General features: G+C 47.7%; 1 protein-coding gene across 1 annotated transcript; it reads left to right on the forward strand.

The window, feature by feature from the left end:
- Positions 1 to 9,888: 9,888 nt before the first annotated feature.
- On the forward strand, positions 9,889 to 51,511 carry LOC149337210 (uncharacterized; the record flags this gene model as incomplete). The annotated part of the gene is made up of 8 exons (XM_089554349.1): positions 9,889 to 10,145; positions 22,861 to 23,017; positions 23,969 to 24,075; positions 25,307 to 25,433; positions 37,584 to 37,784; positions 43,992 to 44,111; positions 50,448 to 50,558; positions 51,485 to 51,511. Coding segments are annotated over 8 exons (1,107 nt in total), but the record flags the coding sequence as incomplete, so codon positions are not given.
- Between the last annotated feature and the right edge of the window lie 3,913 nt (positions 51,512 to 55,424).

Genomic DNA, 55,424 nt, shown 5'->3' on the forward strand with positions numbered 1-55,424 from the left:
TCGGACCGTGACAGCGTGCGGTTGCCGTAAGCAATCACGCGCTCAACACCATCTTACCACTGGACGAGGACTGCACTAAGGCCAATGTTGCTGGCATCGGTGTGAAGTTCCGTGTCCGCCTCCTCGTCAAAATGGGCAAGAATGTAGGCGTTTGCGGAGCTCTTCGAAGGCGTCCTGCTGTTTCTATGCCCAGACGAAAGGCTGATCGTCTTTTGTTAGCCAAGTGAGAGGCTCAGCCAGCCTTGGGAAGTCTTGCAGAAAGCGTCTGTAATATGCGCAGAGGGCCAGAACCCGTCGCACAGCTCGCTTATCAGCGGGGTTCGGGAACGCAGCTACAGCGGCCGTCATGTCGGGGTCAGGGTTGACGCCCTCAGGTGTCACAACATGGCCCAAAAACTTCAGCCGTTGGTACGCGAAGTGGCGTTTTTCGGGTTTTAGATACAGACCGGCAGATCGGATTGCCGCCAATACTGCTCGCAAGCGTTTGAGGTGTTCTAGGTAGGTCGCGGCCAAAATAACCACATCATCAAGGTAGACGAGGCACGACTGCCATTTGAGGCCAACGAGGACAGTGTCCATCATCCTTTGAAAGGTGGCAGGAGCGGTACACAGGCCAAAGAGGAGCACCTCGAACTCTTGCAAATCATTGGGGGTTATGAACGCGGTCTGTACACGGTCACGTACATCGACTTCGATCTGCCAGTACCCACTGCGTAGATCAAAAGAGGAAAAGTACCGGGCATGACGCAGGCGATCGAAAGAGTGAATTCGGGGCAACGAATAAACGCCCTTTTTAGTAACCTTGTTGAGGCGACGATAGTCGACGCAAAAATCGGAGACTGTCATCCTTCTTGGCAACCAGCACAACGGACGAAGCCCACGGGCTTGCTGACGGCTGGATAACCTCGTCGCGGAGCGTTTCTTCAACCTGCCTCCGAATCACCTCCAGTTGTTTCGCAGACACTCGATAGAGGTGGTATTGTATAGGCCTCTCGCCTTCATGAACTACAATGCAATGTTTAGCGACCGATGTTTGCCGGACTTTAGAAGTGGTCGCAAAACAGTCACGAAAAGAGTCGAGGATCACGTGGAGGCGGTGTTTCTGATCGGCGGTTAGGTCGGGGTACGCATAAGTCATAACGGGGGTGTCAGACGTCGATTCATGGGTATCGTTGAACAGGGACAAGGCCCAGTGGGAGACTGACTCATTAATTTCATGGAAATAGGCTACGGCTGTTCCTGGCGGCAAGTGGCAGTATTTGGCGCTAACAAAAAGGTCGTTCCCATTCCGCGGAGGGGAGTAACACCCCGCGCAACGCAGACTTGTTGGCTCAGCAGTAGCGACAGGTTACCTTCCGCAACCCCGTGAGGCGTGCGTCGGTTGGACCATTCCACCGTAATAAGCTCGCTCCTGTGGGCTATGGCACGCTGAGTTGAGAACGTCACGACAAGTCGGTGGAGGTTGATTATCGCACCGCGTTCCCGAAGAAAATCAAACCCGAGGATGAGGTCGTTAGAGCATTGAGTCAACACAGCGAAGCAAGCAGTGAAGGTTACACCGCGAATTTCTATTCTAGCGGTGCAGACGCCAAGAGACCGCGTCGCCAGATGGCCTCCAGCTGTCCGGATGTGCGTTCCAGGGCAAAGTGTCAGTATATTCCTCAGGACAGTCGCCTGACTACGACTTATGACGGAGAAATTGGCGCCGGTATCTACGAGAGCAGTCATGTGGCGGCCATCAACGATGATCGGGATTTGAGCCGAAGCTTGGTCACCTTCACGAAAACGCTGTGTGGGGGAGGTCGGACTAGGGAATCGTTCTCGCGGTCGAGTTGGGGCGTCGAGCGCAGGCGTCTCTGTTCGTCGAAAGGTCGTCGGACTTAAGGGTCGTTCAGATTGTCCAATTGAAGCGTCAATCGAAGGCGTCTCTTTGCGTCGAAAGGTCGTCGCGGCGTAGGGTCGGAGGTCGGGTCGCATGCTAACGTCGGTGAGCGGAGGATGTTCGTCATAATGTCTAGTGACGGCGGTCCTACCTCCGGGGGTCGCCGTCATCAGTTTTCCCGGCGTGGGCTGGAGGACTGCCGGACGTAGGACTGGCGGGTTGGTGAAGACAACGGTCGAGGCAACGGTGACCCGGACTGACGTTCTACAGTGGGTGCAGGTGGGACGTTGGCCGCTAGGTACTGGTCGATCTCGCGGGGTCGTTCACCATAGCCTGGTGGGGGTGCGTCTGGAGAAAAGCCACGGAGGCCAATCTGGCGGTACCGGCAGTGACGACAGATGTGGCCTGCTTCGCCGCAGTGAAAGCACAGGGGCCTGTTGTTCGGCGTGCGCCACAAGTTTACCTTCGTGATGGGTGGGCGGTGGTCTGGCGCTGTCGTATACAGGAATCGGTGGGTCGGCGCGGTAGGGGCAGGAGAGTAGAACGCCGGTGGTGGTGGCGCAGGGATCCGCAATGCCTCGCTTTGTCATCACATAGGGTGCTGGCGATTGGGGAGGTGGAATGGGCTGCACCGTGCGGCGTATCCCGTCGCGGAGAGCATCCGAAATGGCGGTGGCATTAGGAGGCTGCTCCACAAAGCGAAGCTTCTGCAGCTCTTCGCGGACGATGCTCCTGATGAGCTCTCGGAGGGTGGTGTTCTCATCCCCGGGCTTCGGCATGTGGCACTCCACAGCAGTGATGTTTGAGGGACGGCCATGGCGCGCAAACAGCTGTTGCAGGGCGCGCTCCATGCCTGCCGCTTCCTTTGCAAAATCAGCGACTGTCGCCGGAGGATCGCGCACGAGCCCGACGAACAAGTGCTCCTTCACTCCCCGCATCAAATGGCGCACCTTCTTGGCGCGGTTGAAGAGCCGGGTCATGTCCTCCATTAACATCGCCACGCTGTCGTTTGGTTGCTGCGCTCTGGATTGCAGGGCCAATTCAGCACGCTCCCTCCGTTCGTTGCTGCTGAACTTATCCAGCAACTGCCGCCGGAAGTCTTGCCAGGTGTGGATGGCGGGCTCGTGGTTTTCGAACCATATCTTAGCGGCGTCCTGGAGGGAAAAGTAGACGTTCCGAAGCTTGCGGTCCTCGTCCCACTGATTAAAATCAGCGACTCTGTCGTAGCCGTCCATCCAGTCCTCCACATCCTCAAACTTGTCATCATCAAACGAGCGGGCGTACGAGCCGTGCAGGGAAGCACCGTGGCAAACTCAGATTGCTGGATAGTCTGGCTGGCCGCCGTAGAGGTCATCGTGCGTGGTGGCGCGGTGAGGGGCTGTATTCGGGGGATAAGCCTCTCAAGCGAAGGCTTGACTTGTGGACAGGTGTCGTGTCCAGGCGGTGTGGCTGAGCGCTGCAGATTTTTGGGATCTCTTCGTACATGGATCGAGACCCAGCACCTCCACCAAAATGTCACCGGACGCCGGTAGAACGTTCTCCCTGGCAGAACAGCACTTGGAAAGCACACTGGGCAGAGCGCAACCGACGGACCCTAGAACCGAGCAGAAGAGGACGAAGTCCGGCGCGCGACAAAGGACGAAGACAGACCGCACGGGGGCGCCGGTAGAGCGTCTAAAATAAGTTTGGCCATGTTTAAAAAAAAGCTCTATGGGCTTGGTTGCCGTAGAGAGGTATTTAGGTGGCATTTGGACGGGGTCTAGTAGCGTAACCCTGTAATGTCAAGATAAAGGAGAAAAAATGAAAAGCAGTGCGCAAAGTTCACAAGTATTGGTGTTAGTGTGTTCGCTTCTTGAGAATACCCAGTGGATCACAAGAATTCAAGTCTGCTCCGCCATTGTAAAGTACGCTGCTAGTTCTACGTTCCGCAGATTTTCTTTTGGATTACATTCTTTAAAGCTGTGCGAGCAATAGGAAGAACGCAAAGTAGGTGATGCTCTCATAGCTATGCTGAATTCAATGTAAAATCAATATCAATCAAATGCTGTGGTAATTCCTTGTTCCTGTCATTTACGAAGTGAACTTTTTGATAAGCGGATATTACAAGGAATCGTCAGCAGCTTAGATTTCCAAATTTAGGAATATTATAATACCAGGCATTCTGCAGCGAGGCGGGACTGAGAAGGTTTGTAATAATCTATGGCTCTTCTAGCTCTACACTTCTCGCAGCTGTGAGAGTTGTTTTCATAAACAAAGAATCATTACTGGCCTATTACGCGACAATGGAAACATCACGCGTAAAAAAAAACGATCAGATCTCAAGATTAGGTGATATACTGAACCATTTCGCTTTCTCTTTCCACTGCAGTCGTGTGGCCGCAGACAACGACTCCACCAGGTGAGGTTTTGGATAATTTGATAAAAGCTTCATGACCTTGAGGGCATAATAGTTCGCGCGAATATTTCCTACGAGTTCGAGGAAAAGATAGATGTCTTTGTTTGCCGAACCACCATTTAACGCTGCTTTTAATGAGAATGTATGTCTCATGTTTTATTTAACAGTAATTTTGCGTGTCCTTCGAGAGGACCCTTTTAACGAATTGCAATAAGTCGTTTGGAAATAATAAAAATATTCATAATGGCAGGTCGCACACATGCCTTGTAAAACTAGTGCTTTTAAATAACACGTCATATGTTAACAAGCAGTTCGCCATTGGTAGCGAAGTGCTGGAAGTAGCAAGAGAATATGTCTACTTAGGGAAGGTAGTGACCGCAGATCCGGATCATGAGAGGGAAATAACTAGAAGAATAAGAATGGGGTGGAGCGCATATGGCAGGTTCTCTCAGATCATGAATGGTAGCTTACCAATATCCTTGAAGAGAAAAGTATACAACAGCTGTATCCTACCGGTACTCACCTATGGGGCAGAAACGTGGAGGCTAACAAAGAGGGTTCAGCTTAAGTTAAGAACAACGCAGCGAGCTATGGAAAGGAAAATGATAGGTGTAACGTTAAGAGATCGAAAGCGGGCGGAGTGGGTGAGGGAACAAACGCGGGTTAATGACATCTTGGTTGAAATCAAGAGGAAGAAATGGGCTTGGGCAGGGCATCTAATGCGAAGGCAAGATAACCGCTGGTTTTAAGGGTAACGGAGTGGATTCCAAGAGAAAGCAAACGTAGCAGGGGACGGCAGAAAGTTAGGTGGGCGGATGAGATTAAGAAGTTTGCGGGGATAGAGTGGCGGCAACTGACAAAAGACAGGGTTAATTGGAGAGATATGGGAGAGGCCTTTGCCCTGCAGTGGGTGTAGTCAGGCTGATGATGATGATGATGATGATGATGTTAACAATATATTGCGCTGTTTTGTTACGGTTATATTTTCGCTAGGCCGATTACTTTCTGTTTTTAGACGAACAAAAAAAGGTTAAACAACCTTCGCTGACAAAGATGTGAAACCTGTCAAGACAGAAAAGCATCAATTTCTGGGCATACTGACGCCAGTCGGAGACGCTTTTCTCCTGCAAACCTTTCACCCGCGGAGGAGGTTCTCATGACACCACCAACGATATTTTAAACGGGATTACATATTTACACTTTGATTTAGAAGCACTCTTCAAATATAGTTGAGAACGCCTGTCTCTTGAGCAGAAAGTAGCAGTACTGTTCTACAAAATGTCTTCAGAATTGCGAAATCTGCGCGCACAATAAGGAAATGAGTACAGTGCTCAGCCAGTGTCGCGAAGCTTAGTTTCCAATCTTGCTTCCCAACTTCTCAGAAACTGTAATCTCTTCCCAAATTGCTGATAATCTGCGTAATCTGATAATCGCCTGATAATCGGCCTGCATTTAATGAGATGATTACTGGAGTAGCGTTTCACTGTTTAAAAAACCTCTGCCTTTTTTGATCAAATATGTAGCGTGAGTTCCGTGTCTTAAATAAACTCCTTCGATTATGAAAGATTTTATTCAAACATAGAACTTCCGTTTGAAATCTTTTGACAAAAAAAAGTAATCAACCTCGTTTATTGCTCATTGAGTGAAATAGACATCTGCATCACGCAACCTAAAGAAAAATATATTTTGCGTTACATGTCGGGGCTATATAATTTTAGGCAGTGCATAGCTCAGCGCAATGTTTCACCCGGCCAAACAATTTTCAAGACATGCACCACCTAACGGTGTGATGTTTCACGGGGGGTACACACCAATCAATTTTATGAGCAGTCGTCGGTCATCGAACTGCTGCATTCATATTTATTCTGTAGACTTTGTGAAAAACACTGTTGGAAGCGCACAATCACAGTACTAATTGAGTGGGCACCTGTGAACGGATACCTTGCTCGTTATTGGTTGTTAAGTATCAGGTCGGCCGTAGCACTCCGATTTCCTGTACTTATTTTGGAAGCAATTGACATTATACACCAATGCAATTCGACCTCTAAGAAGATTTCTGCCTCTTACTCCTGGCACTTGCCATGAACGGATTTGAATGACCCTTCAGGCGACACTCTATACTACAAGTGTGGCAAACTGGGCATGTTAGTTAAAGTTCATACTTAAAACAGCGTGCAAGACGGGACAAAAGAAGAATACTTGCGTTGTCTCCTTCTTTTGTCCCGTCTTTCGCACTGTTTTAAGTATGCCTCTAAGCTACTTCTTTCAAGACCCAGCTACTGTCATATCAATGGTTTCAAATCCTCAGGAAAAGCTCGCACTCCGAACGCTTAATCGTCGAGTCTCGTTCGCACTTAAAAATGGCGAAAGTTGAGGATCCGATTTCGCCAAGAGAAAACAAATATTGCCGATATCTCAGGTATTACTAATTTTATAATGTAAGCTTACTCTTAGAAATCTAAAAACGATTAAACCTGGCGACGCTACACTGCAGCAGTTTGCAATTTTACATATACTATATAACGACCTCCGGCTTATGGACTCCGTTTTAGTAGTTTGTAGTTGCTCGGCATTTGAGCCCCTCCGACCCTGCAGCCTCAACTTCTGTATCATTTGGACGTTGGGGCGATTTGGAAATAGTGCTGAAAGAGTGGTGGGCCTTACGAACTCATTCTTTGCTGCGTTGTATCAAAGTATGTCTGGCATTCATATATGTGTGCAATAGTTTTTGCTTGTATGACTTCTATAATCTCCTACTTCAGTACCGTGAAACTTCTATTGTTAGAAAAATAAGCATTATTGTTCATTAAAACGAGCCCCTCCGTAAGACGCCGCTCCTCTGGACACTGTGAATAAGCATTTGAGAACTATCTTGCGTTCAGAGAAAGAGGGGAACGTCTTCCGCTGAAACATTTTTTACTTCTATCTCTTATTCCAGGTCCCTCGACCAAGACTACTCCGTCTCCAACAAGTAGAGTTGTACTTCTCATGCGGTCGAAGGGGGTTGAATTGGCACCAAGCTTTCGAATGGATTTTTGAAGAGAGCTTTTACTTTAGTTTGTCTGACCAGTATTTCCTTAAGTTGTTCTCCGAATAATACTTGTTGTTTAAATTTCAGGGCAGGCTTCCATTATCCCGTAAGCTAGCATTCAAGTTTAGAGCGAATAGTCCTGCCTCAGCAGCGAATCATGAAAGACATTCTAACTTTATCTTGCACAGGCCGGACATCGCAAAAGTTATAAAAGATTGGTATTTATACTGCACTTCATTGTTAATCAGAGTAGTACGATTGGCTGCCGAGATTTAACTCAGCAAGTTTGATAAAGTTTAATGTAAATGTCGCCTCCTTTTTATAAGGACACGGTTCCCTGATGTGCAGACAAAACTGTATTTTTCAGTCGCATTATTGACATAAAAAGAACATGCATGTGAACAACGCCACTATGGCTACCTGTATTAACCTAATTGCCGCTCACACAAAATGAACGCGAAGCTCAAATTTCTTTTATTTCATTAGTGCCTTCAGGATGCTGAAGTCTAGACTAGCTGTGAGAGTCCTATAATACAAACGTTCTTGACAGAGCTGCTGCAAATTGCCCTCTGAAAAGATCCCTTGCCGCCGACAGCTCGCGCGTATTTTCGTGACGTCACAGTGAGAAGTTCTTTTAGGAAGTTTGCGCTGCCACTCCAAAGTGGCATGGGCGCTCCCACTTAAAACTGGCAAGGTCAATACCCTTCATCTCTGGAGATTTAAAATCAGCGGTGATGCCTCACCAGTGTAAGTTTAGCTATCATTGCAGACTCTCTCGACGGAAACATTTATGCTGCTTCAGTCCACTCATGGCAGGCTCTTTTAGGCTTCTGGTTGAGTGCTGTAGTGAAAACAAGTGTTCGAAGCATAGTGGAGTTTCATCTTCTAGGATAATTAATGCTTCGAGGGGAGCAGTGAACACAGCGCTAAAAAATTGCTGTGGTTTCGCTCTGGTTAAACCTGGAGGATTGCGAAAGCAACGTCTGCGCGTAGTCATATATTGTTGCGTCACCTACATTGCTCGCAGTCTCGCCGTTTCGCGTGCTCTTGCACGATCATACTGCGCATGCGCGAGGAGCAAGCTATAAGCACGATTCAGGCGTCCACTCTAGCCAGGGAGCCATTATGCACAATTCCTTGCCTTAAAATGATCGGAGTGTAAAACGTGGTCAACGCCACCACCAATGAATACAACGAACGCCGACGGCCTATGGCTTCAGCGCTGGGTTTCTGGCACAACGTTCTCAATGCCAACGCATGCGGCGTACCGCTGTCACTACTGCCACTTAGCTTAAAGCATGGTTGAGGTGTCCACTGCTTCAAGAGGGCAGTTATGCGCCTCCCTCTGGTTCAGGTGTCCACTGAGATGAGGACACCTCGCCCTCACCTCACGCTACGTATATCCTTGCATAGCAGAGTTAAGCCACTGCGAATTTAATATCCACCACAAACCACGCAGATGGCGATGTGTAATCGCCACTGCGCAACAGAGACGGAGAGAAAGAGGGAGAGAAAGACTGTCGGCGAGCGATGGAGAGCGCGCGGCGGCGTCCCCGGCGCGCGAACTGTGCGCCGTGTGACGTCACCCGCTCCTCGCGCATCCGCAGCTTGGCCTGTCCAGGGCTCCGCGAAATGGCTCGGCGACTAACGTAGTGTTGCTTTCGCAACAAACGTTTGACGTCGAGTATCATGTAAAATTCAATTGACGCAAGGAATAAGATTAGAGTATGCATTTTAAAGCGAATATGTTTTTTTTTTCAAAGTGCGTTCTTGTAATGTTGTTTCAACAACAGCTTTCCGCAACTCTCGAGAAGACGATGGGTATTTTTAGTCGCGTGCGATGATCTTCGGGATGCTGCATGCGGCACGGAAAAAAATTAAGCCGTCCTGAGGAAATCAAAACAACGCAATGATACCTATTATGCACTATTGGTCGGGATGTTCCTATCTGAGCAAAATAATCTGGCTTTGTTTTTGCTGTTGAGGATTAGTGCCCGTGAAATTGTTTTCAGGCTTAGTTGACATTTAATTATCTCGCTTTTTTAACAGTCGAAACGAAATCAATCGCTAAATTTCGATGGCTTGTAATTTCTAGCGGCTTCCTTTCATTACTAAACATCTATCACAGACCGCGTGGTCCTAAATACGAAGAGCACCAAAAAACAAATTTCAGATATTACTTATCTCACAAGTTCATAAATGTGCAAAAAGGGCTAATAAATTCGACCTGTGGGAACTTTGGAAATAGATCTGTAGTTCTCATTTTTGTTAACAGCGAAATTATTACTAAGGAGCTCACCCAAATTGTTTGTTTTAAATTTATATGACTGATTTTCAAAGAATGCTTCGGAAGACTTTGTATTCATATTAAGAGGAGTCAGGGCTTTGGGCGCGCCCTTAAACATAACTATCATAATCAGTACATTGAGTGTACACAATTCTAGGTCTTTAATGATGACAACGCCTGGGTGCCTGATTTATTGATGCAGGGTCTCAGGTTTTATCACGCTATGCAGTACAAAACGTTTCGACATATCAGCGGAGTTGTCATAAACTCATCAGTGATGTCCGGTTGCCCTATTAAGGGCTGTGCTTTTACCCTTTTTTCATTCTGCAGTTACAGCACAGGAAGTAATCATCTGCACAATGAGCGATCACCAGATTCCAGAAAACATAAGGCTTCCGCCAGATGGGCTATGCTACATAGTTTTCTACGACTCGCTGTACAAGCCCGGTGGAAGCACACTCAGTGAGCCCTTCGAAGCAAACTTCCAGGGCTTCCTTAACGCCACTGAGCACTACCGAAGTACTGAATTCGGGATCGGCTTTGACTACGGGTGAGTTCCGTGACTGCCACGCGACGGCCGCCTTGTTCCAAACAGACTGTGAAACTGTCGATGGACTCAGTGTTACTGCATCATAAAAACGTCTATAAATCGCCGCTATACAAGAAACAAAGGAAGAAGGGACAGTAGACGACCGGCATACTAAAATTGTAAAATTATAAGAATCAAAGACGGAGTGTATCAAGAGATAGGTTAAGACTAATGGGCCGCGCACAGCAAAAGAAGAAATTGTGGACAACCTCCCAAATTGTGCTACGAACGAGGACAGACGCTCGTTCCCTCCGGTGTGCATCTCGGCTAGGGGCGCATACCTGTGCTCACCTTGGTCGCAGTGGCCACGTTGAGACAAATGCTGTTGGATATCCTCATCCAGACGTGGTTTTCAGAGGGGTTCTGTAGAAGATGATTTGGGAAAAAAACTGGAGAGGCAGCTATGCTACGGCTTAAGGGTCTGGCCCGATTGAGTAATTAATTCCCATATATGCAAAAGGTCGCTCGCTGTTACATTCATGTATTCCTGGGAGTCCTCATATCCCTGGTTCCGGTGTGGTGCAGCGGAAAGCGACGCACCACTACCCTGCAGTGGCAGGTGCTCCCAGTGGTGGGCCTTGTGCGACCCAGCCCGCTCTTCCCCAGCAACCGATCATTAATTTTACTCCCACCTGTCACGGTGTGCAGTTTGCAGACTATCCGATGGGCAGCCTTTGATGACGCTGCAAGGTCACGTGACCTATGTGGCCCACCTGCCTCCCAGATTGCTCCCGGGGCACCACCTGCCACAGTCATGCGCACAATTTGTCGCTTGCAACCCCAACGCCGATAGCGCCGACAATGGATTTTCTGGACAGCAGCGCCTTTACTGCCCCTGCGGTAATAATTCTAGTTGCGATAAATGCTTTCATAGAAGATTTACCGAAAAGTTGTTTAGGCCTTCCTTATGAAGCACAGTATTTTAGGGATATCACGCCGTATCGTGTATAGGGTCTAACTGCGGAAAAGTTCCAATGCTGGCACATTTCATTTCATTTCGCTTTATTTTTCGAGAATGTAAGTTAATCCTAGAGAGATGCAAGGGCTAAAAGCTGCTAAAAAGCAGCTTGACGGGGCCCAAGCACCTCAAATGGCAGTACATGACAGAACACAATAAAAAGGTTTACAAAGATATTGCCACGTATCATTGTAGTGTTTGTTCGTTCACGCTCAAGGCTGCAAAAAAAGGGTCGTTATCACTTTTGTTCGTGACGCGAGAAGCGACCAGACTAATCTCGGTTGATCGCAGCCATGAAAGGCTGCATCTAGGTTTTTCCAGATTACTGTAGATGATCTTGTCTTGTTATCTGGAAGTTTCCTTGCCGGCTTTAAATTGAGCGATGCCGGGAGCGGCGGACATTCGTAGTTCGACGACCGAGGAGCACGTTTGTTGCTTACGCCGCCGCCGAGTGATTCAGTTCTTTTGAGGGCGCAAGTCAGCCCAAATAAAGAGCTTCGTTTCCAAGACTGGTTGGTGTCTTCCTGACCGCTGGACTGCCGTCACTACAACGTGACATCTGGTGGAGGTGCTGGGTAGCCTTCCAGGTACCGGACAACCCCTGCAAGTCGTGACGCCAGCCCTTTGAGTTATTCGCCGGAAGACCTGACTCCAGTCTACCACGCAGCCTCGGGAGCCTCCAGCCATGACTTACGCCGCAGCAGTGCGCCGTCCTGTACCTCGACGACGGGACCCAAGCCCCTATCGCCCTTAGCCAGCTGCGCTGGAGCGCCGCCCTCTCGCTCCAACTCGCCCGTCCTACGAGCGTCGTACACGGCCGAGGAAATGCGTCTAGTGGAGAACACGCGACCAGCGCCGCCCACAATGCTTCCACTGCGGAGAAGCCGGTCACATTCTCCGGTACTGCCCATACAGGAGAATGGGCATCCGAGGGTTCCCTTACGACGCCCCACGACCCCGACCCGGCCAGCGACCAGCCGAAATCGAGGATTTTTTGCGTCGGGAAGGATACTCATCGCCGTCGCCGAGCCGCCTATCGCAATCTCCGTCGCCATCGTCACCGCGCTAAGTATCTCCTAGCCGAGGCTACGGAGTGCGTGGACGCTTCCCCAGCCCCCGAAGGTTAAACTGAATAAACCAGCCTCTGGAGGTGAGGTTGCTTATGAGCGCAAGAACTAAGATCCTCCATCAACGAAAACACAAGACTATGCCTCAACTACGACGACCCCTACGATGACGACCCCAACGACAACGACGACCCCAGCGACGACAACGACCCCAGCGACGACAACGACCCCAAAGACGACGACGACCCCAACGACGACGACGACCCCAACGACGACGACGACCCCAACGACGACGACGACCCCAACGACGACGACGACCCCAACGACGACGACGACCCCAACGACGACGACGACCCCAACGACGACAACGACCCCAACGACGACAACGACCCCAACGACGACGACGACCCCAACGACGACGACGACCCCAACGACGACGACGACCCCTACGACGACGACGATTCCTACGACGACGACGATTCCTACGACGACGACGATTCCTACGACGACGACGATTCCTACGACGACGACGATCCCTACGACGACGACGATCCCTACGACGACGATCCCTACGACGACGATCCCTACGACGACGACGACAAATACGACGACAAATACGACGACAGATACGACGACAAAAACTACGACAAAAACTACGACAACACCGACGACAACACCGACGACGACGACACGGCCAGACTTGAAGCTTTTACCGCTGCCCTTACACCTTATTAGGAACGCTAAAGGACTCTAAGTTCTCGAAGCATTCTCCGTGTTTAATTTCATTTTAAAGCATCGAGACGATGCTTCTTTGGAAGGGGGTAATGCCACGTATCATTGTAGTGTTTGTTCGTTCACGCTCAAGGCTGCAAAAAAAGGGTCGTTATCACTTTTGTTCGTGACGCGAGAAGCGACCAGACTAATCTCGGTTGATCGCAGCCATGAAAGGCTGCATCTAGGTTTTTCCAGATTACTGTAGATGATCTTGTCTTGTTATCTGGAAGTTTCCTTGCCGGCTTTAAATTGAGCGATGCCGGGAGCGGCGGACATTCGTAGTTCGACGACCGAGGAGCACGTTTGTTGCTTACGCCGCCGCCGAGTGATTCAGTTCTTTTGAGGGCGCAAGTCAGCCCAAATAAAGAGCTTCGTTTCCAAGACTGGTTGGTGTCTTCCTGACCGCTGGACTGCCGTCACTACAACGTGACAATATATAGGTTAGAACAAACAAACACAACGAAGCAAGTTACATATTGATTCAATACAATGAAAACAATGGCAGTTTACAGACGCACGAAAAACAAAGAGAGGACCCCCCCCCCAAAAAAAAAAAAACACTTATTGTGCATACATGGCACCGGCAGACAAACAGAGGCACATAAAATGCAACCTGGCTATATATTAACAAAATACATTTTTAACTCACTTTGTTTAACACTAGCCCAAACTATGTACTTATTACATCAGATAGGAAACTACTGATGTTTAAATCGCTAATCCGTCCACTACTTGAATACGCCTCCCCTGTATGGAACCCGCACAAACAACTCGAAATTAACCAAATCGAGGCAGTGCAGAAGAAAGCCGTTCGCATCATATGTCACAGGTTTGGTAGAGATTTTTCGCCTTCCACAGCACTTTCATCACTGGGCCTGCAACCACTCTCATCTCGACGAAGGACTGAGTCTTTAAAATTTTTGTATTGCATTATTAACTCTTTCTGCCGGACCTCTGCAAATGATTACCTAACCCCTGCTATACCATCTAAAATTAGAAGTCACCACAGCCTAAACATCACGCCTTATTTTGCCCGCACGGACACTTTTAAATACAGTTTTTTTCCGCGTGCTATCGAATATTGTAATTGTTTACCCGGTTCTACTCGCTCTCTTCCTTTAGAGCTGTTTTTAGCGGCTATTGAATAGTTTTTTCGTTTTTCTTGTTTTCACTCGTACTGTTTCGTATGTTTGCCATTGTTGTGCTCCATGTTTTCCTAAACTGTTGTTCACACCCACCCCTGCAATAGCCCAATAGGGCTTCAGTATGTATAAATAAATAAAAATTAAAATTAAGAGTGGTCGGTAAATTGTGTTCAAGCGTTTGAAGTTTATAATTATTTCGAAATTATGGAATATACCAGGGATCGGTGTTTCGGGTGTGGGTTCGATTCGAAGCGGTCCTTAAATGGGCAGTATGTACGAGGAAATCTCTATAAGCAGGAGAAGAATGGTGAAAAAACCTCAAAATGCGAAAAACATACATATGTTCTAAACGAATTATTTTATAATTAATAAAGGCACTGCGTGATGGAGAGCGATAAGGAAGGTTTGCAATGTAGCGGATCATTTTCTTCTGCAGAACATGTATTTTTATCACATTTGTTTTTGTGTTGGTTGCCCAAACAGAGTTACAGTAATTCAAAACGGAACCGAAAAGAGCATGATAAATTTGAATTTTCACGTGAGTGGGAAAAAGCCATCGACATCGTGATAGAACACCTGCTACTGAAGAGAGCTTTTTACAAATATTTTCCACATGCTGATCCCAGCTGAGATGCGACGAGAAAGTAACTCCAAGGATTTTGTGGTTGTCAACAATTTCAATTTCTTGACCTGCGTATTTAGGAGCGCGTTGTAGGTCGAATGGCTTGTTCCTTGCACGGAAAATTATTATTTTAGTCTTTGTAGGGTTTATTTGGAGGCAATTCGAAGAGGACCAGTTTTCTAGTTTCGTAAGGATTACATTGCGCTCTTCTATTAACTTGTTTATGTCGTGACCAGATATAAGTATACTGCTATCATCGGCGTATATGCCTGCATGCCCTGGCGTATATGACTTGCATGCCGATGCAACCATGCATATGGTTGCATGGTTTTTGCATGCCCTCCATTTTAAACTTGAGCGCACAAGAGTGATGTCTGAAACTCGATGAAGACCAAGCATATCTCGTAGAATGGCAGTCCTAGGGACGCAGGATTCACATTCATTTTATCAGCAATAAGTTAAAAGCGCTCTTTTATCCTCATCTTCACTTGCGAAGGAAAGTAGGAGACAGTAGCAATAACGGCCTTGACCAGCCCTCATGCCTGTTTGCTCACTGACAAAAAATGATCGCAAGCCATCAATGGATTGCGGAGTTATTAATGTTGGTGGGAGTAAACCTTCAACCAGAAATCTTGCCTACATGAAGCAATACATACGGTACAACAATACCCGGACGCGAGAAAAGAATAAAAAAAAAGAAAGACCTTGAAAGTTAGTAAAAAACGCCAAATTTGCAGAAATTAAGATCTGTTGAGTACATGTTAACCATATATTCGGTCAGGATGAACTAAGGAGTTTTAAATAATGAGCCACTGCAGCGCAAAACACATGGGCATGTTACGCAAGCCTACTCCGTAATGGCAACTTATTTACATAGCGGAGTCACAGTTCCGTTGTCCAGGAATGCAGTGTCGGTGTTGCGACCGAATAATGACGACCATGACACTAACAGGTGGTCCTCAGAGCGCAACCGAGGAGGCAGGTCGTCACCACGCGGCGTCATCAAAACCTGCTCACCAGATGGCGAACTGCCAACCGTGGCAGGTGGAATTTAAATTAATGACTGGTTGCTTGGGAAGAGCAACCAGGGGCGCACAAGGCCCACCGCTGGGAGCACCTGCCATCGCAGGCCAGTGGCACATCTTTTAACAGGTGCGCCACTACGCCAGGAGGGGTCGGGTATGACGCCTCCCAGGCATCTATCACTGTAGAAATGTAGTAGAGAATGACCTTCTGCATTTATGGAAGTTAATTACGCTTTCGCATCTTACCAATAAGGCGAAGCTTAAGTGTCCTCTCGAAATTTTTAAGCTGAATGATATGCGCAATTGGTATTGCTAATGTTTAAAAAAAGCAACGCGATTTCAGTTTGTGGACACCAGTTGAACGCAGAACTAAAATGAAAGCTAGGTATATACATCATTGGCCAGCTTGCCGTCGTCCCGGTTACCTCAATTGGTAGAGCGACTGCTCCGGTGAAGCGGTGGTCCCGGGTTGGAACCCCGGACCAGGAAGAATTTTCGTTTAACTACGAAGTTTCTGAGACAGCTGCATAGCTTTTCTTTGTAGCCGTATGGCTGCGCTCGGGTGGATGTCAATGAGTAATTACTCCCTTATTACAAATATACTCCACCTTGGGGGATTACCCTAAACATTTGACCACCAATGAAACGTTGCGAGCACTGTCGACAAACAAGCCGGTTTTGCACTCAGGAGAATGAAAAGAGAATCACTTGGAAGTGAAGCTTTAAGCAGCCCAGCAGTTTGCAGTAATGCATCGAGTTACTTTCAATGTATATGCGGCGATAATATGTACCATAAACATTGTTCATCATGGGAATGTTGATGCCCTTCCAGCCAGACGGGCTGCTGCTGTGAGGCAATGTTGGAAGGACCTGATGCATACCGTTACAAACGCGTCTGAAATGGCATGAAGCTTCAATATACAATCTCTTTAAAAATTTTATTTTCTTCGAATCGCCATTAAGGTGACTGGAATGAATATCGAAATCACTGGCAGTCTTTGGGAACGAGTCTTCTGATATGAAATAACGATGAATTCTTCACCTTTCGCAGCCAGCTACACTGACGCCGTTAACGTCGTTGATTTACAAATGCAGTGCAGACGCTGTAGCGGACAAGATATGAACACGGACCTAGTATGAGAGCGAGGGGAGCGCTTTACTGGATGAAGAGTGTGGACTGTTGAACTGTGCCAAAGCGGACCAAGCGCTAAGTCGAGGACAGGAAACATTCACGTTACCTATAAAGTTCTTTGAAAGTACAATGCTTGTCCTGATCCCGCACTACGTCTGTGTTCGTATTTTTTCCGCTCCTGTGTCTTTCCTGAGTATCCACTAACGCATCCAGCTACAAGTGCATCTGTGCTCCAAATTGTTTTATAATGAAACAAAGTTCAAAACTCGCTAGAGTCAAACATATGCAAGTATGTATAGATACCATGAACACAAAATACACAAGCATGCACAAAAATTGGTCTAAGTGTTTAAGCCGTGGAGCACCAGACTGCATAAAAGCGGTGTCCACGATAGGAAAGGCATAGAAGCTTTTTTAATAGCCCACCAGAATCAAAGACAAATACACCCCGTTATCCAGTGCAGTTACAAAGATACAAGAAACGAGTTAAGGAATAAGACTTACTTTTATTCTTTTGATATGATCAATAGTTCAAAAAAACTATAGTACACCATGAGGAAACAGCCCTTCGAGGAGATAGTTTTAATTTTTGACTTTCTTTCAACCTTGCGAGTACTAGGCGTGTACTGTTATATAGTTGTGAAGACACTTCAAAGTGCTGTTGGATCCAGTTGTACACAGTATTAACCACACAAGCCCCGCGACGTCTGAGATAAACTTCAGTAGGAGCGAAAAATGGGAGCCTTGGAGAATGTTTAGCATTTTTAAAGAGCCCGAAGAAACGAAGATTAAGAAGGAAAGCCGCGGAAAAACGAAGCGCTTACTATCAACTGAATTTTTATTAGGAAATACTCCAGGTTATAAAGGCTTGAAAGCCAATGGCGCGGGCGCACGAGGCATAGAAAACACGCATAAAAAGCAAGAACAATTCAAAGGGCACGCATGCAATAACGTCATGAAGTTGCAACACTCCCGGCAAGATAGTCTAAATCGATCGGTTGTAACGCCACCGACGGTATGGCGAGACACGGGGTGTGCGATATGGGGATCAGATAAGCCTGTGTCATCTCCGGACTTAGGCGATTTTTATGTATGTGGATAACGTCGGTAGCCACCAACTCTAGAGAACATAGTGTTATTCTCTTTGCCACAGACCCGGCAAATGAAGGACAAGATTTCAGGAAGCCGACAAGGCCCTTAGCTACTGTCACAAAATTCGGCGCATTTTAGGAACAAACAAAGAAAAACCGCCGCGCGCGCGGCGTCTCGCCGGCGCGAGCCCGACGGGGGAGAGTGAAAGCCCCCGCCGAGCGCGTGCCTCTCTCTCCACCGCCGCGGCGTGCGCCGAGGAAATGAGTCATCCCCGCCGATTATTCTCGAACATGCGAGTCGGTTCTACGGCTGACGGGGGGAAAGGGCGTAGCCTTGCGTGCACTAAGACACGTCCCCCTCGCCCGTCGGCGTCGGCGCCGCTCAAGAACACGCTCGAAACTTCGAGATGCGACCCCCGACCTCTGACCAATGGGGACGCGCGGCCGGTGAGAAGAGGAAAGGGAGACAGCACTGCCAATGCTGCGTGTATGTGCGCGCCTACTCGGGCGCGAACAACAAACAGACGGGAGAGCGAGCCTATAAAGAAGGACGTTGACCGCTATCAGTCAGTCCGGACCGCCGTTTAAGCTTCATCGAAGCGCGCCCGTTCGACTCCCGGGAAAACACCACTCGGCCAGCATCGGACCAACGAGGCAACGGTCGCCAGTCTGCGGGACGGCATCGTCGTGGAACTCTGGTCGTCGGACTGCCGCAGTGCCCGGTGAACAAATTGTGTTTTGTTTGTTTACCTCTCTCTCTTGTGTTAGTGCACTTTAGGTGCAATATTGCCTTTGTAAGCGTATTCTCTCTCGAGTTTAACTTTGCACGAATTGCATTGTTTGTTAATCACTTGGTATGTGTTTGTACTAGTGTTTGTGAAACCCTCTGTATCGTCTCAATTCCTGTATAAACTTTGTTTTGTTTGTGAACCTTTGGCTCCGACCCATTCTCTGGCTTGCGACCAGCGAAAGCTGGGCACCGAACGCCCAAAAACCTCTTGTCACTTGGTGGCTGGTCTCCGCTGAGCTTGCCACGCTGAGTCGAGGGCATCTCCTTCGAGTCCGAGACCGCTACCCCCACACGCTCTAAGGGTGTCTGGGAGCATCCCACGTAAACGTGCGCGAAGTCTGGGTGACAATATATTCTGGCGTCCGCGACGGGACGTTTGGTGTTGCAAGCACAGAGAACGGAGAAAGAGTCGGAAGGAGTTTACGAGCCGTAAACGAGTGTAGCAGCAGAGCGATATTGTGAGGTGCCGCGCCGAAGCGGTTAGTGATGTTCACCGTGTAGAGGTATTCATTGCCTTGAATCTTGAGTTCGGTCTCCAAATATGAGCTTCAAGGAGCTAAAGGAGCTAGTAGAGGCCGGTCTCCAGATGGGGATGACCGGAGCCGAACTGCGAGAATGGGTGGACCAGGAAAGAGACAGAGCTCGAAAAGAGAGAGAAAGAGAAAGAGAATGGCATAGGAGAGAGGAAGAGAAAGAGAGAGAATGGCAGAAGAGACAAGAAGCGGCGGAGAAGCTCTCTTTGGAACGAGAGAGAGAATGGCAGAAACAACAAGAAGAAAGACAGCGCGCTAGAGAAGCCGCTGAGAAAGAGAGGCAAAAGAAACGCGAAGAAGAAGAGAGAGAACGGAAAAAGCGAGAAGAAGCGGCTGAAAGAGCTTTTGAAATAGAAATGGCAATCATTCAGAGGAAGATTGCTGAAATTCGGCGTTTGAGGAACGTCAGGGAGCCAGCGGAGCTTACCCCCGGAGGGGCCGGGTGGAAGAGAGAGGAAGTTAATTCCTTGACAACCACAGAAGAGGTTGTAACTAGCTCCACTAGTCAGAATGAGGTTGTGGAACAGCCTGTTCCTGCAACTGAAACCACAAAGAGTGAAGAACAGAACGAAGTGTCGCTTCCTCTAGAAATTGATTGTGTAGCTACTACCGAGGTGGTAGGCACTGAGGCGAAGGCCAATCTGACGCGTCAGTCAGAGGGGACCCTAGAGGAGCCGCCTGAGGACGAAGCAGCAGCCGAGATCTCTATGGAGGAGTCCGAGTGCTACACCTCTGAGTCCGGCAGGGAAGACCACGAGAAAGAGTGGTTAAATGGCACTCAGTGTGAAAGCTCAGACGTAGTAATACCTGAGAAAAGCGCACTCAGTGAAGACCCGGAAGCCGTTCCGAGTCAACCCTCGAGCAGCGAGGAGGGCTTTCCCGAAGAGGAAGGCGAGGAAATTTTTGCCTATGAGGAAGTAGTGGGTGCAGTCGAAGGAAAGCCTTTATACGGCTGCACACTAAGTGACCAACTTATGGAAGGAATCAGTGAGGAGGATAATTCTCCAAAGAAGCCTGAGCCGCGTTTCGTGCACTGTGCACAAAGCAAGGTCAGGATGAGGAAAAAGAAGAAAAGGGATTTGAAAGAGGAAAGCTCAGCCCTCGAAGAACAAAAGAGAGCTGAACCAGTGGCTTCATCGCGAGAGAACACCGCGGATGACGCAATTGACAGTGAACCGGGCTTGACCCGAAGGAGAATTTGGAAGAAAGAAAAAAGAAAGAGAAATGAGTCGGACACCACCAAAGCAGGTGAAACCGAAAAGCAGAAGCCCTGGAGAAAATTCAGGAAGAAAACTGGAAGGGACATAACAAAGCTGAAGACAGCCGCGCCGAATGCAAGCGAGCTGCCCGAACATCGCAGCAAAGTCAGAAAGAAGCTCAGAGGAACGAGCCCAGCCTACAGCAAGGACTCAGTGTGGAGGCGCAAACGAAAACAGAAGAGCGCGCACCGAAAAAGAGAACACGAGGAACGGAGCCGTCATGAGCGAACTGGCGTAAAATTTGTTCGCAACAGACGCGCTAGCCGCAGGAAAAGAGGAAGTGTTCGAAGCATGAACCGATGCACAGAGAGCAGTAAGAACAGGAAGCTGGGCCAAAACAGCGTTCGGAAGAAAAGCCTCAGAATAAGGCGGAAGAAGAGTCGAACCCGCAACAGGAAGAAAAGCCACAGCCGCTTCCGAAAGGGAATTAAAAGAGCGACTGTAAGCTTGAAGCAAGCCGTAATTCTCCGAGCCCGCTCGGTAGGCCAAACTTGGAAGTTTAGGCGAAAGTGTGCCTTGTATTTGTGTGCTCCATGTTTGTAGCCTTGTGTTAATGTTGTGCCCAATCGCGGCGTGTTTTTTGTAAACACTGCATTGAAGTGTGTATGTGAAAACATCATGGTGTTGATGTATATATTTTCACATATAGTTTGTGAGCGCATGCATGTGCGCGCGAATTGTACCGCCGAAACGCGGCGTGCTTTGAAGTGTTGTGAAGTTTGGAGTGCACTCTGTCTATTGCACTGTGTTATGTATGTGAAAGCATCAAGGTATTGATGTATGTATTTTGGCATACGCCACTGACTTTGTGAGCGCATGCATGGGCGCGCGAATTTTGTGTTTTGTGAATATTGTTACACAATATTCTTAAAGGAAGGGGCAGTGTCACAAAATTCGGCGCATTTTAGGAACAAACAAAGAAAAACCGCCGCGCGCGCGGCGTCTCGCCGGCGCGAGCCCGACGGGGGAGAGTGAAAGCCCCCGCCGAGCGCGTGCCTCTCTCTCCACCGCCGCGGCGTGCGCCGAGGAAATGAGTCATCCCCGCCGATTATTCTCGAACATGCGAGTCGGTTCTACGGCTGACGGGGGGAAAGGGCGTAGCCTTGCGTGCACTAAGACACGTCCCCCTCGCCCGTCGGCGTCGGCGCCGCTCAAGAACACGCTCGAAACTTCGAGATGCGACCCCCGACCTCTGACCAATGGGGACGCGCGGCCGGTGAGAAGAGGAAAGGGAGACAGCACTGCCAATGCTGCGTGTATGTGCGCGCCTACTCGGGCGCGAACAACAAACAGACGGGAGAGCGAGCCTATAAAGAAGGACGTTGACCGCTATCAGTCAGTCCGGACCGCCGTTTAAGCTTCATCGAAGCGCGCCCGTTCGACTCCCGGGAAAACACCACTCGGCCAGCATCGGACCAACGAGGCAACGGTCGCCAGTCTGCGGGACGGCATCGTCGTGGAACTCTGGTCGTCGGACTGCCGCAGTGCCCGGTGAACAAATTGTGTTTTGTTTGTTTACCTCTCTCTCTTGTGTTAGTGCACTTTAGGTGCAATATTGCCTTTGTAAGCGTATTCTCTCTCGAGTTTAACTTTGCACGAATTGCATTGTTTGTTAATCACTTGGTATGTGTTTGTACTAGTGTTTGTGAAACCCTCTGTATCGTCTCAATTCCTGTATAAACTTTGTTTTGTTTGTGAACCTTTGGCTCCGACCCATTCTCTGGCTTGCGACCAGCGAAAGCTGGGCACCGAACGCCCAAAAACCTCTTGTCACTTGGTGGCTGGTCTCCGCTGAGCTTGCCACGCTGAGTCGAGGGCATCTCCTTCGAGTCCGAGACCGCTACCCCCACACGCTCTAAGGGTGTCTGGGAGCTTCCCACTTAAAAGTGCGCGAAGTCTGGGTGACAGCTACCGCTGTCCTGAAAGACGACGTTAAGGCACCTTCCCGTCTACCCAAACTTAACTAAGACGAACGTTGATGCACCTTCCCGTGTACCCATACTAAACTGTTCCACACGATCGCGGTACTTTTGTAGTGCTCTCGAGCTATACAGGAGTTAGACGGTCAAATATGCTAGATATGTGAATCCTACTTATAAATTTGAAAGTCCTGGCGACTTGTTCATGTTTGTAGCTTTTTACGCAGTAGGACTACACACAAGCACCTTAAGTCTTCGCTAGCCATTGTTCGCTCTAACCCTTTATCAGTCGTCTTCGTTTTTTTTTTGCGGTTTGTTCTGCTTACTATTATTACGTCGTTGCTTTTTACTTTTCACACAGGATGCGCAAAAACACTACGGCTGTCGTTACTTATAATGATACAAAGACGCAGTTGGACACTCTTTGGTTCAAGCGCATTTTTCACTATGGTCACCTTAATACTCCAAGTTTCGATGTCCAGCTCAGTGATATGGCGGACTTGATAAAAAGCGTACGGGTAAGTTTTCCGGCTCGCATGCGATTTCTTGCTCATTAAGCCACTACGCAAACTATCGCCTCCTTGACATGTACACTTTAAGGGACACTGTTTACCGAAAACAACCGGTTCCCGCCATTTTGAAGTAAAAGGCGGTTTAGCGTACCATCTGAGACCACTGTACTAAACAACGAGATCAATGCATTCATTTCATTTGTGAAATCTGCCGCTAATGTTGAGCCCATATTTAGCATGTTCCTGTTTACTGGCACATAAGAGTTCGGTTTCCAGTTAGTATGGTGTCCCTGTAATTAGAACGCGGCACTGTCTAAATACGGTCAAATACTATTTTGCTTTCCTCTTCCTTTAATCACTAGACATGGCTTCCCCACCTGAGCACTATTAGACATATTTAAACCCAACCGCAGAATCCGCGACCGCTTTTCGACGAACTGAAGAAAGTCAATTTTCTGATTTTCCACAGCATGGCATTACGTCCAGGGTTGTGTGTTCTGTCCTTGCCCTGGAACAGCGCAGACCTCACACTCGATCGGAAACGTTGCCGTCGCACATATTCCTAGACCAATAATGAGACAACGTAACTGATATCGTTTGGTTTATTGGTTTATTAGTATTTAAGGTCCCAAAGTGACTCAGGCTATGAGGGACGCCGTAGGAAAGGGCTCCGGAAATTTTGACCACCTGGGATTCTTTAACGTGCACTGACATCGCACAGTACACGGCCTCTAGAATATCGCCTCCATCGAAATTCGGCCGCCGCGGCCGGGATCGAACCCGCGTCTTTCGCGTCAGCAGCCGAGCGCCGTAACCACTGAGCCACCGCGGCGGGTTGTACCTGATATCATCCATACATGACATGTCAGCTCCCGTAACCCTGCCCATACTGAAAAAACAGAAATAAGACAGGAGGCAGGTTGACTCCTCTCGATTTTTACTTGTATTTTTCCACAGGCTATTGCCTCCTTGATGAGCGACAAGGACAACGGATGGTTGATGACAGCAGTCGCACTGCCAATCCTCAATGTAGATGTTGCCAACTTCATCGTGGAGCAGTTGAGGTGAGAGGGAATAATCTCGATCAAATTGCGCCACTCCGTCTTGTCGAAGGCAAAAGGAATCATTTGGAGATCTCTCCCAATGTGGAATGCCCTTGTTTATTTAGTTAGCGACACAGGGTGAGCTCTGCCTAGTTCCTTGCTGGGTGAAGAATTAGGCGCCAATGCATCCGATGCTGCATCCATTTCACTTTTATTTCACTTATCTTATCCGTTAGAAATTTATTTGATTACAACCTAGCGATCATATTTTTTAGATTAATGAACAACGCACTTTCTTTTGAATTTATTGACAAATGATTTTTGAAAAATTGTAAACCAACGAGATTGGCAGCTCAAAAAAATTTCTTGCTTCCCTCAGTTTTTACTAATTATGGAAAACGTCATTCTCATTTTGCATGCATTTCCGTGTGGAATAATTTACCCCCGAGTTTAAAATCGCCTATGTCTTTGTTTATGTTTAAGTCGAATTTAAAAAGTTTTCTTTTCAAGCAAAATGTGGAGTGAACTGCTTCTATTCACTTCAGAAAATTCTGGTCCTTAATTATTTGCTAGAAATTTTTCCTCGTTTTTGTTTCTTGACAACTGTATCTTTGCATTCTCAATTGTTTCTTTATATGTCTTTTCACAATGCTGTATTTTGTACAATATTTTTATAGTGGGTTGTTATTCTTGTTTTGCTTGTCTGTTTGTTTTTTCCCTGCTAATCTAATTCATTCTCATTATATAAATGTTACTTATTTAAAATACCATTGTTATTACTGCTAATTGTACCTGTCTGTGATGCTGCTTGTTTTTTTATTCTAGTATTAATCTACCGGGGGTCCCGTCACAGTCGCTTCACTTGGGACCCTCGCCTGTATACTGCATTTATGTAACCAATTTGTACACAGAATTCTTATCTTATCTTTAAAAAAACCGGCTTAGTAAACTGACACCCTCTCAATACTGTCACTCATTCAGTAATTTGTGGTTTGCATAGACACTGTTATTTTTCTTAAAAGACATAACAGTTGGCAAAATAAGCGGCTGTTAGCAGATTTGCTGTAATCTATACTATGTGTAAGAGAGAGGGAATAATTTAGGCTATTGAGAGAAAAGGGGAAGAGGTTGACCAGAAGAAAATTTGCCCTAACCTGTGATTAAATACGGAGAAGGTGAAGGGAGGAGAAGGGGAGAGCGAATGCAGGTGTGGATATTGTATAATAAATTCTTAAATGTCGTTTCGGCACAGGAAGGCGCCGGTGACTTACTTGATTGGCTTGGCACACCAGGTGGCCGAGGACAAGAAGAATCCCAACTGCCTCATGATGCCACCATCATTCATGGAGAGCCCCAGCAATGACTACCCACTCTCACTGGTATGTCGGCGAATGTCAGGGGAATCCTTTGTTTTGAATATAGTTTTCTGAGCTTTCTTAGACATTTCGAGTCTATTGGGGTAGCGCCACTTGTTCCAGAACAAGAAACGGCATTGAGCGCAGTGTGACGAGTTTTAACGTATTTTGTTGTTCCTATCAGGAGGATATTCCGTGCCTATGAACACCTCTTCATAGGAAATTGCTAATTTACATATAATGATTTATCTCCTTTTCTGGAGTGGTTAGGCAGCATTCCGTTTATTTTTGGGTAATATTTATGGGCTGCATATTTGAATTTTTTTAGGCACCGTGTGACGCAGTCAATTGAATCAGCACATTCATTCAGTGCCCCTTTACATATAACAATTTGTTCGTTTTTAAAATGTTTTAATGTGGTGAATTTTTAGACGGTGTAAGGTTCCATTTTGTGATATATAAATTATTTGCATACAATTAGTGCACCGAATTGGATTTTGAATAAAATTTATGGGCGCTGCGGATATATCAGATTGTTTATTTTAGGTAACTCGCAGGTTATTTATTTTAAGTTATTCGCAGTAATAGCTCATCACCCCTAAGAGGACAGCGTCTGCATATCTGCTCGCACTTTTTTTTCATAAAAATAAATTAGCAAAGCTGAGCAAACAGCTACATTTTTCTGCACACTGTACTGCAAACAGTATTTGCTTTCGATTCCCGCTCGCTGCACTGCATTGTTGTGTTTCACTTTCGGCTTCTTTCTTCACGAGTGAAGTGCATGGCACTTGTTACATAATTTACGCTCAGCCACATTGTGTCGCAACTCAGGACGTTCAAGTGATTCGTTGATTTGTACTTTATTAGTCAAAAAAGAAAGATATCATTCGCAGAACAGCGTCAGCTCCCCCTTTACTCTTCAAACTGTCCTACTGTACGTTGTCTTCTTGTATGCTTTGAAGTTCCACCGCAAAGTGAAAGATTGCTGAGTACAGGAGATGACAGTGAAACAACAGGCTTTCAACAACATTACGTAAGGAGGTTAAAGAGGGTATTCATCCAGTTTCAGTGTGCAATGAGTATGTAGGGCACTTAGGAGTACTTAAATACTTTTAATACAGAATCATTATATTTTTTTGCCTCGTTTTGTTTTCATATTTATCTAGTTTATTTGTTCTCTACCTTTCTAATGGCACATTTACTAATTGAAATAGTGTCGTAAAGCAACGAATATATTAGGTTCACGCTTGTTCGCCAAGTAGCAACGCAATTTTGTTGCAGATGGTTTGCGTGTTTGCCTCGCACTCTGAAAATTTTTTTCTAAATTCCCTGCACGTTTCGTGAAGAAATTTTGTTTTTCTTTATTACCCCACAGTGACGATATGCAGACTTAATGGGATCACAGATGCTGGTCAGCGCCACACCGGGTTTCGTTCCCGATGAACCATATAACGCTTTCGCATTAATATTCTCTAAAAAATATGCGCACGACCAGTGTAACTGATGCATCACAGCACCGCCGTATGCCCTAATTGCGTGCAGTGTGCCGTGTTGTTTGATGCGAGCCGGCTGCGCTGTTTCAAATCATCCACCGTTTGGATCAAATCCATGGACTAAAAATGCAGCTTCATTACGGCAATTTTGTAAACTACAGTTGGAGCTGGACGAAAACTGATTAAGAGAACGACATCCAAAGCACTGCGCGACAAATTGGCAGTTAGACACGCAGGGTGGTAGGCTGCGGCGATGCCGAAATGGCCTTATGCAGCAAGGAGGGAAGCTGGTCTGGTTGCGCCGCCGCGACTCCTAATCTCGCTGTTAATTTCTGTTCATGATCTGTTCTTTCATGTCACACAACAACACGATGCGGCGTATACTTGCTCCAACGAGGCTTTATGCTACCGAGCAAAATTATCGCTCCCAACTCTTTGAAGTCCCTGCAATGCAGCACAGACAGCATGTATGTGGTCTGAAAAGGCACTGCCTATACAGACGCACAAAATGGACACCTCGGGAGGAAAGGGAGGATAGTATATGCTTTTGCTGGGAACTTCATATTTAAATTCAACTCTGCTGAGTAAACCCCACAGCAAAATCGTAACCTCAAAGTTAAGGTGCGGAAAAGTGGTGTGTGTGATAGCTAGCTTCCGAACGCTCACTGCAGGTCAACATCTGTGCTTGTGTGTAGGCGCGGCCGTTTCAGACGACGTTCATGCAGTTTGTGCAGCAAGGTTTATTCTGACATCAGAAATGAGCGATAAAGTGGGCGTTTCAACTTTGAGTGTTCGGAAAGAACCTGCAAATAACCAATTTTGAGCGTCGTGCTCAACTGTGTGGGCCCTAACTGGTCACTGACCATTACTTTTCCCGTGTTGCCTTCAGGAGTAACCTTGCTTAACGGCTGCGGGGAACATATTGTTTTGGAACCTAACTCGGAAGTTATGCATAATGTGAGAGTATAATCCTTGTGACAAATCACAGGCATATCAAAGAAAACGAAGCCAGATATACCAGTCGGCCGCCGCGGTGGCTCAGTGGTTATGGTGCTCGGCTGCTGACCCCAAAGACGCGGGTTCGATCCCGGCCGTGACGGTTGAATTTCTTTGGGGGAGAAATTCTAGAGGCCCGTACTGTGCGATGTCAGTGCACGTTAATGGACCCCAGGTGGTCGAAATTTACGGAGCCCTCCAGTACGGCGTCTCTCATAGCCTTAGTCGCTTTGGGACGTTAAACCCCATAAACCGACCGACCGACCGACCGACCGACCGACCGACCGACCGACCGACCGACCGACCGACCGACCGACCGACCGACCGACCGACCGACCGACCGACCGACCGACCGACCGACCGACCGACCGACCGACCGACCGACCGACCGACCGACCGACCGACCGACCGACCGACCGACCGACCGACCGACCGACCGACCGACCGACCGACCGACCGACCGACCGACCGACCGACCGACCGACCGACCGACCGACCGACCGACCGACCGACCGACCGACCGACCGACCGACCGACCGACCGACCGACCGACCGACCGACCGACCGACCGACCGACCGACCGACCGACCGACCGACCGACCGACCGACCGACCGACCGACCGACCGACCGACCGACCGACCGACCGACCGACCGACCGACCGACCGACCGACCGACCGACCGACCGACCGACCGACCGACCGACCGACCGACCGACCGACCGACCGACCGACCGACCGACCGACCGACCGACCGACCGACCGACCGACCGACCGACCGACCGACCGACCGACCGACCGACCGACCGACCGACCGACCGACCGACCGACCGACCGACCGACCGACCGACCGACCGACCGACCGACCGACCGACCGACCGACCGACCGACCGACCGACCGACCGACCGACCGACCGACCGACCGACCGACCGACCGACCGACCGACCGACCGACCGACCGACCGACCGACCGACCGACCGACCGACCGACCGACCGACCGACCGACCGACCGACCGACCGACCGACCGACCGACCGACCGACCGACCGACCGACCGACCGACCGACCGACCGACCGACCGACCGACCGACCGACCGACCGACCGACCGACCGACCGACCGACCGACCGACCGACCGACCGACCGACCGACCGACCGACCGACCGACCGACCGACCGACCGACCGACCGACCGACCGACCGACCGACCGACCGACCGACCGACCGACCGACCGACCGACCGACCGACCGACCGACCGACCGACCGACCGACCGACCGACCGACCGACCGACCGACCGACCGACCGACCGACCGACCGACCGACCGACCGACCGACCGACCGACCGACCGACCGACCGACCGACCGACCGACCGACCGACCGACCGACCGACCGACCGACCGACCGACCGACCGACCGACCGACCGACCGACCGACCGACCGACCGACCGACCGACCGACCGACCGACCGACCGACCGACCGACCGACCGACCGACCGACCGACCGACCGACCGACCGACCGACCGACCGACCGACCGACCGACCGACCGACCGACCGACCGACCGACCGACCGACCGACCGACCGACCGACCGACCGACCGACCGACCGACCGACCGACCGACCGACCGACCGACCGACCGACCGACCGACCGACCGACCGACCGACCGACCGACCGACCGACCGACCGACCGACCGACCGACCGACCGACCGACCAGTCTCGTTAGCTTTTTTTGATAACCAGAAGGATACGATTCATTTCCGCTGAAAAATGAAAAACGTTTAGAATATTACAAGGCACAAATTACAAGTCTCTATAAAGAAAAGTAAAACGTTTATGATATATGTAAATAAAAAATGGTTAATCATGTATTTAAGCTCGAGTCTCTAATCACACGCATCTTCTCAAGGCAGCTGAAGCCACTTGACAGCCGCTTTTCATTTCAAATTAACTTTCAGGCACACCAGTTCTCGCCAGCTTCACTTTCAGATCATGATGACGCCGTGGGGTTTACTCAGCAGAGCTGAAATGAAACATCAAATTCCAAGCACCAGCATACAGTATTGTCATTTTCCTCGCAGGGTCTCTATCTGTGCCTCTGTACAGGCATGCCTTTCTGCATATTCAGAAAACCAAGGAAATAACCGCAGAAAAATGAGAGTCGGTTTGGATGGTGTAATCTTGATAATGCATAGATATGGAACAAGGCCTCATCTTCTTTGGCCCTTTGTTTTCAATATTGATTGTGGTGTAAAGCTTCCATAAATAGACCGGCATAATTTTTAGCTCTGGTTTTTCAATCGTGAGCGCAATCTTTCCGATTTTCCACTTGCCGGCTCCAGCTATCAACCTCGGGCAGTTTTCCAACATTGTGGCACAGCTGCGTTCGTTTCAAACAAGAGCTGCTTTCTTGATGTTCTCTTGAGCCGCTGCAAGTGGCCACGTTGGATGAGGCGGACGTTTAATTTCCTGCGCAAAACTCCAGGGGAACTCTTGTTTGTTTCCGTAGTTTAAACAAAACCTTTTTTCATACCATTGGATTTCATCAAAGCTTTGTCATGATAGTTTTCTAATGCTCATAACAGCCACCATGTGCATTCATTTGTGATAAAAGGGGAGGCGAGGTTTATGGCTTCTTTCCAGACGTGCACAATGCTTCTGCGTAAATAGAGGTTATTTCGGGTTTTTTAAGCGCCCTACTCCCAAACACTTTCGCCTGCCTGAAGGTCCGTAAAGCGGATGGTAGTGGGACTCTGTTCTTCAATTACCACCGAATAGACTTATTGCTCTTACCTCCGCCTACTTCTGAAGTTCTTTGCAGGATCGAGCCAACCCAATAATGAGTTTATTTTGGAAGCCTTTCGGTACATTCCTGTCTGCCGGACTGCCGTCACCGCCACGTGATATTATGGTGGAGAGGCTTGACCACGAACCTGCAATGTTCCCAAAGTTAAAGGGCGTCGCTCCTCCATTTCTGTTTATTGTTCAACACCCTGCTCATCCTCCAATATACGGTGGTCAAGCGCAGGAAGCCGCCGAGGACTGGGTGAACCATTTTAAGCACGTTTTGACATTTAACAGATGGGACGAGTAATCCAAACTACAGTATGCGTTTTTCCTTCTGAATGGCCGAAGTAGATCCTGGCAGCAGAATCAAGAAGATTCCCAGCCCAATTAAAATTATTTCAAAAACTAACTGCTCAAAAAAATGCACCACCATCGCACTAAAAAAAATCAAGGTATTGCTCCTAACACGCACACAGGTGCAAAACCAGACCATCGTTGCGAATGCCAAGGGAAAAAATGTTCTTTTTGCGTCCTGGCGCTGACATTAGCGGGCAGAGGGTCACTTTAAACTGGGTGGATACGAAACCATGTGCGACCGCTGGAGAATGAACCACAGAGGTGTCTACATTAAAGAAGTCTCAACACTTGACGCTAGACCTGAGCATTATGACCAGCCACTGATACTCTCCTTGTTTTTACACCCACACATCTACAATCCGAAATTTGATTTGCGAGGTTGTTTTGCAGGAGGTCCTACACCGTCTCCAACTCAACTTGAAGTAGCGACCCTGGCAGATATTACGCGTGAGGAGATGCAGCAACCTCTGGCAATCCCGCCACCAAAGATACGTTACGCAAGCGGCGTCTGCAATTTGAAGTACTAATGCGCTACACAGTACACGGCAGCGAGGACATCCCGTAAGGAGAAAAATACATACCCCAAAGGCAGATTTCTAACGTCTTTCAAGGTGGCTCCACGGAGGATCAAGCAAACCGTATCAGAACGAGCCAAGTCGCGAACGGAAGCAAAACAGTTGAAATGAGAAGGGTAGATGTACACTAACGCAATGAAACTAGGATAACGAAGCACATTAGAAATGATTTATCAATCGTGAGAATAGTTCGTCGAACTATGACGTTCAGTCCAGCAGGGGGAGCGTGGTGCAATAGCTGTATCGGCGTGGACAGCTCGGCAGGTGACCGATGTGTAGTCAAGGCGGTAGTCGCGGCTGTCCGTTGATGGAGACGCGGTGGGGTACAGCACCGCCGCAGGCCTGACCTTCCGACGGCAGACCGGATTCTGGACGCGGAGCCTCCGCAGCGATGGCTTTATCTCTACCCAAGCCTTGTCGCGCCATGGAGGAGACAGCCGCCTAGAGCTTTTCACCAGGAACGGCAGGGGGGCCACCTTGACCTGCGGCAGCACGCCCTGAACACGGAACTGCAGGTATGAAGAGCCTGCAGCGCCAGCAGTGTCTCCTGGTGGGCAGCAAATGGTAGTGCCCAAAACGGCGTCCACCGTCCGAGGCAGAACGAGGCAGGTGGGAGACGGAACCAGGCGGAGAGAGCTTCCCGATTCCATTCGTCCGGGTCCATATCAACAAAACGTCCGCAACCCTACCCATTCTCTTATCGTGCCTCGCTTTTCGAGCCATTCGAGCCGCCACGCTGCGCGTTTCGTTTCCTCTTCCTTTTTTCCTGAGCCTGGCTTCCTTCCCTTCGTGTTTCAGAGCCGCTAGTAGCTGCTAGTCCTTCACAACGTCTCAAGCCCTCTTCCGAGATCCCCCCTTCCCCAAGTTGTGACTGAGGCACAAGCCCCCTCCCCTCGCCCTGCTTACGAAAGGGGCTCCAGACCCAGAAATAGCGACGTTTTGCAGAGTCTGGTGACCTGCCTGAAACCGGATGCATGCCTGAGCGCCGATGGATAACTCTGTCACCGCTATCACGAGATTTTTGCCGCCACGCCGCAGCTACGCAGCTGCCATTCTCTGAAGATCTAAGTCTATTCGGTCATACAAAAAAAGCACCATTTGGCGGTGATGTTGCTTGCTGGCAAAGTCATGAAAATGATCCACAGGCCCGCCACATGACGGTGCTGTACAAAGATGGCAGACGACGGCGCAATTACTCTTTAAAATGACGCCACTGCGCAGTAAATGACAACGATGTGCCACAGCCATGATCGCAGCACCCGCAGACGTGGTGACCATACTATAAAGCCAAAATTCAATGCGCGGAAACCAAATATCGATGTTGAAATGGCTATCGACAATTCACGGTGGCTACTCAAGTGGACACAGGAGCGGATTACTTGCTCATGAGCAGACCGTTTGCGGCTCACATCGAAGTAATGACAAGCATTTGGCAGTGTCTATAAATCTGCCACGGAGGGCACTTTATATCAACTTCTGGGCGATGCTCTACATGAAAACTTTCGTAGATACCTTCAAAGCTTTACAACAATGTTCCCGAGACGGGATCGTAGGCATGAGCTTCTTACCTGAGCATCCTGAGATCACTGACATTATAACTTTGGGTCCACCATGATTTCGCGGCGGGACGAAGCCATACTTTTAAAGAAAATGCTTAAAAATGACTACTGCCTGAGTGTCCTCATCCCTTGAGGCCAGGACTACTGAGACCATTTAGGGCAGCGTCACTAAATTAAACATGCTGTTGCTCTTTGATCGAGGCATGGGGATCACAAGGCGTATCACCCGCTGGTGAAACAAAGCAGCTGCGCTGCTCATTACAGCATGAGCAACGAATTCCGACACCTCACCCGAGGCACGATGATCAATTTGTTCGACGAAGTAATCCACATTCCTAGAATTCATCCTGCTCGGCCGACCCGCAGGTTAATCTTCTAAGACCCAACGCCCACATTCGACATCACTCGAACACTTCTCTGTACTGACAAGCTCAAATGTGCAGTAGCCTGTGAGGATGAAGCGAGTGCTTTTCGTTCTCATCAAAAGTAGGAAAATATCAGTCGCAGAGCATAGCATTGTAATTGACGAAAACGCGTGACCTCTTCGATAGAAACCTCACCGTAAGTCGCCCCGAGATCGCCAAGCCATCCGCCACCAAATTGGAGAAATGCTTCACAATAACGCCATCCAACCGTGCAAAGGCCCCGGGCGCTACCGGTTCTGGTGGAATTGGAAAACGGCACTCTCAGGTTCTCCACTGATTAGCCAGGACTAACAAACGCAACGAAAGATCGACGATGCGGTAGATTGACTCTGCTGCACCAATTACTCCTCGTCGGTGAATCTGAAAAGCGGGTGCAGGCAGATGTGTGGTCGACAAAAATCACTGACACAAGACAGCCTTCATCACGTAGGACGGCCTGTATGAGTTCGGCGTCGTGCCATGAACGCTTTGTTTCGCACTAGAATCTTTTCAAGTAGTAGCGGACGCAATGTCAGCACGCACCAAGTGGCATGCTTGTCTCACATAGCTCACGTAAAAACTTCTCATGTAAAAACGTCAAAACAAGCCTCAGGTAAAGACGGCGCGACAACGCTCGAGGCACTATTGACGGATGTCTGTAACGAGTGCGATCTCGACTTCATAACCTATCTGCTGTGCGCAGAAGCGCCATGAGTTGTCAGCGCATTAAAAGCGAACAGTACACCGACGCCGCACACTAAAATCTGTTGTCGCAACAAGGAATAGAAACCGCGTGACCTTGTATGGGCATTGACATGCATTCGTCTCTTCGGACTCAGCGAAAAACTTTTCCGCCAATTGCTCAGCTGGTAGAGGATATCCTTCGATGACTAGGTTAAATCGGCTACCAAGTCTTTCCTGGTGTAGGGACGGCGCGCACCGACTGAAATGGTGATCGTCATGTGTCTAAAGCGAGGTTTCCAGCAGTAAATTATGCTATCTGTTTGCGTTTACTCTCAGTATTTTCTTCCCATATTTCTGTTTTTTTCTAAAAAATCGGGTCGATGCTTTTTAAGAGGGGCTGATGCCCTAAAGCTTTGGTTGATAAATGACGCTCGATCCCAGCATCACTCTGCATTGTTTGTCAAGAGGGGTGGCAGGACATTTATCTGAAATTTTTGTAGCCATGCGTGACTGGTTCTTCCTTATTTCTACGTTAGTCTAGCTGCTTCACACGGCTTATCCCAAAACTTGTTCGTGAGCTTTAAACTCAGTGCATCCGAGAGCTGCAGGAATTTCATCGACCTCCTAACACGATTCTTCCTATCGACGCCACTTAGTTCTAGTTCTATGTTGGCCAAAGCTTAAGCTGAATAGTGAGTTTAAAGTTTTTGGCTCCCGTTGCCGCACTATGAATTGGTTCTCTTCACTCCGGCCCGATCGTAGTCAAAGCTCTGTACATTAAAATTTCCATGATTATCCAATGTGTAATTAAAGGGAGACTCAAAGACATTTCTATAATTGGCGGAGTGCTTTACTTAACGTGTCTTTCTTTAGTAAACAAAATGTGTTATTTTAAGGCTGCTCTTGCGACAGCTTCCTCGCAATGCCTCCGCATCAGTCATGCAGCTCGTAATGCACGACACTGGTCTCTCCCATACTTCTTCATTTAATCCTATCCAGTAGCAGCTGCGGCCTTCTCTTTGCGCGGCTGGCATTCCTAATCTTGTGGCAATCACTCCCAATTACCCCATTTTACACTGGAATGAAAGGCTGGCAAAAATAAAATGTTTCAGTGCACCGGGTTGAAGAAAGGCTTTTTGTATTGGGATATAAACCATAAAATCTGCAGTTGACTAAAAGGCCGTTCGAGTGGCCCTTGTACCTGCGAATGGCAACAGTTTACTGCTAGAAAACTATTTCCCGATCTCACAAAAGCGCTCAAGTAAGAAACTGCTCCAAAGCATTAATGCTAATCGCGCATATGAATTTTTAAAATGGGTTTCTTTTATCCGCGATCTTCAGCATGTATTTAATTATTCTGATTCGACTGTGACTTATTTAGTAACAATGATATCTTCTCTTGCTTTGGTGCTTTAAAATAACGTTGAAGTTGACTCAATATTGCTGAGCTTTGGAAGCCTTTTGTTCAAGTTAGCAAAGACCAATTATTTGTAAAATTTTAATACAGAAGCCTAGCTTATATACCGGATTCCTAGATTTATGACTAATCAATAACCACAATCAGTATATTTAAGTTGAAATAGAACTGTCGGAATGTGTTTAAGTAACTTAAAGAGTAGCACTAGGAAGTGTAGTTGGAACGCTATCGTTTTTTCTCTAAATAATGACATCATTCGAGGAGTTATTCCTGTCGCTCTTATTCTTTTCTTTGCAGATGGCTGCTTGTAATATTTTAAAATTAGATGTTGTGATCACCAGAAGCATCTCAATATTTCTCCAATTTCTTCGCGAGGTGCAAGAAATGAGGCATTCTCTCTAGATAGCTGAAAACGAGCTTCCTCCGCTTTACAAGTCATAAGAGTTTATTTGTTTCTACAACTTACCGTCAAAGTGTCCCTTAAAGGAAGTCCCTTGCAGTAATTCTTTACTTTTCACAGTATAAATTTCTCAGCGCTTCCGCTTTCCAAAGCCATAAGTTTTAAGGAAGAACACTGCAAAGCCCAATCTAATGTTAAGGTACCTGGCTATAATTCGCAAATGAGGTCAAATTTTGATTAACAAGATTAGCGCATTAGACTGGGACAAATAGAAACAGGCAGGATGAGCGATCGTCGTAATTCTATTGATTTGCCCCTGTCTAATGCACTGGTCTTATTAATAGATCATAACCACCAACGAACCCGGCTTCCGGCCGTGAGGCTTAAGGCAGAGTATGGGTACATCATGTGGAACCCCTCTAAAATAGAAATAATACTCAGTATGAAAGGATTCAAACATAGGCTGTAAGTTTTCCTTCATAGTTCCCATCGCAAGTTTAGCCGAAGAATCAATGCTAGCGGTATCCGAGAACAAAACAATAAACTGACATTAAATCCTGATCTATGATTAGTCATTTTTATAATGGACACACTCGGCTCATCTTCCAGTTTCATTAAGCTAGTGCTTTGCTAGCACTGGCATGTTCAAGTTTTCCTTCTCTCTTCGTGCGACAAGGCAGTGCAATCAGTCCGAACAGTTATTAACATTGACCGCGAAGTGACATTCCTTTTTGTTTAGTCTTCTTTTTGCTCAATGTTCGAACCTGTAAAATTATCCCAAATATTGAATGAATATAAATGAAACGACGGAGCACAGCACAAAATGAAAAGACCTCGCGTCGCATCTGAGTAGCGCGCCATTTTATTTCGGATGACATTTCGGATTTTGTGTCTTTCACTCAACATCATTCTTACCCCATCCATGACGCCTTGTGCACATACGAGTTCCGTCGCCTGTTTGAAATTACCTAGGCGCGGCGGAATTCTCCGCGAATTAAAGACACAGTCGCATTAAAATATAATATTTACGTTTGACGGAGCCGGACCAGTTCTCCCAGTAATTATGTCATGCGAATTAAAGTTGGTGGATAAAAAGAGGCGTCAGTGTCCTACTTTCTACGCTGCGCGCAAAAAAGTACTTATAGGAAAATATCCATGCTCCCTGACATCAGAGCTTAAGAATATTATCAGTTGCGGCTATCTTTCCTGGCACCTACGCGCTGCGGTATAGTGACCGCAATCGCCGCTGTATGTTCACCCCTGACACCGAACGAGTCCCTTCTTTGGCGTACAAGGTATAATCATCACGAGTGAAGCTTCACTGAAGACTTGTGGTTTGATTTGCATGTTGAACGTAAAGTGGGTCTATGCGTCGTGTCTGGATTTAATAATATGTAGGTAAAGTATATGAGGAATAGAGGCGGAAACAGAACTGTTTTCTGACAAATCGCCGGTGCTGATCCCCTGTTTTCTATATTTCGCTCTTTCTGGCTAATGGCACAGCATCTCTGGCACAAGATGTTCGAGACTATTGCCGCGGCCCGGCTGCCCACGGCGATTGCTTTGTCCGTGGAAATGGCGCTTCGCCGGTACAGACCCCGCGACCTGAATTCATACGCTGAGGGCGTCAGTGAACCACGGAACTACTCAATCATGGATCCGTGCACGGATTTCGAGGGACCTCAACTGGCAAACGTCAGAGAGGTAAGGCCCAGAGAAAGGTAAAATTCGACGTGTAGGCTCGTATAAACATACATATATAGATAAGCGCGGGAATAAGCGGGAGATAGGGACCTTTAAAGCACTACTTGGCATGAATGTAATGCAGCTCCTACTTCTGTGCACTGCACGTATTACATGGCCAGTTTCATTTATGATGTAGATATTAGATGTAGATGTAGATAACACTTAACAATAGTAAGCTGGAAGCCTAACGCCACTTACAAAGTAAAGTATGATCGTACCGTTAAAAGAACCTGTGATGGTCTTCTAGCAAGGGGAAAAATAACATTACACGTACGTTATACTGCCTGAAATCTTCATATTGTGACGGCTCCCAGCGCTATATCTTCCGATAGTATATTTCTCGGTGCCTGCTACCGTCTCTTCGGTTCTAATTACAAGTAATCTAGTGAGCTACGCACGAGTGTTTCAAAGATCATTAATGAATGGCCTACTGATAATGTATATCTTTGGCGGATTTTATTTATCCTTGATCAACTGGGCTAATCTGTCATCTAGACACAACTGCACAAAAGAGGCTCATTTTAAACCTGTCTACCAATTGCATTCTAGTAGTAAACCTGGCCACCCGAACATTAGCATGAGTCCAGGTGCCTACAACACTCTCCATGACTATCAGTTTAGGACGATCTTGTACAGATCATAGCAGGGTGGCACAAAACAAAATTCAAGGAGTGTACGATGGGGGCTAGTTGGTAATCCATGAACTAAGAACGAAAACCACGCAAAGGACGATACACAGAGAAGAAGTAGGCAGGACGAGCGCGGACTTGCAACTATTTATTGAAACATATCTTCCTTCCATCACCAACCCTACGCATGCGCAACAAGCAATCTCTATCTAATCGAGTTCAGGAACTTCAGTTCCTTCATGTACAGATGGACCGAAGCCTCGCTTACACACTTTTCGGGCCCATATCTATCAATCTGCCAGGCTTCGATGAACTTACGTGTTTTCTGGTCTTTGGCCCTTCCGATTATCTTTGTACGCTCAAAGAGTGGCGTGCATTTATTGTCACACGAAAGACAGTGTTTTGGCAAATGCATGCCGCTGTGAGAGCCCAACGAATTTTTATGTTCTTGTAGGCGCTTATTAATGCAGCGTCCCGTTTGCCCCACGTAAACTGAGCCGCAACTAAGCGGGATTTCATACACTACTCCCTTCTACAGGACACAAACTTGATTTTGTGGTTAACACCACAGCCTGCTTTTGTTCTTGATTCATTGTTAGTTAGCACGCACAAACGGGACAGCTTACAATGCGCCGGAAAGAAGATTTCCACACCGAATTTTCTTGCCACCCTCTTCAGGCCATGTACATAAGACCTCGCATGGCCTGAAGAGGATGGCAAGAAAATTCGGTGTGGAAATCTTTTCGGCACATTGTAAGCTGTCCCGTTTGTGCGCGCTAACTAACAATGAATCAAGAACAAAAGCAGGCTGTGGTGTTAACCACAAAATCAAGTTTGTGTCCTGTAGAATGGGAGTAGTCTATGAAACCCGCTTAGTTGCGGCTCAGTTTACGTGGGACAAACGGGACGCTGCATTAATAAGCGCCTACAAGAACATAAAAATTCGTTGGGCTCTCACAGAGGCGTGCATTTGTCAAAACACTGTCTTTCGTGTGGCAATAAATGCACGCCACTCTTTGAGCGTACTAAGATAATCGATTTGAATTTGCCAGATAAGGCACGACTCTCCATTCATCATGTGTTCCGCAGGAGTGGTCTATGCTATCCCCTTAGCGTGTGGGAAGACCTATGTTCGCCAGACTGCGCGCTGCATCAACGAGCGCTTGGGGGAACTTGCCCGAAATTTATCAGATTTGAAGGATAAATATGCACATTTGGTAGCGCATATTATGGGTATTATAGCGCATATTATGTCGCATAGGGGATATTATGGGTTGCGACGGATGCGAGGCGCGATTGAGTCAGACTAAGATTCTTGGCAAAAGCGCCGATAAGAAGGCACGTGAATGTCTGGAGGCTTTTCACATAAGGAAACTTGGCAATAGGTGCGTCAGCAGCCCATCTGTTTCACTTTTTTCATCCGAGTTCGAATTCTTAGATGCCGCCCTTCAATAATCTTTGTTAACTTTTTTCTTTTGTTTTGGTTACCGCTTGCTCATGTGTGCTCGCTGTGATGGTCGCTTCGATATCTTTACCTTCCCTGCCCTCCTCCTCTTTTTTTTTTCAGCGAAACTTCGCCATATAAAGGCGCTGCCTGGTTTCAATAAATTTAGTTGTGAGTAAAAATAGCGCTTTGTGTCTCGTCCTTGTCTTTTCGTGGTTTGCATGCTCTGGCGCTATTTTCTTCAAATCAAGTATGCACCAACTCGCCCAAGAAGAAGTGTTAATAAAGATAATCGGAAGGACCAAAGACCACAAAACACGTGAGGTCATCGAAGCCTGGCAGATTGATAGATATGGGCCCGAAAAGTGTGTAAGCGAGGCTTCGGTCCATCTGTACAAGAAGGAACTGAAGTTGCTGAACTCGATTAGATAGAGATTGCTTGTTGCGCATGCGTAGGGTTGCTGATGGAAGGAAGATGTGTTTCAATAAACAGTTGCAAGTCCGCGCTCGTCCTGTCTACTTCTTCCCTGTGTATCTTCCTTTGCGTGGTTTTCGTTCTTAGTTCACAAAACAAAATACAAGCATATAAACACAATCAAATTCCCATTTCCAGGCACTTTTCAAACAGCAGTAAAGAATTATGATTAACAGTCTCGCTATTAAGTTTGTTCCAATCAGTAATTGTCCTTGGAAAAAAAGAATATTTAAAGCAGTTATTTCGCGCGTTAAAAGGGGTTATTGTTAGTGCATGCCTCTGTCTTGTGTTATAACCTGAGGAGTAAGAAAAATAATCAGAAGTATCAACTTGATAATGTCCTTTTATAAGCTGGAAGAAAACCTTCAATCGACAAACACGATTGCGCTCAACGATGGGGGTAATCCACTTCGCCTCACGAGCTCACTTACAGATGCACGGCCATATGAGTTTAAAACAAATCTAGCTACTTTATGCTGTTTGCGCTCTAATTTAGGAATGTTTGTTAACGTGAACGGGTCTTAAATGATTACGGCATATTCTAGTAACGGACAGATGAGAGAATTCTGCGCCAATTTATTGTCGCTTGCTCCGGGCGGTATAGTGATTCAGTCGATTCGTTTTGTTAGAATTGTTTGCCTCAAAATATTCCGTCGCACATGCTCTATGCCAACAAGTTTTGAGGAATGATATCGTATTCTCTTTTCAGGTGACATGTTGATGTAAACACGCGGTTCATTTAGGGGTAAAAAAAACTTTTATAACATTTCGCGATGAGTTTAATTATTCTCGCCGATCAAAATGAGGTGCCCTCAAAACCAGCCTGCTGCAGTGTGCGCACTACCCTTAGGTTTAGTGAAAAAAATGTTCCTAAATCCTTCAACATAAGTTACTCACAAAATCATTGAATAGAGAGTAAAATCATCAAAACATTCAATGAATACAATCTCCAAATCAGCAGCGAAAATTGGTCCACCATTTTTGGCGTCATTTGCATAATTGAATGCTCTTCACTGATTTAAGAGACTGTTTAATTTGTTTATTCGAATCTTGACTGCCATTGCCAGTCGTATGACTACTTTTCAAAGTAACTTGCTTTAGCAGCGTTCAATTCTTCATCAGATTTTTTCGATAAGTTTTGAATTCTTGGAAGTCACTGATATCGCTAATAGCGAAGGGGTTGCGGAGCAGGTATTTCTTGAGGCTAACTTTAGCTGATCAGTTTATTCGTTATCCGGAGTATCCAGCTTCAATTTCAGACACAATGTGCGTTACCAGCAACGTGTTTACAGTAAACAAGACTTTTCGTAACAAATGAAAAGCAACATTTTCGATTATAGGGTTCAATGCACACGACCCACTCGGCATGTACTAGCAAATTTTGTGCGGTATGACAGAGACCTATAAATATTTGTATGCTTTACACCTAACTTAGCACTTAAAAGTCAGAAGACTGTCACTAAAAATTTGAGCGATAAGACCGGACAAGGTATATTCGCTTCAAAATTATATAAAAATATAAGAATAAACGTCGACGAACAGCCATTTCTTGTGGATAGTGTAATATTATTTTTATATAATGTGCACTAAGTAGAAAAGTGAACGCCTTTCTAGGCGAACAGTTAAAAAGAATATACAACTTAAAATCAGGCCTACAAAAGACACCAAATCTGTTCTCATTACCGTACGGGAAAAGGCGTTTGAGTAACTCAAAGCAAGGGGCAAAAGTTCATTCAAAGGGCAGCCCGAAGGCAGCCAGAGGCGGATAATCGAAGAGGCCCCAGTGAGTTTGTTGTAGTAACGTTGGTACTACGTCTGCCGCTATGGGCGAGGGTGGCGATGGTGAACACCATCAAGATTCGCTCATACTACACATAAATACCTGCGAAAGCAGAACACTGAACAGCCGTCGGCGTAGCGCAGTTGGTAGAGCACCCGAAATTCAAAGGTCGTGGGTTCGGATCCAACCGGCGGTTCATGGTTCTTTTTCTTCTGCTTTTATAAATCTCCCATTGACGAAAAACTGCAAATTGAAAAATAAAAGCCATCCCCATGCTTCTTCGTTTCGATGTCTGTTGGCTTCCGTCACTTAATTTGTCCAGAACTGCGGGACATGGATTGTGTTATTTCAGCCGAGTCCATTTCTCCAGTGCTTCAGGAGTGGTCAGTGAGCATCTTCCCCTCTCGCGATATGAAATAACAACAAACTTGACTGCACAAACTGGCAATACTCACGTCGCAATGCTGTTTACTTCCGCACATGTACGGAGGTGGTAAATACAGCGACCGGCGCGAAGCCATGGTGGGGCCTATGTCAGTACATTTGTGCCGTTCGCAGTGAATTGTGGAGGCGAAAGCCGGAGCATTCTTTCCACGTCTTCGGGTGACGCAGCAGAGTGGTAAAAACAAATCTTCGCCATTTGTCACGGCTGTCAAGCGCAGCTTTCCATGTGTACCTTCATTCTGAAGGAATTAGGCGTCGGCCTATGCAAGTATCTGCACATTAAGGTTCCCAAAGACCGCAGTATTCTTTGTTAGCCCCTTCGCTGAGTTGTTGCACGCGTTTGCGGGCTCGCTCACCTGTCTTTTCATTTCATAGTTCTTCTAAACAACGTCTTATTCATGGGAATATCTATATATTTCTTACTTATAGGAATAAAATTAAGCGAAAGAGTTCAAAAAACAACAAACAATTACCGACGATTACGTTACTTCCTAATGCGAAATTTGAGCGCTGCAAATAAGCTGTTTCACCTTTTCGATAGTGAGTCAACCCCAGCTGCGGAGTTGGTTTCAGGGACAACGCCGCCGATGCCGACAAAAACAATATGATACCCTCCCTTCCGCAGTGCTAAGAACCAGGTCTAGCCGTGGGAAGGTGGTCACGTATTCGTCGACGTGCCGGGGCCTACGTGAAATAACCGGCGCGTCGGCAACTGAAGAGCACCCTATCCGCCACACAAGAACAGGGGGGGGGGGGGGGGACCCTTGCCTCCTCTTTCTGCATGGCGGCGACGGTGTTCTATGCAGTCACGTTATCTTGACTCTCTAGCGGCGTCAGCGGCATCCAGTGGTATCAGTCGGTCGCTGCTAGCGCTGGGGGGATGAAAGGGGGGCGGAGCTGGTTACGAGGCCGACGACAACGCCGACGACGACGCGAAACCCAGGAACGGACGCCAAAGAGCTGCGCTCTAAAAAGGTGAACCTCTAAGGAGGAGTACCGTTCTGATGCATCCTAGATATTTCGTATCATGAATAAAGCCCATTGGGTGAACTCTGAAGAGTACAACCGTCATTTTAACAATGTTTCTGCACGCCTACGAGCGAAAGCTTTACGTTTATCAATAAGATATTCAGGGACATGGCATCGATAGCTTTTGCGACGACAATATCTGCATTGCATTCTTTCTACCGGTATAGGCGTGTGGTCAAATATTTCGACTTCTGTGTTTGGTTTATCGGAATTCATAACATTTACCTGGCCAAACATGTCGGCTTGCTGAAAGGTTGGCCATTCATCTTCGTACACGTACGACCCTTGGGCAGCGCTTTGGAAGAAGCTCTGCTTATTACCACAACACTCCTGAGCCAAATCAGTGCCGGTGATTTCTGCGCAGGTCTGCAATGATACCGGGCGGGAGTTTACGTGGGACGCGGCCACCATGAGCGAATTCTCTTTCGACACGGATGGGGGCTGGCTCTTCACTTACGACGGAATAGAGTCGCTTCGATACAAGGTGAGGTTTCCTTCATCGCAGCCTAGTCTTCCGCCACTTTCAACAAATGCAAGCATTTGCTTGGTTTGCTCGGTCTGTACTACTGCGTTCTTGCTGCGTGCTGGCGGCACCTATCAGCGCTCCTTTGTCTTTGCAAGTTTTTGACATAGCCTTCAGCCTTCAAGGCACTCATGAGTGGCAATATCCCTAAAGAGAAAAGTATACAACAGCTGTGTCTTACCGGTACTCAGCTATGGGGCAGAAACATTTAGGCTAACAAAGAGGGTTCAGCTTAAGTTAAGGGCAACGCAGCGGGCTATGGAAAGTAAAATGATAGGTATAACGTTAAGAGATCGGAAGAGGGCGCAGTGGGTGAGAGAACAAACACGGGTTAATGATATCCTAGTTGAAATCAAGAGGAAGAAATGGGCTTGGGCAGGGCATGTAATGCGAAGGCAAGATAACCGCTCATCCTTAAGAGCAACGGAGTGGTTTCCAAGAGAAGGCAAACGTAGCAGGGGACTGCAGAAAGTTAGGTGCGCGGATGAGATTAAGAAGTTAGGGATACAGTGGCCGCAACTGGCAGAGGACAGGATTAATTAGAGAGACATGGGAGAGACCTTTGCCCTGCAGTGGGTGTAGTCAGGCTGGTGATGATGATGATGATGATGCTACGCGGGGAAATAAAGCTGCTGTAGCTCTCGCTCCCACGCATCCAAAATCGAAAACGGTTATTACAGACTCTCGCCTGGCCTGTGAACACTCAGGGGAATATCCCCTCTTGGAGCGTAACTTGGCGCAAAAAGCTAGGATTTCTGAAGCTTCGGATGAGCGGTTGCCCTAGTGCCCTAAGACTGAAGGCATATAAATCTATTGTAAGGCCCAGTCTCGAATATGCCTGCATTGTATGGGACAACTACACGGTAGATGACATCCAAAAACTAGAAAGAATGCAACGTCTTGCGGCACGATTCATTTACAACCGTTACAGGCGCCTAGACTCTCCTTCCGCCATGTTGAAACTCGCAGACTTAGAACCACTCTCAGATAGAAGGAAGAAAGCCCATCTGAAGTTCCTTCATTCATTATACTTTCCTCGACTTGGTATCCGACCTGAAAATTACATCGTTAATAATTCCACACGAGCCTCGCGCCATAAGCATGCCCTTAGCCTGAAACCTATTTTTGCACGCACAAATGCCTACAAGTTTTCTTTTTAACCGAGAACAGTTTCTCAATGGAATGCTCTACCGGAGAACTCTCCGTTGTTTTGTAATCATTCTTGATTTTCACTGCTGGTTTAGTAGCTGTGCTGTAACCGCGTTTTCAATTGTGCTTTTGCGTTGCTTGTTTTGTTGTATTTATATCGTTCGGTACTATCGCACCTGTTTTGCTTTTCCCTCCTGTATGTATTTCTCTCTCCTGCTTGGACATACAGCATGTCCGCAGTATTCAATAAATAAATAAATAAACTTCAGAGATGTGCTGCCGCAGATCCAACTGAAACATAATCTGACCTCATGGCTACAAGGTTATAGCAGGCAAAGAGGCCGCTGATGCGGCGGCCCGAGCGCTTACACACCGGGCTCCTCATCCTAACTCTCCTGGCTCAGAGGCTCATCAACCACTTCTACGGTGCCGCGAAATGTCAATCCATTACTGCAACAGCCACCGCCTCTAGCAGGCCATTGCCGAGCAGCTCACTAAGGCGGAGGAGCGAACAATGCGGCGCCTGCAGACAGGACGTCTTCTCTGCCCAGCCGTAGTTAAGCATTTTGATTCTAACATAGATGGGCGTTGCCTGCACTGTGGAGAGATCTGCGGTCCCTTTCAAATGGTGTGGGTATGTACTCAGATTCCACAAGTTCCCCCTTCCCCTCCCCGAGAAGCATTGGAAACTGCCCTGCAGAGTCCCAAAGGGCTCTGTTAAAGTGTGCACGAGACAGGGCCTCGTCGTACAGACTCACAGACAAAGAAAGGATACCGACCATGAAGTGGTGTGTTCTGACTCCAAAACCCTCATTTTGAGCATTAAAGTTTTTCACCACCACCGCCATCGCCGTCCGGCGGAGGGGTCCATCCACAGGGGCTCTCGGCATGCAGTCGGTGTCTGAGTGCTTACGTCCGCACTTTTAAACAACGATGACGTTAAACTCCTCGAGGCAGAGGCTCCATCAAGCGAGGCAGCCGGAGGGTTCCAACTTGCCAGCCAGCAACGGTCGCCCGTATAGATAGGAGCGGAATTCCGACGTAGCGCAGATGATCGCAAGGCAGTCCTCATTTGACGAATATTGAGCTTCGGCCTAGGACAGGGAATGGCTAGCGTGTCAGTTTACTTCCTTCAAACCCTGGGTTTTCCGAACGAGGACGGCGCCTTTACTCAGGCTCTTTGCGTCGGCATGAATTACAGTGTCGGTGATTTCATCAAAGTGCGCGAGGATCGGTGGGGACTGTTAACGACGCTGAATTTTCTTGAAGGCTTCTGCTTGCGGCACCTCCCATTTAAATGGCACATCTGCCTTTGTCAGGTTGGTTAGAGGCTCGGCGATGCGCGAAAAGTTCTTAACAAATCTTTTGTAAAACGCGCATCGGCCGGGGAATCTGCGCGCAGCTTTCTTATCGGTCGGTGTTGGAAACAGATAGCCGCTATTTTCTGGTGGTCAGGGCGTACTCACTCCTTGCAAACGATCCGGCCTAGAAACAGCAGCTCTTCATAGGCGAAGTGGCACTTGTCTGGTTTAAAATTAGGCCGGAAGTCTTGATTGCGTTTGGTATTATTCGAAGCAATTTTAGGTGCTCCTCAATGGTCAAGGCGAATGCAGGGACGTCATCTAAATATACCAGACAAATCTGCCACTTCAGGCAGTCGCTGGTGCGGAACAGAGGCCAAATTACATCTCGTTGAAATTCGAGAGCCTATCCTGAGTGATGGATGTGGTCCTCTAGTGATCTCTATAATTGACGTCGTAGGGGCTGGCTTAACTTGTCTCGTTAAGGCTGAGGACTGCATATTGAAGTGGCGCAGACCAAGGCTGGGGCTTGGTTTGGAGACATCGATGACAAAGATCCAAGCGCATGCTGCTCTTCTTCGTAGATGATTTCTTCAAGGGTAGCTAGCTGAGGCGTGTTGGAAGATCGTAACGGGCAACACAGCTCTTCCCGTACAATTTCGCGGATGACGTCCCCCAGGTGCCATCCGAGAAGGTTGTTGAGCACTTGGAGCGTTCGAAGGCAATGGCGGGCTCGTGCTTAGGTTTTCTCAATAGTGGCTGCTTTGCTGGTAAATTCATCGACGGTCTTCGGTGGAATGCGGGTCAGACAAGCCAAAAGTGGCTCCTAGCACCGCGCATCAAAAGTTCCACCTTCTCTTCCGTCAGGTGAGCATCGGCAGGTCGAAATGGACGCTTCATGTCTTCTGCGTGTGCTGTCACTGTTTCGTTCGGGTGCTGGATGCGTGACTCTACAGAAAACTGAGCTCTTTTTTCCTGGTGGTGTGTGTGAATGCCTACAGGAACTCATGCTTGAATGATCTCCGCGTTGCTACAGAAGCTTCATGGTTTTGGAAGCAAATTCTGGCTGGTCCTTCCATGACAAAAAAAATGGCTGAGGCTTAGCTAAGGTTGAGCAGTCATATGCGAAGCATCTGATGGCTAGGCTTGGTAATAGATGGCTTTCCTTGGTTGACGTTCATCCCGCTCTTCATCGCTCTCTGTGGCACGCTGAAGCTTTCGCTTCTCGTTCAAATCAGGCCTGCTTCTAGGCGGCATCCCAACACCTGGCCGCCTCGTAAGTGCCCGGAGAGCGAGGCAAGCTCAGCTTTATACCGCTGCTGTAGCGTCACGTGGTCAGCTGCAGCGCCTCTGATGCGGAGCCTCCACCGCAGCGGCCGACCGCGCGAGCCGGCAGCCCATCTCTCCTCTGCTGTGACGTCATGTTGTCACGTGGTCAGCCACCGCGCCTCTGATGTGGAGCCTCCACCGCCGCGGCCGACCGCGCGAGCCGGCAGCCCATCTCTCCTCTGCTGTGACGTCATGTTGTCACGTGGTGTCACGTGGTCACGCTAAAGGTCAATGGTAGCTCCACCGCCGCGCTCGACGGGCTGTAGTGTAGCTCTAGTAATATGCTTCGCATAAAAAAAACATCGCTCACTTTAGTCTGGCAATCCCAAGTGTTGATTGTGGCGACAAGGTCAAACTGTTCCAGCCGTTCTTCAGGATCCTTTCCCGGAGAGCCGTTGAACGTGGGCTGCAGTCGAGGCTGGTGCAAAACAATGGGGCCGGTGGCGTAGGCACAGGCGACTTCGGCGTTCAGGAGTCCTTTTTTAGCGTGCGGTACGGTACTGCTCCGTTTTCAGATTAACGCCTAATGAGATGACGGCTGCTTCGCACTTAGTCTTCGGTAGTGACGGCTTCTGCGGCTTCCCCGTAATTTTCTTTTTGGGGCGCTTCGGGCTGCTTTGGAGGCTCCCGGGGGTGAGGGTGTGAGGGGCATCCGGTAGCGCCTCCCCCTGATGTCACATAGTGGTGAGTGCAGCCTGGGGCACAAGAAGCTAGCGGAAATACCTTCTAAACGAAACTCTTCCTTTGTGCTGACTTGCGCCTGCAAGGAACTGACTGACTCGGCCGCGGCGTAGAAGCATGCGTGATCGGCGGTCGTCGAACAGGAGGCCTCAAATAAAGTTTTACCACCACCACCACCAACAGGAGGCCTCCACACCCGGCCATGCTGAATTTAATGCTTATAGTGAACTTCCGAGACACGGCATGCAAAATTACAACGTGGTCACGCATAACTGCGCTTTTGAAAAGACTTGCGACCACACAGGGACGACACAAACAGTGGTGCGCAAACCGTCGAGTGAAAGTTTATTGCGATGTGCACACATATGTAAACTTCACATGCCATAACAAATCCCAAAAAAACGCAGTTATTAACTTTGCAATCATATCAACAAGCATAAAAAAAACACCGCCCCAGCAGATCGGTTTGCCTTCGTTAATACTATTCCAAGAATGGCTTTTCTCGTTTGGATAGCAAAACTCAAGAGTGACTCACACGAGTGCCTTTTCCCGATTCCATGCAGTAAGCTTCCTTTAGCTTCCTGGTTGTCTTATCTCTGGGTTTCAGCAGAACTGTAATCTTTTGGAAGGGGCGTTTGCAGCTATCTCACCTGGGGCAACGTGCCGCCAGATTTCCAGGTGAGTTAATCAGGTAACAGTTGCGGTTATGCTTATTCACAATAAAACTTCAGTTGACAGTTTTCGCAGCAGTTTTTGCGTCGTCCCTGTGTAGCTTTAAGTCTTTACTAGCCTAATTTGAAACCGTCTTAAAATTACAGCATTTTGAACAACGTAGAATCACCTCTACCTATATAAGATCAATCGAGATAAGTCTGGACGCGTCTTGCGATAAAGCCGTGTACCAGCTGCCTTGTAGAATGAAAAAAAAAAGAGATTACAAAGATTCGCGCTAGTATGAACTCATCTGATCACGTACGAGGTGGACAAGTGGTTCTCGTACCGTACTGGGCCATTTAAAAAATGTTCGATAATAAAGCGCCGGTTTCTAAAAATACAAAATCCTGCTTGGCCTTTTTTTTTTTCAGAGCAAGCGAACTTCCTCCATCTTTTTCGACACGCGAATGTGCCTCCCTCGTGCTGCTTGAAAGTAGCCGCATTCAAATTCAAATATTCAAATATTAATTCCAACATTACACCATACAGATATAATGTCGAGGATGGCAGGCAAAAAGCCTCCTGGAGGCTTGACCGGTCCTGCATCCTGGTGTACACATGGCAGAGCGGCGGTGGCAGTCAGCTCATCAGAACACAAGAAGTGAATAAAGAAAGCCCAAAACAAAACATAGGAACATTCACAAATATGTATGAAGGAGAGACAGAGGTATTAAAGAAATAATAAAGACAAAAATGTATTATTCAGGTAGGAAGCATAAATCAGGAACCATTGCTTCCTATCGGAAGGCTTTTTACCAATACTCTCATGATTACAGACATGTGTCCGACAGAGCATTCAACTACGTTAGCTGCAACTCATCCCTGTTTCCCCGCAAGCTCTCGCTCATGTCTGCACTCAAATAAAACAAGCACCATGCCGGCAAGTCCTACCCCTTTGTGCCTCATAAGGCAATTTCCTGGTCTGGAACACTTCTTCGTACTAGCCTAGGCCAGCAAGGACACGCGCCTCTTTTTCGTTATACAATATTACGATCGCCGTGCTGAATCTTGGTTTCTGCACAGACTGTTCCTCGTGTACCTTTTTGCAATAGTGACTTGCGTCTTAGCGTTTAACGCCTGGTACAGCGATCGCTAATAGCCATTTTTTTTCCTACATGAACAGCTGTCTGAAGCCAAGGAGAACTACACGTCGCTAAGATACACCTTAGCCGCCATGGACATCGACTACTCGCACCCATACTACGACAAACTGCATTTTCTGTGGTTGCTGATGGTGTGCGCCCAAAACGGCACCACCTTTCCAGATATGATAGAATGCACCCAATTTTCAGGTCATGTATGTCGTTTACATACTTCTGTGCCGCGCCCCCGTATCTCTGAGTAAAGAAATCTTCACAGCAAACGCGCCCCTCGGCTTTGCAACTCATGAAAAACTCACTGTGATGAAAGGTTAAACGTGAATATGGTTATGTACCCCGGGCAGAAGAGGGACTTCATTAATTCTCCGCACGGGTGTATTATGTAGTCGAGCTTTGGCTCTTGGTCGGCTGAACCTTGATTCCATTTTATACTGTTGTCCTGGCTGGTGTAACGTGCAACGAAATGAAGCCAATCTATCACTCAAAGCCCCCAAGCTGCATTACGGCGGTTAGCTAAGTTCGATATAGAGCTGAAAGTTATGGTTCCATGTCATTCTGTGCCTGCTTCACTTCCCGCGTCCGCTTGCGCTAGCACCCTGCCTTTTACCATGCTAGTGAATGCAGCGTTTATATTGTGAGCTGTTGTACTCTGTTACCTGTCATTTCAATGTACGCCTCCCCGTCCACCTCGCGCGATGAGAAGCCCCTCCAGTTCGATGACGATCTTATTACACATAAAAAAATCTTAAATCATAACTAATTAGGCCGAGAGGTACTTCCAAAAGCGTGTAAGCAGCTCACCAAAAGCGAAGAGTTTGTGTGGCGTAAGCTACAAACCGGAGTATTCCCCAACCCCTAGTTTGAAAGCAAGTGGCGCCCGGCGATTTTCAGCCCCAGGTGCAAACGTTGCGAAGGCATAGCGAACATGATCCAGATGATATGGATGTGTCCTAGCTTTGGAGAACCTGCCAAAACAAGCGAACCCTGGGAGGCACTGCTTCTCAAAAGGGCAGAAACGGGACAATGTGATCTCACCCGTCTCGCCCTTGCCGCTGCTGAGATCCAGGAGATCCCGGTCGACGGCTGAGGGGGAGGACGTGCCCGAGACCGAACTGTGTCTTTGATCCCCGTCAATCTTTTGACGGGTGCTCTTAATTGCTATTCCTCTCTCTCTCTTGTCTCTCTACTCTATGGCAGTAAAATAAGAAATGAGTTGTCTTTTGTGATCTTTCATGGGAGAAATTTGGCCCTGGACAACGTCTGCAACAAATCGCTACTTACCGATTATGTTTTCAGGTAAGCGAAGTTTCTCGACGAATAAACCTCATATTTATACTCGAGCATGGTATTCTCGCACTACTTGCTACAAATAATCTGTAACAAGCTCGTATTAGACACCGAAAATGATATAATTATGTTGTTCAGTGCAATGCAGTACAGGAGCTACCGAAGTCGTTTGAAACGTGGCCGTTTTTAGCTATGCACAGTCTTTGTCGTAAGTAACCAGGCTCCATGGTTTGCTTCTCATTCGTACAATAGAGCGATCACGGCTTCCCTAAAGATGAAAACGTTCTTTGAAAGTTAGGACAGGGGATCGTCTTATCTTACAGAGACTTTGAGCTTGAGGGCTGGCATAATAGCTTTAATATGGGGTTGGAAGAAAAACGTGGAGCCTGGTCCCTTTTGACAGACTGTACATGCGGGTACAAGAATTTTACAGAACAGTATTTCGCCGAATCTCACCTTTCCACTCTAAGTGGCGTTATGGCTTCCGAGTCAAAGTAACCCAATGAATTTAGCTTCATATTCATGACAACACGATCTTCATGGCGAAGTGCATATTGAAAATAAAGAAAAAATGAACAGATTTGAAAACCTTGGGCTGCATTGTTTTCAAGGAAAGCAGTAGGGGATACACAAGAAAAAATTCCAGATATCCACTTAAATCTGCTCAGGTGCAGTGGTGCGAAAGCATTTCTCTTACTGCGCGCCTCCCTCCTTGCGCGCGCCCGCCAACTCGCCTACGCACCTGCCATCTGCTGGACACGCACCGCCATGGAGGAAGGAAAAAAAGAGGAGAGGCCCTTTCCACACGACACCCTGGGTGAAAAGTGTGGAGGAAATCACGTGGTTTTTCCCCGCTCGGGAGGCCATCTTGTCCGGGCAGCTTAGCAACGGCGTCGTAGTTGCTGCTTGCAAACCGGGCGGTAGCAGACGGCCGCGGCGTAGCATTTGGGTGCGGCGTCGGCGTACTTTTCTCAACTGCTCGAGTTTGTTTTTGATCGTGCACACAAGCTGACGTTGACGCCGTTCACTCATATCTCAGGTGGAATTCGCTGCAAAACTGTCGTTGTTGCGTGCATTGATTTCAACGTGCTCGGCGACGACGATCGCACGGGCATTTCGTCTACTCCTTCACTGCTCGGAGCCGTCGGGAGTCCACCACTGCTCAGTGAGGAGCACTCGCGCTGTTCGTTCACGAGTGATTGAATACGCCGTGCGCTAAAGAGGTCGTCGGCGCGGACGTTTCGCGTCCTGTGCGTGCAGTGTGCGTTTGCCATTCGCGCTCCCGTTTCCATCGGCAGTGAAACCTCGTTGCTATTAGGCGTGTTCTTGCAACGCTCCAGTGATCGTCACTGCTGTTAGTGTAACTGTCATTTTCGTTTTTAGCGATTGCGCTTGTGTGAGCGGCGGGGGCCATGACATGGGCGGAGGGCGATATTTTAAAGGCAGCAGCTGCGCTTGCCTTGCTATCAGTATGCTGCAGAAACTTAGTTACACGCTCGTTTCAAGCGTGTAAGGTTTGAAGCATCTAGCGAGCTCTAGCTTCTGAGACGTGCCGGGCTCAAGTGTATTCGTTTATATCGTGGCCAAGTCTGTGTTTCTGCATAGTCGCGCGCAATGTTTAGACCGGTTTCCTGTTGCAGGTTTGCATTTGCTTTTCTATCTGATGTCATGGTCAAGAAGTACGGAAAAGGCGAAGCTCTAACTGAATTAGGAGGCTTTTTCTCACGTGTTTATTGTGCCCACGTCCTGTGATAGTGTTATTTTGGGTAGAAAGTACTTAGTGAAATGAGGATCCACATGTGCACAGAATTTCATTGATGCCTGTGGTTATGTTGAAGAAAAATAATTGGATGCATTCATTACGTACAATAGATCCACTTTCATTGTATGTATTGTCGATCACAAGTAATGTGTGCTACTATGCAGTGACATTACACGCTAGCATTTCATCAAGTAGCAAAAAGTGGTGCGTACAGCTGCAGCTCTGCACGTTAGACATGAAACACAGCATTGAAATGATGCACACCACCGTGAAACTTATACTGCAGCCACTGGGTACTCCTAAACTTCTAGAAGTCTGAAAAGCTACGGTAGTATATATTATGCACAATACTAAATCGGTTGATATGTGAAACATGCTATGTTATATTATGCACAATACTAAATCTGTGGATATGTGAAACATACTATGCTACAAAGGGTGGATTCATGGAGGGGGGAAGTCACATTTTAAACATGTATTTCTTGGACTTTTTTCATTGAGAAAAAGATGTTCAGAATGGTTACCCTGTGTATAATTTCAGATAAATCCTCCCCTGCAGTCTACTATATGCACTTTGGCCCTCTCCGTTTCTGTCACCTGTGTGAGTGGCTCTTGGAGTTGTGAATCAAAAGTGATTGCTGGCACGGCCACCATTACAACACGTTATGACACTGCATTTTGCGTTCAGAGTCAAGAACTCAAACCTTTTTGGTATACTTGCCCATCCTCACTGCTGTATACGAGAAAGCATCCCTTGCATCACCCGCATGAAAACATGCTTGAAGATAAGTATAATATTTAAGACCAACAACTAACTACTGCAGAATTTTTCTTAGCCTCAATTCTGCAGCAGAAGTGACACAGCCAGCTTCCCAAACATATGCAATGGAAGCAGATTGCAACATTCAGCAACAAGAGCTGCATTAAAAGGCAGGTTGAACACTAAGGTGGGGTGTGTCGTTACGCGGAGCGATCGATGCATTGAAATGAATCTCGCGAAAAGGTGGCACTCCGGAACCGCGCTTCGACACGCGAAGAAGCGTTGATTGTTTTGATCAGCAAACTTTTGCACCTCACCAAACAGCACAGAAACATGAAGCCGCTCTCGGCGATGCTTAGCTGCGTTTGGAAGGCCACACGGCGGGTGTGTAGTAGCCCGAGGGGGATGGTGAGCTGCGCTGTAAGCGGCGCGCAATGTCGTTTTCTTCGCCTGGCGTCGGAAAAGGTTCAGCGCACCTGTGCGCCGGTCTGTGTCTAGGTGCGTGTTTGCGGGGAGGGAGGTGTAGGAGTGTAGCGGCAAGCGGCGCGTTTTTTTTACCTTTCTTTTACGAAGCGCTTGAACAAAGTAGCGTTGGCGGGGCGTCTGTTCGTCGCACGCTCCCGGTGCTGGCATCGGATCACAACGGCGCATTTCATCCTAGCTGATCTTTTGCGGCCGATTTGTGCGTCGACATTTTACGCTACTGACGTGTGTCACATATCTGATTAAGTAAGAAGTAACCAATTGCGTCTTTTTCAATGCCGGTATGCTATTGGCGTGGAAGTTTTGATTGACAAGGATAAATTTGCTCCCAAGTGTAGGGACGAAACCAATTAGTAAGCAACTCATGCACGTGCTAAACATATACACCTCTAAAATATGCGCTGCGTAGTACAGCTACACTGCAACAGAATTTCTTTTGATATGTGTGTCTTCTGCAGAACATTTAAAACAAGACCGTAATAAAAAATGTCACTCAAGGACTTTCCAGCTCATCAAGTGAATTTCTTTGCATAATATCTCCGAGCATTATGTGCACGTGCAACCACTCCAGAACACGCCATTATTCGAAGCCTTGCATAAAAGGGACGTATTGGGAGAGTGCTGCTGCGCGCACATATGGGCTATTTGATTCATGCGTCTTCATCATATGCAGTGCACATCCAATGTAGCTTATTTGTCCCTTAGTTC

Source organism: Amblyomma mixtum, chromosome 7 (assembly GCF_055824585.1).
Source record: "Amblyomma mixtum isolate Tamu chromosome 7, ASM5582458v1, whole genome shotgun sequence".
Classification (NCBI taxonomy): domain Eukaryota; kingdom Metazoa; phylum Arthropoda; class Arachnida; order Ixodida; family Ixodidae; genus Amblyomma; species Amblyomma mixtum.